The sequence below is a fragment of the Lolium rigidum genome, chromosome 4, assembly GCF_022539505.1.
Source record: "Lolium rigidum isolate FL_2022 chromosome 4, APGP_CSIRO_Lrig_0.1, whole genome shotgun sequence".
NCBI classification, from domain to species: domain Eukaryota; kingdom Viridiplantae; phylum Streptophyta; class Magnoliopsida; order Poales; family Poaceae; genus Lolium; species Lolium rigidum.
The window spans coordinates 275,887,038-275,959,126 of record NC_061511.1 but is presented as its reverse complement, the minus strand read 5'-3'; the positions used below and the strand labels follow the sequence as shown (position 1 = coordinate 275,959,126).

At 43.6% G+C, this 72,089-nt stretch overlaps 2 protein-coding genes across 2 annotated transcripts; one reads left to right on the top strand and one right to left on the bottom strand.

Moving 5' to 3' along the window:
* Positions 1-13,968: 13,968 nt before the first annotated feature.
* On the top strand, positions 13,969-27,831 carry LOC124707800 (E3 ubiquitin-protein ligase KEG-like). Its single transcript, XM_047239491.1, has 15 exons — positions 13,969-14,705; positions 19,029-19,376; positions 19,453-19,683; positions 20,205-20,321; positions 20,407-20,740; positions 20,817-20,974; positions 21,167-21,324; positions 21,466-21,587; positions 21,688-21,822; positions 22,888-23,012; positions 23,376-23,480; positions 23,691-23,924; positions 24,929-25,262; positions 25,621-25,809; positions 25,937-27,831. Exons 1-15 carry the CDS (start codon positions 13,969-13,971, stop codon positions 27,491-27,493), a joined length of 4,884 nt encoding a protein of 1,627 aa, XP_047095447.1. The 3' UTR covers positions 27,494-27,831.
* Positions 27,832-28,910: 1,079 nt separating this feature from the next.
* Positions 28,911-33,039, bottom strand: LOC124705317 (protein FAR1-RELATED SEQUENCE 5-like). Its single transcript, XM_047237058.1, has 7 exons — positions 32,962-33,039; positions 32,676-32,894; positions 31,419-31,682; positions 30,626-31,317; positions 30,069-30,526; positions 29,700-29,954; positions 28,911-29,584 (listed from the first exon to the last, which is right to left on the bottom strand). The coding sequence occupies exons 4-7, from the start codon at positions 30,897-30,899 to the stop codon at positions 29,078-29,080; spliced, it is 1,494 nt and encodes a 497-aa protein (XP_047093014.1). The 5' UTR covers positions 30,900-31,317; positions 31,419-31,682; positions 32,676-32,894; positions 32,962-33,039; the 3' UTR covers positions 28,911-29,077.
* Between the last annotated feature and the right edge of the window lie 39,050 nt (positions 33,040-72,089).

The window sequence follows — 72,089 nt, the reverse complement described above, 5'->3', positions numbered from 1 at the left end:
CAACCATTATTAAACAATTAAATTTTTATTAAAAATAAAAATTTCATATTATATTTTTATTGGATAGAGTTTACTTTTCTATGAATTTTGATGTATCATTTATTTTTTTCTGAGCTGTATTGAATTTTATATGAATTTGCAAAGTTGCAGTAATTAATGAATTTGAAATTAAAACGGAAATGGCTTAAACTACTATCTGTACCCGGCTATGCCTACCCACCCAGTCACTGACTGGTGGGCCAATGCCACGTTGGCTGCCACGTGGTGCCATCGTGGCAACCAAGTGCACCACCGGCGGCCAGTCAAGGACGGCGCCGACGTTGGAGGGCTTCCGCGAGTGCGTGTGTGTGCTCATTCGAACGAGGACGACGAGGTGAACCGATTGGTGGTGGCGCCGCCCCGCTATGGTCGTCGGAGCTTGGCCGGCGGCGGAACCGAGCGGCAGAGCTCGCGGTATGCGTGCTGCGGCGAAGCTAGGGGACGCAATCAAGCGAGCTATGCATGCTAGGAGGGTCAGTGGCTCACCAGGAGCACGCAGAGCTTGACGGTAAGGTCTATGGAGGTCGGCATCGCCGGAATTTATCGGTGCCGGTGCCGGGGAAGACGAGCTCGTCGACGGCGATTCCGAGCACGGCGGCTCAATTCCTCCCGTGGGCGTAGCAAGTCGAGGACGGTGATCACGCCGGTGTGCTCGCCTTGGCTCGGAGAGGCTTCTATCGCCGGCGGTAATGGCGACTGGCGGAGCCGTGGTTCCGGTATGGGGAGAATTGAGACGAGAAGGAAGCAAACCGAAACTAGGGTTCGTCGTCGAGCTTTTATAGGGCTTTGGAGCGCGCCTCGTCACGCCGTCGAGGAAGGAGAGGCCGCCAGCGAGAGAGGAGAAGAGGATCACGGCGTGCTGCTGGCGTCCATGCGCGTTGAAGAGATGAGGACGAGCCCTCCCCAGATCTTTTGACGAAGAGGTATGTGGGCTGTCTGGTTGGTGGTTTGGGTCGTGTTGGTGGGCTGGGGTGCTGGGCTGCTTGGTGGGCTACACGGCTAGGTAAGGCTCTTTTCCCTCTTTTTCTTTTCTCTATTTTCTTTTTCTGTTTAGAATTCAAATTTGAATTCTTTTCTATTTTGCAGGTCTTACTTATTTGAAACATATAAGGATTAGTTCAAGATACTGCAAGGTCTTGAGTGGTGTATTTGCAAATTTAATGTGGCACCATAACATTGGTTTAATTATTATTATTGGTATTTGAATTTCAATACCCCTATGGACATGAATTTGAATATTATCTTTGGGAATATTCAAATTGTTTTCCAATTGGTAGTTTTCTTACTTAGTAATATTTCTTGTTTTATTTGGTATTGCTTTGCAAGAAATAAGTTGCCAAGTAATGTTTGTTTATGGAGTTCTATTAAGTAAGTGACTAAATGGCATGATTTCATGTGCTAAAAAATATCTCTAAGGACTTGATCTCTCATTTGAGATTGTTGGTCACTTACACATGAATTTATGTGAGCACTTGCTTGTTAAGGTCTTGTGAGGTTTATCTTAATTTCTATTTCAAGTTAAATACTTGTACTATTATTTTAATAACACCTTAAAATACTTAGAGTAGGTATTACTCTCATCAGGGTTTGGTCTTGGTCATAATGATAAGTGGTTGATCACCACTTATGAGTTTTAATTATTAAATATAGCACAAGGTTAATCTTTGGTTCATAATTGAAACCAAAGACATAGTTTGTGAGCAATTTCTAAGGTTCTAATGAGATTCACCTAATGGCAATTGGTTTGAATCTCATCTATGGCCTGGTTTGTATTATGATCACCATAGTGATACATAAACTAGGGTTGAGGTTTAATTCTTGGTTGTGAGATGGGATGACACCATATTGCATGTGCTAGGGTTAATCTCCCCTGACCAAGGTAATATGGTTACTTTCTTAATTGCTTCTGTGCTCATTTAATTACTAAGGATTTGAGAATTGGTTTTATCTTCTACCAATTAACTACAATTATTATCCTTAATTTATCATTAAATTAACTATATTGGTTATAGTTCTTTTTATAGTTAACTTTGGTCTTATGGATGAATGGTTTCTCACTATATTAAGTATGGAGTTTGAATCAAAGATTTTCGTAGGTCCTTTACTTGAGGATGAATGAAATATAGATGTGCTAGGATTCTACTTATGATCACCAAGTGGTTCACAAGTTAAGGTTGGGATATAAGCCTGGATTTGATTACTAGTGATCTTCCTATAATTTTATGTGAGGATGAGACCTTCTTATTCTAATAGGGTTTAACTTATCCTTACATACTTCAAGACATGATCATGGTTAGACATGATCCACTTGTTCTTAATATCTTTACCTCAAGTTCTTAGGGTTTATGATCATCACTCAATTTATAATGATCAAGATTTGGCTTCCTAAATTATTTCTAATGGAATGGGTTCTCACTTCCATGATCAAGCATTGTCTTGATCAACTAGGATATATCACTTCTATTTTACTTTCTAGGATGGTCATGGTCATGGTTGTCTCAATAGTTTTATATTCCAGGAAAATGCCTGAGATATTTACTTAAAGTTCTCTCAAGAACTGATGGTTTAACCATTTGGATATTTGAATAGATAGAACTAGGATTTGTATGGATGGTCTCTCTCATTTGGGAAGGACTTCAATGCTAACCTAATATTAGGCTCCATAGGGGTTGGTGTGATCATCAAGATCTATGTTTAACATTAATGGTTATCTCTCTCTAGGGTTGTCTTGAAGGTGATGGTTTGAATACTTGGATGTATATCCAAGGTTTAACTCAAGGTTTGTTATTGCTTCTCTAATAATATAAAACTCTCACCTCTTTAGGTTTGATGTAAAACTATTTGGAATAGAGAAGATATATATTTATAGGGTTGATCTTCTTGTTATGTTTCCAATAATTAAGTAAAATGAACACCATGAGGTTCATGTTAGGATTAAGGATTAGTTTAAGACATGGAAAAAATAAGTCTAGAATAGTTCTCCATTTTATAGTTACTTGATTTATAGTTAAATAGATGTTCATATGTTATGGCAAAGATTACCATGTTATGATCTTTAATAAGATCAAGCAATTGATCATTGAGTAAAGTGTTGTTGTGTTGATTTTTAGTTCCATTTGATCTAACCCCTTACATCAAATCATCTCTACCCAGAACAAGGTTTTAACAAAGTCACATTGAGGTTTATAGCACTTGACTTGATGAGTTACTTCAATTCCACCAAGGTCAAGTGAAACTTCAGTTACTGTGACAGTTTTACTTTAAAGCGCGAAAATTCCCCAGATTTTCTATGCATGAATGCAATGCACACATCTGTTTCCTCTATTTTGTAACCCCAATACCTGGGATATTACAAACTGGCTCTTCGGCATCTCGTCAATAGGTTAGTGCCGGAAAATGCATAATAATGACATAAAGTGTGTATAAAACATGTGAGTATTATCATAAAAGTAGCATGGAACATAAGAAATTATAGATACGTTTGAGACGTATCAAGCATCCCCAAGCTTAGTTCCTACTCGCCCTCAAGTAGGTAAACGATAACAAAGATAATTTCTGAAGTGACATGCTATCATAATCTTGATCAATACTATTGTAAAGCATATGAGATGAATGCAGCGATTCGAAGCAATGGTGAAGACAATGAGTAAACAAATGAATCATATAACAAAGACTTTTCATGAATAATACTTTCAAGACAAGCATCAATAAGACTTGCATAAGAGTTACTCATAAAGCAATAAATTCTTAGTAGAAAGCTTTGAAGCAACACAAAGGAAGATATAAGTTTCTGCGGTTGCTTTCAACTTCAACATATATATCTCATGGATAATTGTCAACACAAAGTAATATAACAAGTGCAATAGGTAAACATGTAGGAATCAATGCACACAGTTTACACAAGTGTTTGCTTCTAAGATAGAAAGAAGTAGGTAAACTGACTCAACAATAAAGTAGAAGAATGGCCCTTCGCAGAGGGAAGCATGGATTACTATATTTGTGCTAGAGCTTTTCATTTTAAAAACATAGAAACAATTTTGTCAACGGTAGTAATAAATCATATGTGTTATGTATAAGACATCTTATAAGTTGCAAGCCTCATGCATAGATTACCAATAGTGCCCGCACCTTGTCCTAATTAGCTTGGATTAACACGGATTATCATTGCATAACATATGTTTCAACCAAGTGTCACAAAGGGGTACCTCTATGCCGCCTGTACAAAGGGCTAAGGAGAAAGCTCGCATTGGATTTCTCGCTTTTGATTATTCTCAACTTAGACATCCATACCGGGACAACATAGACAACAGATAATGGACTCCTCTTTAATGCATAAGCATTTAACAACAGATAATATTCTCATAAGAGATTGAGGATTAATTGTCCAAACTGAAACTTCCACCATGATTCATGGCTTTAGTTAGCGGCCCAATGTTCTTCTCTAACAATATGCATACTCTAACCATTTGATCATGAAATTCGCCCTTACTTCAGACAAGACGAACATGCATAGCAACTCACATGATATTCAACAAAGGTAATAGTTGATGGCGTCCCCAGAAACATGGTTACCGCTCAACAAGCAACTTATTAAGAAATAAGATACATAAGTACATATTCTTCACCGCAATAGTTTTTAAGGCTATTTTCCCATGAGCTATATATTGCAAAGACAACGAATAGAATTTTAAAGGTAGCACTCAAGTAATGTACTTTGGAATGGCAGAGAAATACCATGTAGTAGGTAGGTATGGTGGACACAAATGGCATAGTAGCTCAAGGATTTGGATGCACGAGAAGAATTCCTCTCAATACAAGGCTAGGCTAGCAAGGTTGTTTGAAGCAAACTCAAGTATAAAATGGTGCAGCAAAGCTTACATATGAACATGTTGTAAGCATTATAAGACTTTAAATCGTCTCCTTGTTGTTCAAACACCTTAACCAGAAAATATCTAGACTCTAGAGAAACTAATCATGCAAATCAGATTTTAACAAGCTCTATGTAGTTCTCCATTAATGGGTGCAAAGTACATGATGCAAGAGCTTAAACATGATCTATATGAGCACAACAATTGCCAAGTATCAAATTATTCAAGACATTATACCAATTACCACATGCAGCATTTTCTGTTTCCAACCAAATAACAATGAACGAAGCAGTTTCAACCTTCGCCATGAACATTAAAAGTAAAGCTAAGAACACCAGTGTTCATATGAAACTGCGGAGCGTGTCTCTCTCCCAAACAAAGAATGCTAGGATCTGATTTTATTCAAACAAAACAAAAATAAAAACAAACAGACGCTCCAAGTAAAGCACATAAGATGTGACGGAATAAAAATATAGTTTCACTAGAGGTGACTCGATAAGTTGTCGATGAAGAAGGGATGCCTTGGGCATCCCCAAGCTTAGATGCTTGAGTCTTCTTAAAATATGCAGGGATGAACCACGGGGGCATCCCAAGCTTAGACTTTTCACTCTTCTTGATCATATTGTATCATCCTCCTCTCTTGACCCTTCAAAACTTCCTCCACACCAAACTCAAAACAAACTCATTAGAGGGTTAGTGCATAATTGAAAATTCATATATTCAAAGGTGACATAATCATTCTTAACACTTCTGGACATTGCACAAAGCTACTGAAAGTTAATGGAACAAAGAAATCCATCAAACATAGCAAAACAGGCAATGCGAAATAAAAGGCAGAATCTGTCAAAACAGAACAGTCCGTAAAGACGAATTTTTCAGGGGCACTTAACTTGCTCAGATGAAAATGCTCAAATTGAATGAAAGTTGCGTACATATCTGAGGATCACGCACGTAAATTGGCAGATTTTTCTAAATTTTCTACAGCAGGGGCGGCTCAATTTCGTGACAGCAAGAAATCTGTTCCTGCGCAGTAATCCAAATCTAGTATTGACTTTACTATCAAAGACTTTACTTGACACAACAATGCAATAAAATAAAAATAAGGAGAGGTTGATACAGTAGTAACAACTTCCAAGACTCAAATATAAAACAAAAGTGCAGAAGTAAAATAATGGGTTGTCTCCCATAAGCGCTTTCTTTAACGCCTTTCAGCCTAGGCGCGTAAAGTGTGAATCAAGTATTATCAAGAGATGAAGCATCAACATCATAATTTGTTCTAATAATAGAATCATAAGGTAACTTCATTCTCTTTCTAGGGAAGTGTTCCATACCTTTCTTGAGAGGAAATTGATATTTAATATTACCTTCCTTCATATCAATGGTAGCACCAACGATTCGAAGAAAAGGTCTTCCCAATATAATGGGACAAGATGCATTGCATTCAATATCCAAGACAACAAAATCAACGGGGACAAGGTTATTGTTAACCATAATGCAAACATTATCAATCCTCCCCAAATGTTTCTTTATAGAATGATCAGCAAGATTAACATCCAAATAACAATTTTTCAATATTGGCAAGTCAATCATATCATAGATTTTCTTAGGCATAACAGAAATACTTGCACCAAGATCACATAAAGCATTACAATCAAAATCATTGACCCTCATCTTAATGATGGGCTCCCAACCATCTTCTAACTTCCTAGGAATAGAAGTTTCAAGTTTTAGTTTCTCCTCTCTAGCTTTTATGAGAGCATTTGTAATATGTTTTGTAAAGGCCAAATTTATAGCACTAGCATTGGGACTTTTAGCAAGTTTTTGTAAGAACTTTATAACTTCAGAGATATGACAATCATCAAAATCTAAACCATTATGATCTACAACAATGGAATCATTGTTCTCAATATTTTGAAAAATTTCAGCAGTTTTATCACAAGCAGTTTCAGCAGTTTTAGCAGTTTCAGGCAATTTTGCACGCTTTGCACTAGGAGTAGAAACATTGCCAACACCAATTATTTTACCATTGATAGTAGGGGGTGTAGCAAGATGTGAAGCATTATCATTACTAGTGGTGGTAATAGTCCAAACTTTAGCTACATTATTCTCTTTAGCAAGTTTTTCGTTTTCTTCTCTTTCCCACCTAGCATGCAATTCAGCCATCAATCTAATATTTTCATTAATTCGAACTTGGATGGCGTTTGCTGTAGTAACAATTTTATTATCATTATCCTCAGGTTTAGCAGCCATTTTATTAATTAAAGAAGATTGTGACGCACACATGTATGAGATTCGGTTTTCAGCATTTCAAAGCTTAGTTTGCAAACCAGAAATCTCCATATTTAAATTTTCAAGTTGATTTCCTATATTCTTCAACAGGGCAGATTGTTCATTCATAGTTTTAGTAAACAATTGATTTTGCTCATATCGTGATTGCATAAAACTCTTAGTAGCTCTTTCAATTTCTAACATCTTTTCCTCATTAGGCGAAACAAATCTATCATAAGAATTACCATAACCATTACCATTAGTAGAAGGATATGGCCTATAGTTGTTACCCGAATTATTCCTATAAGCATTGTTGTTGAAATTATTACTTTTAATGAAGTTCACATCAACATGTTCTTCTTGGGCAACCAATGAAGCTTGCGGAGCTCTTTCCGTGTGCCATTCAGAGTAATTTATCATCATATCATCAAGAAGCTTTATTGCCGCCCCCAAAGTGATGGACATAAAGGTACCTCCAGCAGCTGAATCCAACAGGTTCCGCGAAGAAAAATTCAATCTCGCATAGAAGGTTTGGATGATCATCCAAGTAGTCGAGTCCATGGGTAGGGCAATTCTTCACCAAATATTTCATTCTCTCCCATGCTTGAGCAACATGTTCATTATCCAATTGCTTAAAATTCATTATGCTACTTCTCAAAGATATAATTTTAGCGGGAGGATAATATCTACCAATAAAAGCATCCTTACATTTAGTCCATGAATCAATACTATTTCTAGGCAGAGATAGCAACCAATCTTTAGCTCTTCCTCTCAAGGAGAAAGGAAATAATTTCAATTTTATAATATCACCATCTACATCCTTATACTTTTGCATTTCACAAAGTTCAACAAAATTATTAAGATGGGCAGCAGCATCATCAGAACTAACACCAGAAAATTGCTCTGTCATAACAAGATTTAGTAAAGCAGGTTTAATTTCAAAGAATTCTGCTGTAGTAGCAGGTGGAGCAATAGGTGTGCATAAGAAATCATTATTATTTGTGCTAGTAAAGTCACACAACTTAGTATTCTCAGCAGCACCCATTTTAGCAGTAGTAAATAAAGCAAACTAAATAAAGTAAATGCAAGTAACTAATTTTTTGTGTTTTCAATATAGAGAGCAAGACAGTAAATAAAGTAAAACTAGCAACTATTTTTTTGTGTGTTTTTGATATAGAGAGCAAACAAAGCAGTAAATAAAATAAAGCAAGACAAAAACAAAGTAAAGAGATTGGATGTGGGAGACTCCCCTTGCAGCGTGTCTTGATCTCCCCGGCAACGGCGCCAGAAAAAGAGCTTGATAGCGTGCAAGACACACGTCCGTTGGGAACCCCAAGAGGAAGGTGTGATGCGTACAGCAGCAAGTTTTCCCTTAGTAAAAACCAAGGTTATCGAACCAGTAGGAGTCAAGGAACACGTGAAGGTTGTTGGTGGCGGAGTGTAGTGCGGCGCAACACCAGGGATTCCGGCGCCAACGTGGAACCTGCACAACACAATCAAAGTACTTTGCCCCAACGTAATAGTGAGGTTGTCAATCTCACCGGCTTGCTCGTAAACAAAGGATTAGATGTATAGTGTGGATGATGATGTTTGTTTGCGAAGAACAAGTAAAGAACAAGTATTGCAGTAGATTGTATTTCAGATGTAAAGAATGGACCGGGGTCCACAGTTCACTAGTGGTGTCTCTCCCATAAGATAAATAGCATGTTGGGTGAACAAATTACGGTTGGGCAATTGACAAATAGAGAGGGCATAACAATGCACATACATATCATGATGACTACTATGAGATTTAATCGGGGCATTACGACAAAGTAGATAGACCGCTATCCAAACATGCATCTATGCCTAAAAAGTCCACCTTCAGGTTATCATCCGAACCCCTTGCAGTATTAAGTTGCAAACAACAGACAATTGCATTAAGTATGGTGCGTAATGTAATCAACATAAATATCCTTAGACAAAGTATCGATGTTTTATCCCTAATGGCAACAGCACATCCACAACCTTAGAACTTTTCGTCACATCGTCCCGCATTCAATGGAGGCATGAACCCACTATCGAGCATAAATACTCCCTCTTGGAGTTACAAGTATCAACTTGGCCAGAGCCTCTACTAGCAACAGAGAGCATGCAAGAACATAAACAACATATATGATAGATTGATAACCAACTTGACATAGTATTCAATATTCATCGGATCCCAACAAACACAACATGTAGCATTACAAATAGATGATCTTGATCATGATAGGCAGCTCACAAGATCTAACGTGATAGCACAATGAGGAGAAGACAACCATCTAGCTACCGCTATGGACCCATAGTCCAGGGGTGAACTACTCACACATCGATCCGGAGGCGATCATGGCGATGAAGAGACCTCCGGGAGATGATTCCCCTCTCCGGCAGGGTGCCGGAGGCGATCTCCTGAATCCCCCGAGATGGGATTGGCGGCGGCGGCGTCTCTGGAAGGTTTTCCGTATCGTGGCTCTCGGTACTGGGGTTTTCGCGACAAAGGCTTTAAGTAGGCGGAAGGGCGGAGTCGGAGGGCTGACAGGGGCCCCACACCATAGGGCGGCGCGCCCCCCCCTTGGCCGCGCGGCCCTATGGGGTCGGCGCCCCGTCGCCCCACTTCGTTTCCCTTTCGGTCTTCCGGAAGCTTCGTGGAAAAATAAGACCCTGGGCGTTGATTTCGTCCAATTCCGAGAATATTTCCTTTGTAGGATTTCTGAAACCAAAAACAGCAGAAAACAACAACTGGCTCTTCGGCATCTCGTCAATAGCTTAGTGCCGGAAAATACATAATAATGACATAAAGTGTGTATAAAACATGTGAGTATCATCATAAAAGTAGCATGTAATATAAGAAATTATAGATACGTGTGAGACGTATCAACTTACTAGTAAGTTTGACACATACAAGTGGTAGGTGTCTGACTGCGATGTAGGACTTCGGCATGGGGGCTTCCGCGGCAACATCATCACTGACAAGTGATGGTTTTGTGGCACACGAAAAATATTTTGGTAGTCAGATTTTGTTCTAGCATGTTTGAGGGGTCTTCATATTGTCTTCACCTGCAACAAAGTCAGAGTTGATATCACCTTCGAGTGGAGATGAGGACCTATGTGGGGGTCGATCATGATGATCTTCATCCACACGGGTCTTGCATATTGATGAGTGCATTTTTGAAGCATATTTACGTAATGATTTTGCACCAGTAACGATAGGATTTTGGTATTTTATCGCGCATAAACGCACCTTTCGTGTTAGTTTCAACATGATCCCCGAGTGAAAGGACATAATGGACACAAGCAACAGAGATACAAATATGCTGATTGAGGACTATTTAAAGCAATTAATTAAGATATTTACCTTACCATGTGAGAAAACTTCACTAAGAAAACAGTCAAAATGAAGAAATCAAAGAGTTTGACGACCACCAGTACGACCAAAGCCCAATAGTTTCAGCCAGTGCAAACATAGGAGAGATCTGGCATTTGTAGACACTAGAAAGCGCATAAACCTCACCTCTGGAAGAGATCTGGAGGGGAAACTAGCATAAGGGCACCGATCCTCGATGCTAATAGAATCCAAGGAGGCTTGGGAATCATCTCTATCATCGCCAGCTGCATCAACACCATCATGCACTCCCATCTTGTTGCATTTCTTATACTTTGGTGTAGATTTGAATAATAATTCATTCCCCTTTGTACGTTCGATCCATTTCATTATCATGACGATGTCTCCTACCTCTATGTGTGAGTAGATTCCTTTGTTCTTGGGTATATGGTGAAACCCTAGCTAGGGATTTGAGATGAAATAAAGATGGTTTATTCATTCCTTTATCAATGTGTATTAATTTTCTCTCTTGGTGATGTCAACCATCCAACATTTGCCTGCAAGGACAAGAGATGGGATTACCCTTGGACACATGGTAGAGAAGAGGCGTCAAATGATACACTCACGGTAATGCTCTATCACATGGTCAAGGGGGAATAATAGAAGACTCATAGAGCATTCATCCATAACCATGAGATCATAGCAGAACCCTTAATAGCAATGTATTGAGGCGGCTTGTCCTTTACATTGTCGTGGTTATGAGAGGACGGTTGAACATATGGCTGGTATGCAACCGCCCTATGTGGAGCTTCTCCCATACACATGTATAAAGAATGGCTAGATATCCTAATATTTGATACTCCAAACACTAGAGGTGAATCCAAAACTCCCCGAGAACACTTTAGCCCACTACAATGTCAACATCCTTTACAACACGATTGTTTTCCTTTTTTCCTTAATCATTTCCATCACTTAATCAACCTTATATACTCTTGCTTGGAATTAAGTCAATCTATGAGCATTTTGTGGTAAGTTGTAACGAGGAACAAATATCTAACCAAGCCGGTAGGCTCTATATGGGATCAATACTGGGAAATTCGTTTATGATCTCGAGCTTAGATGCTCCCGATCTGTAGACCAATCAGGTTCAGCACACGTCAATATATGTCAGTGTATTCAGCTCCGTATTGATGTCGTAGCTTTGTTACAAACAGTGACTGGGCCAGCCATAATGAATGTCCGTTGCTAATGTGATCACGTGAACAATCGCGCGTGCCACCATGCTAGCAAAATGCAGCCCACATGAAGGTGACGAAAAGCAGTTGGCCGGAATTAGCCGCTCGTACACTACGCGTACATAACTGTTCCACCTACTTCTGTACGTTGTATCTTGGTAAGTGTCAGGCTTCGTGTCACAATCTATATGGTCCACGAAAAAGAGCTCATATGAGCTCGGGACTAGAAACACCTCTCCCATCAATACTCTTATTTAGAAACTAGCTACACCTACCTGTGCACTTGCAATTATCACATATATCCTCTTTGGAGCTCATCATATGTGCTCCTTGACATGAGCCAACATGGGCTTCATGAGGCTGCTACGACGAGGTCTTCTTGGGTGGTTGTTCTTCAGTGAAAACGGAGTCGCTACCTCGTGGAGTGATGACGAAGGCACAAATGAACAATCTTGATGATAGCCCTCATTCTCGAGGTGTGTGCGATTTGTGTTGGTGGCTAGATTGGTTACGTGTATTCTCGAGGGGATCGTGTTCCATGGGGATTAGCAAGGGTGTCGGTATCATTTATAGGTCAACTTTACTCTTTTTTTTCAAAATAAAATAAAATGAGGCAATATTGCTTATTTTGGTCGAAAAAATAACTTATCACGTGACAGTGTGGTGATGATTTGGAAGTGTCATGTACAAAATGTATCATGCATCTTATATATGCTAGTATTCGGGTATATGTGATGTATGTTTGTAAGGAGTACATTGTATATGTGATTTATGCAAAAAACACAAAAAATACTATTGGAGTTGCATGGCTTATATCTCAAAAAATTGCCGCCAACATAATGTGCCCATTCAGGCCATGCTTTCTAGATGTCTAAAATCATCTCCTTTCTCAACAAAAAACAAAACAAAGTCCAATTAATCCTTTAAAAATAATTGTTACATTTTTTATTACCCCTTATTTTATATGTTTGCTTGTTCATAAGCTTCTTATCTTGTTGATTTTGTGAGCTAGCCGTATCTTGCCATAATGGTTGTTCTCATCTATTTGCATTTCTAGAGACACTATATTTTGTTATGCGCTATCTTTCGGAAAAGTATAGCATGGGCAATTGCTTGTTTACCTCTCTATAGTCGACCTCTTCGATCCTTTCGGTGAGACATGTTACTTACAACAAGATAAATATACAAGAGGGCGCATGTGCGTCAACCATGAATTACGATGTTGTTCTAGCTCGGGGCTCAAGCATTATGATATGAACATGCAACAAGCTCTACTCTAATGAAGTTGATTCGTTGCGTGACACATCTTGGATTTTTTTCCCGAAAATAGGCTATACCTAGGCAGCGTTGGAAAGTGTAGCTAAGAATGATGTTAAACTTTAAAATAATCAATCAAGGAAGATAAAAAAAACAACGACAATTAGCAGATTAAGGATGTTCCACGATTTTTCTCCAGCTTTATTATAACTTTCGTTAGTAGGGATGCCACTAAGGTGTTCGATGTGCAAAGAGAGCTAGTGTTGACGTGCGTGGATGTATATGGCTGCATTATCCTAGAATTTCGTAACGACGTATCGAAGGGTGACTACAACCCTAACCGTGGACTAATAAGCTACTGAACTGGAAAAAAAAGACCAACCGACATCTACCACACTATGCTTGGAGGGGAACTTTGAGAAAATAAAACATAAAATCACCTGAAATACAACTATCGCGTTAAAAAGATCCGAATAATCATGAAGACAAGTTTTACCAAAGTTTCATTTCTAGTACTGAGTATAACAAAAAAAAAGTTAATTTGTCAACTTTATAGTGGCAACAAACAAGGAAGAGCACTCCGTATACGTTTTCTGGAAAATAAAATAAAAACCACTCCACATTTCATCATCAACCTTAAAACGTGTTCATCTATCTAAAGAAAAAAGAAAACAATTTCATTCTTCGGCGGAGTGACGTCTCGGTCAAAAAACACTCGAACAGAACTCCACCGCCGAGCGAAGGAACACACGCGCCGCACCCCATTTCCAGAGAGGAGAGAGGGAGCACGAAAAGCAAGCAGGAGGAGCGCCACCGCATCATCATCACCAACCCCCAACTCCCCTCTACTCCACCCCAAAAAATCCTATTCTCTGCCCGCAAACCCCCATCCCCGCCCCAGATCTGCCCCGCCCGCCCGCGGGCACCGGCGCGGCCCAAAACCCTCCGCCTCGCCGCGATGCGCCGCCCGTGCTGCTCCCTCTGCACCACCTGCTACGACGAGGACGAGCACGCCCCGCTGCTGCTCCACTGCGGCCACGGCTTCTGCCGCGCCTGCCTCGCGCGCGTGCTCGCCACCTCCCCCGGCGCCGCCGCCATCGCCTGCCCGCGCTGCCGCCACCACACCGCCGTCGGCAACTCCGTCTCCGCGCTGCGCAAGAACTACCCCATCCTCTCCCTCCTCTCCGACGCCCCCTCCTCACCCTCCTTCCGCCACTCCGACTCCGCTTCCTCCTCCTCCGAAGACGACGACGACGACTTCTTCGCACGCCCCAAGCGCCGCCCCGCCGCCGCGCCCACCGCCCCCGCACCGCCGCCCGGCTGCACCTCCGTCGACCTCGCCTCGCACCCGGACCTCAAGCTTGCCCGCCGCATCGGGAGCGGGCCTCCCGGGCCCGCGGGCCAGGAGGTGTTCGCCGCCACGCTCTCCCGCGGCGGCCGCGGCGGTGCCAGGAGATGCAAGCACCAGGTGGCCGTGAAGAGGGTGCCCCTGTCTGCCGCGGACGACCTCGAGGGCGTCAAGGAGGATGTGGAGCGGCTGAGACGGGCCTCCACCTGGTGCCGGAACGTCTGCACCTTCCATGGCGCAATGAGGGTCGGCGGCCATCTCTGCTTCGTCATGGACCGATACCCTGGCTCTGTGCAGGAGGAGATGCGCCAGAACGGTGGACGACTCACGCTAGAGCAGATCCTCAGGTATCACATTGCATCTAATCCATCATCCATACCACCTAGCATCCATTACTTATCCTTGCTGCTGTTGATCGCTTCGCTGAAAACAATAAATCAACTCCAAACATAGATCGTTTAATCGTTTTGCAATGCCAATTTACATGTGCATGGGCTTTTGATGCTGGCTCACCAAGTAGTCTTGCTAGAGTGGATTAGTATTAAAGATGAAATGTAGTTGCATGCTAGTTTGAGCTGCAACAGGGGAAGCGCTTAGGTGATCAGTGGCGCCATTCAATTTGTAACTGGCAAGTTTTTGCTATGGATACGTGTCTGGCTACGTCTGGTTAAGTGCTGCCACCTTCTTTGCCCCCTTTCGGCTGTGTTTCTTGTCGTGTTCTAGGCGTAGGAAGCTCGGAGCTCATACGAAGTTAACGTTTGCATGAGTTTTTGAGTGATCATTAAAGATGCCATGCAGGTGTATGCTAGTTTGAGCTGCGACGTGGAGAGCGCCTACTTGATTAGTGGTGCTATTCAATTCGTTATCCGTGAGTTTTTGGTACGGGTACGTGTCCAGCTATGTATGGTTAAGTGCTGCCAGCTTCTTTGTCCCCTTTGGACTGTATTTGTTGTCGTATTGTAAGCGTAGGACGCTCAGGGCTCTCATGAAGGTACATTTGATTTTAGTTTAAGATTTAGTTGTAAGATTGAGGCGCTCTCTGCTTCCTGTAAAATCTTGTTGTTATAATCATAGATCAAGTTGCAGCATCACGGGTAGGTTTATGGTAGTTTGAGCTGTGACGTGGAAAGTGGTTACTTGATTAGTGGTGCTATTTAATTCGTTATCCGCGTGTTTTCGGTACGGGTAGTCGGGTACTTGCCCAGTATGTCTGGTTAAGTGCTGCCAGCTTATTTGTCCCCTTTGAACTGTATTTGTTGTCGTGTTGTAAGCGTAGGATGCTCAGGGCTCTACAGAAGGTAAATTTGAGTTTTAGTTAATACCCGTAAGATTTAGTTGTAAGATTGAGGTGCTCTCTGCTTCCAGTAAAATCCAGCTGGTATAATCAATAGATCAAGTTGCCGCATCACCTGTCGGTTTATCTGCTAACTGCACACGTCATTGGCATGATTTTTTGAGTGATCATTAATGATGACATATAGGTCTACGGTACTTTGAGCTGCGACGTGGAAAGCGGTCAGTTGATCAGTGGCGCTATGGTAGTTTGAGCTGCGACGTGGAAAGCGGTCAGTTCATCAGTGGCGCTATTCAGTTCGTTATCTGCGAGTTTTTTGTACGGGTACGGGTACGTGTCTACCTATGTCTGGTTAAGTGCTGCCAGCTTCTTTGTCCCCTTTGGACTGTATTTGTTGTCGTGTTGTAAGCATATGACTCTCACGGCTCTCATGAAGATAAATTTGATTTTAGTTAATAACCGTAAGATTGAGGTGCTTCCAGTAAAATCCAGTTGGTATAATCATGGATCAACTTGCAGCATCACATGTCAGCTTATCTGCTAACTGCACGTGTCATTTGCATGAGTTTTTGAGTGATCATTAAAGATGACATATAGGTCTATGGTAGTTTGAGCTGCGACGTGGAAAGTGGTTTTACTTGATTAGTGGTGCTATTCAATTCGTTATCCGTGAGTTTTTGGTACGGGTACGCATCCAGCTATGTCTGGTTAAGTGCTGCCAGATTCTTTGTCCCCTTTGGACTGTTTTTGTTGTCGTGTTGTAAGCGTAGGACGCTCAGGGCTCTCATGAAGATAAATTTGATTTTAGTTAATACCTTTAAGATTGAGCTGTAAGATTGAGGTGATCTCTGCTTCCTGTAAAACCCAGTTAGTATAAACATGGATCAAGCTGCAGCATCACGTGTTTGTTTATCTGCTAATTGCACGTGCCATTTGCATGAGTTTATGAGCGATCATTTAAGATGACATATAGGTCAATGGAAGTTTGAGTTGCGATGTGGAAAGCGGTTACTTGATTAGTGGTGCTATTCATTTTGTTATCCGCGAGTTTTTAGTACGGTGTCTAGCTATGTCTGGTTAAGTGCTGCCAGCTTCTTTGTCCTCTTTGGACTGTATTTGTTGTGGTGTTGTAGGCGTAGGAAGCTCAGAGCTCTTATGAGGTTAAAGTTGATTTTGGTTAATTAACCGTAAGATTGAGTTTTAAGATTCAGGAGCTCTCTGCTTCTAGTAAAAATCCAGTTGGTGCAAACATTGATCAAGTTGCAACATCCGTGTCGGTTTATCTGCTAACTGCACGTGTCATTTGCATGAGTTTGTGAGTGATCATTAAGGATAACATATAGGCATTTGGTAGTTTGAGCTGCGACGTGGAAAGCGCTTACTTGATTAGTGGCGCTATTCAATTCGTTATCCGCGAGTTTTTGGTATGGGTATGTGTCCAGGTATGTCTGGTTAAGTGCTGCCAGCTTTTTTGTCCCATTTGGACTGTATTCATTGTCGTGTTGTAGGCGTAGGAAGCTCAGAGTTCTTACGAAGTTAAAGTTAAATTTGGTTAATACCCACAAGTTTGATTTGTAAGATTGAGGTGTTCTCTGCTTCAAAGTATCAAGTTGCAACATCGCATCTCGGTTTATCTGCTAACTGCACATGTCATTTGCATGAGTTTTTGAGTGATCATTAATGATGGCATATAGGTCTCTAGTAGTTTGAGCTGCGGCGTGGAAAGCACTTACTTGATGAGTGGCGCTATTCAATTCGCTATCCGTGAGTTGTTTGTACGGATATTTGTTCTGCTATGTCTAATTAAGTGCTGCCAGCTTCTTTGTCCCCTTTGGACTGTATTTGTTGTCGTGTTGCAGGCCTAGAAAGCTCAGAGCTCGTATGAAGTTGAAGTTAATTTTGGTTAATACCCATAAGATTGAGGTGCTCTATGCTTCCTGTAAAACCCACTTGGTATAAACATAGATCAAGCTGCAGCATCACGTGTTTGTTTATCTGATAACTGCACGTGTCATTTGCATGAGTTTCTGACCGATCATTTACGATGACATATAGGTCTATGGAAGTTTGAGCTACGATGTGGAAAGCGGTTACTTGATTAGTGGCGCTATTCAATTTGTTATCTTTGAGTTTTTTGGTACGGATTCGTGTCCAGCTTTGTCTGGTTATGTGCTGGCAGCTTCTTTGTCCCCTTTGGATTGTATTTGTTGTGTGTTGTAAGTGTAGGAGGCTCAGAGCTCTCATGAAGGTAAAATTTATTGAGGTGCTCTTTGCTTCCACTAAAAATCCAATTGGCGGATATCTTTTACTCAGGATCTCACTGTACTGCATGGCTCTGTCTTCCAATGTGTTTGTTAGTCAATTCTCATCGCTGTTGAGCCGTGAAAGTGCAGTTCTCCGTGTTACCCATGAACCGAGTGATCAGCATGCTCGGGCATGCTAAGAGCATATACTCAGTTGAGAGTGCTGCTCATAAGAGGTGCTGAGTTTTTTTTTTAATCATATCTGGCACTTGCACATCAGGCGTTCCCCCAGAAAACTTACGTGGCCTTGACAATGGAAGACATGGATCCAAATTTGACACGGTAGTCCATGTCCATGGTTGTTCTCTGCTGCAATAATATCTGTCATATCAGCGCTATAGGTTTCCAAGGATCTGTTTTATTTTCTGTGCAATGGACTAATGGAGGATTGGAGGCCATCTATATATTTTGTCTGATATTTGTACGTTAGTACATGTTCAGTTCTATTTTGCATTATTGTTTAACGCATTCCAGTTCACCAGCTGTCCATGCTCAAATATTTGCTCTACAGTTGTCTGTTTAATTATCCCAATATATTCTATTGTACAGCCAAACAGTGTATATAGCTTTATTCACAGTGTGTCTCAGAACTCTGTCCTTGGTCAAAGTTATTAGCTACATTTTCAAGTTAACAGTGACAATGTAAAATACTGCCATTTATGCTGTATTGGTATGATACGTTGATGGGAGATTTGCAGTAGAAAGTGCTATGCAACTACAACAGAACTAGATAAGTGCCAAAGACTCGTAAATGTTTCCTTCTTGGAATTACTGTTTTGTTCCTACAAAATATGCCAGAAGTTCTCCAACAGTATGCTAATGCCAGCTGCATTGTTAATAGCTGTAGTGCTAAGTGCATGAACCACCCATGGCATAATAGGAAAGGCTACTCAATTTGTCATTTCAGTTCATTTATTTCTTCTGCCACAAGGAAGAGTCATTTCCCTGTTTACCAACCTGTCTAAGGTTTTCATTATCTAAAGTACAATAAAAAATCGAATCTTTTTATTGTGCTCGTTTTATTAACTAAATCTATTGGATCCTGAAGAGCTCTTTTGGGCCTGGCTTTGCAGGTACGGAGCAGATATTGCTCGTGGAGTAGCAGAACTACATGCAGCGGGTATTGTTTGTATGAGCATAAAACCTTCCAATATTCTTTTAGATGCGAATGGCCAGGCAGTCGTTTCCGACTTTGGTCTTTCGGCTATTCTGAAGAACCTCACTAGTCGGAAAGTACCTGATGACTCTAACATGGCTGGCATGGATGGTACTGTGCTTAGCCCCAATTATACAGCCCCAGAGGCATGGGGAACATTGAAGAAATCTCTGATTTCGTTTGGGGATAGTGCAGATGACATCTATAAGTCAGATGCATGGAGTTTTGGATGTGCACTTGTGGAAATGTGTACTGGTGCTGTTCCGTAAGTAGTCTGATTCTTACTTTCGTGTTTCTTAATACTTTGAGAATGGTGTCGTTAGATTCTAAATGAAATGCAGATGGGCTGGGCTAAGTGCAGAGGACGTCTATAAGTCTGTCGTAAAAGAAAAGAAGCCACCTCCACAATATTCAAGAGTAGTAGGTGTAGGACTTCCTGGGGAGTTGTGGAAGATGATTGGTGATTGTTTCCAGAGCCGTCCCTCCAAAAGACCATCTTTCCAGGATATGCTAAAAACTTTTCTTCGCCATCTACTAGATATACCAAGGAGCCCACCTGCAAGTCCTGAGAAGTAAGTTCTTCATCTATGTTTGTACTACTTTGTAAAGCATGAGAAATGGGAACTACTACGCTTGTTCGCTTTTCTTGTTGTTTTGGACAGTGGTTTCCAATACAAACATTTTCATCTGCTAGCACAAGAGGTGAACAAGTATAATGATATGCATTACCTTTGATAATAATAATAATCTACGAATAGCATACCCATGAAATAAATACAACTGCTTTTATGTATATTAATGATAATTTTCAAATATTGACTGCATACATTCTAGGGCGCATCTATTGGAACTTACTAAGAGAATGTAGACATATTAGACAAGGATAAAGGAGATCTCCTTATCCTAGTTCTAGGCTAATGTTGGTTCCCATATATGAATGAAAGAAGAAGTTCATGAAATCTTCACAGAAAGTGTAGCAGCAAATGATTAATGTTACCTTCAATAGAATATATTATATTTTTCCAAGTAATTCATTTGTGAGTATGCGAGTTTTCAGATATAAAGGATTCTAACATATTACTTGCTCAAGCAGTGATGTAAGATTGCCCAATGGCGTGGAACCACCACACACCTCAATTCTGGACCTTGCTCATGATAATCCGAATGCTTTACATCATCTTGTATGTGAAGGTGATGCTGCAGGTGTTAGGTTAGCTCTTGGCAACTTCTTATGTCTAAATATGCAGCTGTAGCCTATAACTGTCTTAACATTTGAAACCTTTTGCACCTGCCAGGGATCTACTTGCAGAGGCCGCTTCAAAGGGAAATGCTAGTTTAATTCGTTCCCTCTTGGAAACTCAAAATACAGATGGGCACACTGCATTGCATTTAGCATGCCGCAGAGGCTCAGCAGAGCTTGTGGAAGCTATTGTAGCTTATCAAGAGAATGTAGACATATTAGACAAGGATGAAGGTCCTCCCATAGTATTTGCTTTGGCCGCTGGCTCTCCACAATGTGTCCGTGCACTTATAAGGAGATCTTCTAATGTCAATTCTACGCTAAGAGAAGGCCTTGGTCCTTCTCTTGCCCATATCTGTGCTCATCATGGTCAGCCTGAATGCATGGAAGTACGTCATCATGTTCACCTCCTACGTTTTCAGATCGCTTGTTCCTACTTCTACAACTTTTCTGTGTGTTACGCAGGAATTGCTCATGGCTGGAGCTGATCCTAATGCCGTAGATGGAGACAGTGAATCCATTCTGCATATTGCTGTAGCCAAGAGATATACCGATTGTGCTATTGTCATATTGGAAAATGGAGGTTGCAGTTCTATGAGCATACCAAATTCTCAGAATAAAACGTAAGAATATTTGCCTAGTGGAAATATAGCTGGGAAATTAGTTCTTGTTCATGTGTTCTTTTATGCAGCTTCCGGTCACTACACTTCTGTTAATTCATTTGAGCCGCGGGAGCTTGAGATCTTCCTCTTTTGGGTGTTTTATCTGTCCAGTTCCTTTCTATACCATGACACAATTCTTCTCATGGTGAATAGGCCATTGCATTTATGTATAGAGACATGGAATGCCACTTTGGTGAAAAGATGGGTCGAAGTTGCATCAGAAGAGGAGATACTTGAAGCAATTGATGTACCTAGCCCTGTCGGAACAGCTTTGTGCATGGCAGCTGCTCTTAAAAAGGAGCATGAGAAAGGTAATTGCGGAATTTTCTTATACCACGGTCAACAGATATGAATGGGCATGTCAGCTCCTTAATGATACAGTGGACAGAAATCTGCCTTTCTCCATGTCAAACCATGTCTGTTCTAATAGTATATTTGGCTTGTATTGCTAGAGGGCCGAGAGTTGGTAAGAATATTGCTTGCTGCTGGTGCTGATCCTACAGCACAAGATGCCCCACACTGTCGAACTGCACTGCATACCGCAGCAATGATCAACGATGCAGAATTGGTAAAGGTAAAGGTTATCTGGCGACTACATTTTTTTATGCTTTTTTACTGTTCCGCTGTCCATATCAAAATATGACTTGCTTTTTCTTTGTTGTTTCTTATGACAGATTATTTTGGAAGCTGGAGTTGATGTAAACATAAGAAATGCTCAAAACACAACACCACTTCATGTTGCACTGAACAGAGGTGCAAACTCATGTGTTGGCTTGCTTTTAGCTGCCGGGGCAAACTGTAATCTACAGGTACCGTGGCTGAGTATCTTTCAATCATTTTTTAGAAGATAATTATATAAGTCTAGAAGCTGACCTGTATAGCATCTCTTATGCAAGTGGCAAAGTACATATTAGGAATCATATGGTTGATTTACTTTTGTTCTTGCTCAAATTTATGTGATTTGCATCAAGTTTGCACCTTATAAAATTTCAAATCCTATACAGAAACAAACTGGTCAGCCAAAAATATTTCTTAATCTCTGAATTAAGAGCAGTTTGGAAGGACCTTACAAACATGATGTTTTATAAACGATTTACTGTAGAAAGGACATGCACTGCTATATATTTGAAACCAAGTGTGCAGTGTCCCAATGTTACTTCCCATGCGTTTGCACACTGAAGCATATGAACTCCCACTGAGTTACACATCCTAAATATCAAGCTCCAGGAAGCTTGGTAGATGAGCATGAAGAATAGACACATCCAATTCCCATATGACCCTCAGAGCATAAAAGAAGGATTACCCAATTCATGGAAAGTAGTTTGTTGCTTACCTAGTAATTGCAAGACAAACACATCTTTTTAAATAAATTTGTGTGCATCTAGGCACTTCTGTTTGCATGCCAGCTTAATTAAACCACAAGATTCAGTTACACTTGAGATACTTATATTGAGTGCTATTGATTATCGATCTCCTTACGCTCTTTTGTGCTATGGTTTTTGATTTCTTATAGGAATAGGCTGTATCAAAAATTCAAAATTGAATTTTGAGTTCTCCGCTAGAGGAACAGTTCAGGCCTTATTATAGTTAAGAAGTGCATGCTGGCAATCCTGATCTAATTTTGATGAATAATTAATCCACTGAATTTACTATCTCACTGATGGTATAAATTGGTCCTTATGATGTTGGAATATACTTTTTTTTATCCTGTATCGACATTGTAAGCAAAATTGGAGCTCAGACAATTTTTGTTTGTCGTTGCAGTTCTATATTTTCTTCAAAACCTGATTTTATTACCAGTGCACCACCTACCACCATATGCCAACACCAGTTGTTCATGTGTGTTTAATGCTGTGCTATATATGGTTAATCAGGATGATGACGGTGATAACTCGTTTCACATAGCTGCTGATGCATCCAAAATGATACGTGAAAACCTGACTTGGGTTGTTCAAATGCTACAACATCCATCACCTGCTGTTGATGTGAGAAACCACAGGCAAGTTACTAGTGAACACGCTTATCCCTCTTTCTCCCCTTTAGTGGTGGGGGAGAGTGTAAGTGTTTTACTCATTATTGTTTTGAGGAATCCTTCTATCAGGATACACCAAACTTTGGAAGTATGAGTACAATACACCAAACGACTTGACATAAAATTCATATATTTGGTTGCTCAAGTAATTATCTCCATTTATTTAAGGCCTTTCGGCAAGACTGTTTGAAGCTATCTTCTTTTACTTGCCTTTGTTTTCTGTAATGGAATTGTGTGAAGAAAACGGTACATGGGTTAGTTTATGTTGTGCAAAATTTACTTTGCACATCATATGTTTACAAGTACGAAAATTAATCCTGTCAACTACAGAGGCTGGACATTGCGAGATTTTCTGGAGAGGCTCCCACGAGAATGGATTTCTGAAGAGTTGATGGAAACACTTGAAGATAAAGGAGTTCATCTCTCCCCAACCATGTAAGTAAATTATGATGTAGTGCTTTTATATATCTTTTTGCAGATTGAAATATGTTTTAGCTGTTTCATTGATTCTTATTAGGTCTGATGTTGATTTTTGTTGCTTTTGACTTCAAATACATTGGACAAAATTGCTGTGTTCTTCTAGCTGGTCGTTGTGAATGCTGCCCCATGATTGTATTTAATGTATCGTTTTAATGCTATTGCCAGATATGAGGTTGCGGATTGGGTAAAATTTAGAAGAACGGTTACTTCTCCAGATTTTGGCTGGCAAGGTGCTGGACCCAGAAGCATTGGCTTTGTCCAGTCTATTGTAGACAATGACCACCTTATTGTATCATTTTGTACCGGAGAAGCCCGTGTTTTGACAAGTGAAGTCATAAAAGTTATTCCATTAAATAGGGGCCAGCATGTCCAGCTCAAACCTGATATTTTGGAGCCAAGGTAAATGTAACTTTGTTGCTGCGTGCTTTCAGTACTACACCCTTTTTGTGGGTGGTCTCTACCAGTAAAGTGAAGAAAGTAATGCTTATTATGTTGTGTGTGAATATCTATTCTGTTTCAGTGAATCAATGCGTTTCACTAGCTTGTTTGAAAGCATGGTGAATATTTTTGTGATTTATCTGGACAATAAGATACTTAGAACGAAAATGACACCATATGCTGTTTACTTCAGTTTGAAGCATGGTGAATATTTTTGTGATTTATCTGGACAATAAGATACTTAGAACGAACATGACACCATATGCTGTTTAGTTCAGTTTGAAGCATGGTGAATATTTTTGTGATTTGACAATAAGATACTTAGAACGAACATGACACCATATGCTGTTCAGTTCAGTTTGAACTGACGCAGAATTGGAGTGAGTTTCTGCAATGTCTACTCGTGGGCACCTGATAGTAAAATGCCCGCATGATACTAACATCAGATAAATTCTGTGGTACTCCATACGCCCCATCTGCTGTGCTAGGTTACATACACTGATCATGCTGTCTATTTGTAGGTCAAGGATCCATTGAACCAAAAATTTGGTAGACCTTCGAGTATGCTACATGTTCTGAATACGATTAGCTGTTTAAAGTTTAGTTTTCAAACTGAGGTTCTAGGATCATGTCTAATCCCATGTGGTCAAAATGATGATAGCCTGCAAATGGTATATTGCTCTTGCCCTTTCTTTTCAAAATAGAAGTTTGGCTTCTGCCTATTGCGAAAAGAAAGGCTCGCAATCTGATGGTGAAATATATGATTGTCATTTGAGGTTCTCAGAAAAGTAGATATCTTTTCATTTGCTTGTTAGTGTTATTAATCTTTTAAGATATATTAGTTTCAACTGCATGCATCCAGTCAGTATACAACCTAATGATTTGTGAAGAAAAAGAAAACTCTTTACTTCCGTTCTGTGCATGAAAATGAACTGTCATCTGATAACCTTTTGTTTCTCCTTCAGATTTGCATTGCGTGGTCAGTCGCGAGATACCATAGGCACAGTTCTCTGTGTTGATGATGATGGAATCTTGAGAGTTGGTTTTCCAGGAGCTTCTAGGGGATGGAGGGCTGATCCTGCTGAAATCGAAAGGGTTGAGGAATATAAGGTTGGGAACTGGGTTCGGATTCGTCCCTCACTAACTGTTGCTGTACATGGCATGGAATCTATTACTCCTGGAAGCGTTGGTGTTGTGTACTCCATCAGACCAGACAGCAGCCTTCTATTAGGCCTCTGCTATCTGCCCAATCCATGGCTTTGTGAGCCAGAAGAGGTCGAACATGTAGACGCCTTCAAGGTATTTGTCCTGCAATTATACAATTTCTTTTTATCTGGTCCATGACTCCAAACTTAGGTGTCTAATCATGAAATTCAAGGTTTTATCAATGTTATAGGGGCATTTGTCAGTAACTAGCTTTTTATTTTGCGGGGAATATTTTGGATATATTAACTAATCAACGACCTCTCATTGGGAGCCATAACAAAAATGATTTACTGTAATTGCTTGGTCAATTTTGTATATATTTCTTAATTAAATAGTTTCGACACCGACACACCGCCGCATTGCAAATAAGCTATCCCTTGCGTTCTGTGATCTTTCCTGTCCTATTTTGGTTTTGCTTTGTGTGATATTATTTTATCGGCTTATTTTCCAGATTGGCCATCAAGTTTGTGTAAAGAGGTCTGTCGCAGAGCCCAGATATGGCTGGGGTGGTGAAACTCATCACAGCGTGGGAAAAATAATCGACATCGAGAGTGATGGTCTGCTTATAATTGATATCCCTAATCGATCTGGACCTTGGCAGGCGGATCCATCAGACATGGAAAAGATTGATGATTTTAAGGTACAGAACCACCTACGTCCCCCTCTTTAGTTACCTATAGCTCTTCTGCTGTTTTATGTTGGAGCTATTCTTTCTCCTGATGTTTGTAGAGCAAATGAGTTAAACCCTCTTCTGTTTCTACTTGCAGGTTGGTGATTGGGTTAGAGTCAAACAAACAGTTCCATCCCCAAAATATGGATGGGAGGATGTGACTCGTAACAGTATCGGGATAGTTCATAGTCTAGAAGAAGATGGCGATATGGGTGTTGCTTTCTGCTTCAGAAGCAAGCTTTTTCTTTGTTCGGTTGCAGACGTAGAGAAGGCGCAGCAATTTGAAGTTGGTGAAAAGGTTCATGTGTTACCTTCCATATCTCAGCCACGCCTTGGATGGTCAGATGAAACTGCAGCAACCATTGGTGCCATATCAAGGATAGACATGGATGGAACTCTAAATGTCAAGGTTTCCGGCAGAAAAAGCTTGTGGAAGGTCGCTCCAGGTGATGCTGAGAGGCTCTCAGCTTTTGAGGTTGGAGACTGGGTGCGTGTGAAGCCAAGTGTTGGCAGTAGACCTACTTATGATTGGAACAGTGCTGGGAAAATAAGCATAGCAGTCGTCCATAGCATTCAGGACTCTGGTTACTTGGAGTTGGCAGGCTGTATGAGGAAAGGGAAATGGTTAACTCATAACACAGAAATTGAGAAAGTACAGCCCTTTAAGATTGGTCTTCATGTTCGGTTCCGTGCTGGAATTTCAGAGCCCAGATGGGGATGGAGAGATGCAAAGCCTGATTCTAGAGGCATAATTGCAGGTGTCCATGCCGATGGAGAACTAAGGGTGGCCTTGTTTGGTGTGCCTGGGTTGTGGAGAGGTGATCCTGCAGATCTTGTGATTGAGCAAGTCTTTGAGGTTGGAGAGTGGGTTAGGCTGAAGAGTGACGCGGATGACTGGAACTCACTCAAACCAGGTAGCATTGGGGTGGTGCATGGGATTGGATATAAAGATGATGTTTGGGATGGCACCATTCATGTGGCATTTTGCGGTGAGCAGGAAAGGTGGATAGGGTTTTCTAGGCAACTTGAAGGAGTCAGCAGGTTTGTCGTTGGGCAACGTGTGCGGATCAAATGTTGCATCCGTCAGCCAAGATTTGGTTGGTCTAATCATAATCATTCGAGTATAGGGACCATCTCATCTATTGATGCTGATGGGAAGCTAAGGATTCACACACCAGCTGGTGCCAGGGCTTGGTTAATAGACCCAGCAGAGGTGGAGAAAGTGGAAGAAGAGGAGGAAGTCTGCATCGGAGACTGGGTAAAGGTTAAGGATTCGGTTGCAACCCCCACATACCAATGGGGCGATGTGAACCATAGCAGCATCGGGGTGGTCCACAGGGCTGGGGATGGGGAGCTCTGGGTTTCCTTCTGTTTCTGTGAGAGACTATGGTTATGCAAAATTTGGGAGGTGGAGAAGGTTAGGCCCTTCCGGCAAGGCGACAGAGTACGGATTCGACCTGGTCTTGTAACCCCGAGGTGGGGATGGGGAATGGAGACATACGCGAGTAAAGGCGAGGTTACAGGTGTGGATGCAAATGGGAAGCTGAGGATCAAGTTTCGGTGGAGGGATAGACCTTGGGTCGGGGACCCTGCTGATATCGTTCTTGATGATACCCCATCACCGACGGAAACTTCTAATGGTTTTTGTTCATAGTCTTGGGTATTCTTTTGACCCCATATACCTGATTCTTGCCCCCTTCCATTGTGCAGTATTTCATACTTAGTTAATCAGCAGTGGAGGTTGCAAGTTGCACATAGGTATCACCAGATAGGCATGGCGGGCTGTGTTTTGCGTGTTGATAGGCAGGAGGGAAAGAAGAAAAGAGGCTGTAAACCTTGAGAAATAGACATGACAATCACCACCTAGGTTCTTACATGTATAATTATGCGGCTGACTGTTTTTTTTTTCTCCTCTTTCGGTGTATCATATAGCAGTGTACAGGTTCGGAGCTGAACATTAATTTAATTGATAGTGCCCCTGTATCTCTTGTTTGTTGGTAGGTTCTCCAAATTTCTGGCACAATGTGAATTTGTGGAGTGCCAAGCCGTGCCCCATGTCCCGCAAGTGTCATCCTGCACCTGCAGGTCAAATGTTGTTTGTGCGTTCTCCCAATGCTGTCGCATCTGCTGCTGTGCTGTTAAGAATTTCAGCAGCTATATTGCAACTGCAGTTTTATATATGGCGAACTTAGCGGAAATGCAACTTGGCTCCCGGGACCAGATGCTCTCGGATCATGTACCAACCAGAACGGGACACCTAGGTTGGCAAGTATGTATTTGTGACCGTATAAGCGACTATTGGCGGAATATGGTACAGTGTGCCGTTCGACCGTTGAGGCCTCATTCAATTGGACGGCCCGGAAGGAGATGGACCGGAACAAACGGATCCACGACGTTCTAGACTGACGCCAACATTTCTGGACCAAGAGCATAGAGGCCCAACGACTCTCTGGATGAGGTGGCAAAAACTGTTCGATCCACTCTTCACAACCTGCAGAGTAAACAGCCACCTCTAATCTGGGAATCATGGAGATCAATGAGAAGTCGACGCATTCGCTTTGCTACGGGAGGCTATGTTTACCTCTGCACCTGCCATGCTAATGGCGGACATGCCGCCATCGGAGGTGACGACTGCCGACCCAGACCACTTGACGGGCGGTGCCATTGCTGATTTCCGTCGTGTCCTCCTCCTGTTCCCAGAACTTTTTTCTATCCACCCCTTGCTGTTTCTGTTGGTCGAGGAGAGGCACACTCGTAATGGCAGCTACCTACAGGCTACAGCTCCATGGCTCTCTATACACGATGGCATGTCTAGGTGGTTTTCAAAATTTGGGGACAGCTGGGTTTCACATGCCATCCAGGTCAGGTGTTGAGCTGACAGTCCACATGGCCACACGTATGCATTAATTTCATGTTTCGATTTTTTTTTGAATCAACTGGTGCTCGACCAACTGATCTTCCCACATCACGAACCTATTCCACTTGTCTGCTGAACCAAAACAACAAGTCACCCAGTTGACACCAACAACAAATCCAAAATATTCATACTACAAGTTTTAGATTCCAATTCATATTTCATCCAAACAAACACAAGTTATTTCACGCAACTGCAATATCGCTGAATCCCATAGGTTTTATACATGTGCTCTTTCGATGCCCAGTTAAACCACACCGACTGCATCTAGCTTCCTTTCTTTGCTGCTTGGGCATGTCTCCTTTGTCAGGACAGGTCATCCTCTTATGACCAGCCTTCTTGTATATGCTGCAAAAACCTTGTTCTTCTACCAGTTTCTTCATAAGGAGCTTTCTCCCTGCTCGTACTTGGACGTCCTGATTTGACCTTCCTACTTGGAGCTGTAAGCCCAACCATTGCATTGGTGCTAACCAGCTGCAATGGGGTGTTTTCTTCGCTTATGCTGCCATCAGTTTCCTTCCGCTTCTTGCCGGTCATCCTGTCCTCAAGGCCAAGGCCATCTCTAGCGTCATCATACCGTGCCATCACTGCAAAGTTTCCCTTGAAAAGGGTCACAAGCTTCTCGTATGCTTCGGCACTTGCATCCCCTAGCCTGACAAGCTCCATCGCAAGTATGTACAGGCTTGAGTGCCTGTATGTCACTGCTTTTCCATGCGCCTCATCTTTCTGGTAGTGCCTTAGATATTCTGGTAGAATATCTCGTGCTTCTCGGGTCCATCGCTTCAGAATGTGCTTACTTGGTATACGCGTTACTCCGACATAATCCATTACCTGCAAACATAAACCAAATTGTTCATCCCCACACATCTTTTTTCCTGTTTTTTCACAGGCGCTATTTATTTATCATGCACGTATAAAAAATAGGCTATCTGTGGTTTTCGTTCACCTTCAATGCATGACCGCACAGGATACCCATGTGAGCGAATAGCCCGCACTCGCAATTAAATTCTTCTTTATCTCCCAACACCTTCACCACAAACTCGACTCTGCTCCATTTTTGACGCCTCTCTGCATTTGTGTGCCTCGCTATGTATATCATGTCCTTCTCGATCTCTTTCAACCCGGAATGCGAAACCCTTGTAGATGCTCTGTCCAAACTGCTCGAACATGGCTTGGGTATATACTTTACTTGCATGTCTTTCTATGTCGAGATTGTGACCCACAACCATACCACACCCTGAAATTTTGCATATTTTTACGGTTCATCAAATTAAATTCAGTATACAAGCCTTACGGAAAAAATTTATTCACTTACTAGCTTTGTCCGCTTTTCTTCATAGTTTTCATCAGCGTCACGCGAAAGTTGTAGCCTCATGTATTGCTTCACAAACAGGTGCATTGGGCAGCTCCTTGGTATATATGTCTTCAATAAACTGTTTGCACTTTCACTTCCTTGTGTACTTGTCATCTTTGCACAGAAAATGCCTTTGAAGTATGGTTTTGCCCATTTATTCCTAATCTCGAACAGCTGGGTCATGTATGGATGCTTCTGCAAGCTGTACTTCTCTAGCAATTCTTCCCAGGCTGACTCAAATTCATCAGTGGTTAACATGCTATTCACCAGTTTGTGGAACTCTGCCCGGAACTCATTTGTCTTTGTGTATATTGGACCTAGACTCTCTTTTGCTTTCTTCAGAACATGCCACTTGCACCACCGATGTGTTGTTCCTGGCATCACATTTCCAATGGCGACCTCCATAGCCCTGCATTGATCTGGAAAAAATGCAAACACGTTTCAGTGCTGCTCAGCCGCCGAGGCGGTCACTCCTGCAATTCAGCAATTTTTAACTCTCTATGTAGAAATCAACACACCTGTTAGTATTGTTCGAGGTGCTACCCCGCCCATCATCCTGATGAAAGTTGAGAACACCCACTCAAAGCTATCCACTTGATCATCTCTGACCATGACCCCTGCCAGAATTATGCTCTCGAAGTGGTTATTCACCCCCACGAACAAACCAAATGGCATGTCATACAAGTTGGTCTTGTATGTTGTGTCAAATGTAATAGCATCCCCGAAAACATTTGTATTGCATCCAGCTGGCCCCTGTTGTCCACATGAGGTTCTTGATCCTTCCTTCGTCATCTGTTTGCACCCTGAACATGAACTCTGGGTCTTTGGCTCCTAGCTCATCGGATGCCTCAGTAGTCTTCCTCACATCGTCGTCTGCCTGCTCCTTACTTAATTTCCCACACAGGTTCCTCAGTGATCTTTTTGTGAATGGAACATTCCCTTCGTTCCCAAAAAAAGCTGCAATTATGTTGTACACCTTCCCAATGTTTATGTTTTTCTCCCTAAGCTGACGGACTAGGTCTCTTGTGTACACATCTATATGTTTATGTGATGGCTAGAATACCTTCTCTCCACAGTTCTCTGTCATTGTGTGGTTATGCTTCACCCTATGCTCTGTTATGTACCAACCATTGTCTGATGTCCGAAGCAGTCGTATCATTGCTGGGCACTCACATCTGCATGACTTTGTGTTTTCCGATGTTGGCTTCCCCTGCAAAAACCATTTCAGACACCACATTTGCTCGCAGATTAGCACTCAAGTTCAACATAATTACAGCATGAACTTTAATGTCCAGTTTTATCCAGCCTTACCGAGCATCCACATACTATCTCTTGCATGCACTTAGTTTTCTCCGCATTAAGACGGCTCTTCCTGTACCTAATTCCGAATCCGTTTTCCCACGAGTACAGGTGGAGAAATCATATGCTTCTCCGAGGGAATCAAATGTTGTTCCAAGGCAAGGATCTATGACCTCATCAACAAGCTCGTCGGCGTACCCACGGATTGACTTCTCCAGGGTACTCTTCCTGGACGCACATGGTGTCCTGTCAGGTGGAGCTCGTCCTACTCGCAACCTGCAGTTGCCACATATTATCACGGATTCTCGGACAAGGTTTATATATCACACGCACACGGGAGTGATACTCCTGTTATGTATAATTTCACTTTTTTTACAACTCCGTTCTGAACGAACATATCTTCTAAAAATCATTTCAGTCATCTACATCTACTCACGCACATTTGAACACTCTGGGGCAGTTAGCCTTGTTGATTAATCATGTTGCTAGTAGAGGAGTAGTAGCAATTTACTTAGACCCAAATAAAGCACCGTCCATGTGTGCTAGTAGTAGCAGTATTTGAAAGCTTGACTACATGGAGGCACAAGGTGGCCATGAGGCAAACGTGCATGGCTGTAGCCTGCATGTGTGGCTTGACATTGTGGCTTACACTAGTCAAATGTTCACACTTAGGAGAGCTGATCTATTCAGCTTGCTAGTAGTATAAATAGGGGTCCTTTGTATCAGTTTCTACACACCAAGTAGTAGAGAAGAAGCAAGAAAAGCAGACGTCTTGAGCTGCACCAAAATACTACTCGTGTCACTCAATTCACTTTGAGTTTGAGTGTGTGTTCCAAGTGATCAGCGTGTGAGTAGCACAGCTCTTAGTAGTAGGAGCTGACAAGCCTATGGTACCTCATACTATATGTCAGTCCTCAAAATACCTCTTGCTTACTGAATCAACACCATCAACCAAAAGTACACACACCTCTCATTTTTAATATGCAATCCTTATTCTATCATTTTAATATCTGCCATCCAATTTTCCAGCTAGTTTTTACAAGCATCTACAATCCATGGTTTCATATATTTTTTCTGTCTGTTGCGTTTAATCCTAACCCATTGTAGTATATTTTCCTTTGTAATCCAAATAAAATTCACCACCACAGTTGGGCTGGTACGGTCTACCAATTTATTCCTAATAATTTCTTCATCTTTTTTTCCTATGCCAATTATCCCTGTATTCCACACATACATACAACAGGTAAGGCTTAATTCGCACGCCCATACCTTCTTGTCCACCCAGGAGATTGTGGATCCATTTTCCCAGCTGAGATTGCAGAATCCGCTTGTCCGTCTGCTTTGTCCTCACCACAACCTGCAATAGCCTGCACGATGCCCAGCACCGACTGCTCCTGCTCCACCGAGCCGACATGGCTGCACTCCCCGTCCTCTCTCACGACTGCACCACCCAGAGCATTGTTCGTGGTACCCTCGTAGATAGGTATGCTGTAAAAGTTGGGTGAGTTTTCCATCCCATGTGTACCTTACTGCGGCGTGGAGGAAGGGGACGAACCTGCTCACTCGATCCAGCGGGAACTCCAGCTCCTCGTTTCTGCTCGCCGGCGTCTCCATCCGCGCTGATCCTTCGCACTCCCGACGTCGCCCACGCGCGCGACCGCCCCGCCCCCGCCCTCGCCGGAATCTTGCAGCCGCTCGCCTCGCCCTTCTCTCTGCCCCGCGCGTCACTGCTTATTTTGCTCATTTTAGATGTGCTGACTTACGGTTCGATGGCAACTCATCCCCGTCAAACCTGGACTTGTCGTCTAGGTCGCCGACACCAATATGTTCCACCCGTTTTCTCTCTGTCAAACCCGCCGTCCCACATGCGGGCCCACCAACGTAACGTATGCGCACCGGCCTGTATTCGCGATTTACTGGCGACCGTACACCCACTCCCCTGTCCCAGCACATCAATCTCCGAACAACATTGTCTGGTCCAGATTTCCAGATCATATAGACCCGGGAGCCAAAACTCCCCTCCCGCGAACTTAGCAAGAACTGTAAGTTTCAGTTGCCAAAATGACAGATCTGCTATCTCTGTTGTGAGGGGTGTACTACCAGTCTAGCGGGGCAGTTTCTCTCTACTGCTAGTGATGATGTACTGGTTGACCCACATTTTTCTAGGCCATCTCGATCGTATCAGCGGCCGCGCGAAGGGCTAGTTCGGGTACCGATGTATCCTCATTTCCTCAGTTGCAGGAAAGATGGCATATAACATACGCTCCAGTAGCACGACAACAAAACGGCACGAGCAGTAGCTGGATGTGCAACAGCACTGTTCAATGTCCGGACTAAAGAGGCAACTGAACCTGGCCAACTGCATCTACGTTTCAGTGAACTGAACTACCAGTGATATCGTCATGTGTGTGAAAGTGTTTTAGATGCAGAATGGCTAGATGTTTGCCCGGCCTTTCTTAGTCACAGCCTTGAGGTTGATTGTACCACTGGTTTGATTTAATAAAACAGTGTGTTTCCTAAAAAAAATAAACAACTACCAGTGATATCGCGTTTCGGCCTGAAAAGAAGAGCTGGCGCGGTGTAAGTTGTCTAGTTGAACCAGAGGGCGAAACGTGCAAGTTTACAGAATTAACCACAATGTGCAACATGTTCTGATTCCGGTTATGTACTACAAAAATGCCATTAAACCCTTAGAGGAAAAAGGACAGGGGTTCTTATTACTAAAATATGGAGATATTTTTTTTAAAACGGAGGCAGAACTTTGTCTCATCTTATTAATTGAGGAAAATAGAATTGCCTAGCAGATATTGGACAATGAGCTTCATATGAGCAAGATGCACATCTTGCACCGACTGAATTCCCGCGGTAGCTAGAGATTGATGCACCAGTACTGTCAATCAAGTGGCATCGTTAGCAACATGCCGCCCCACAACACGCATCTTCGACTTCACCGCTTCACAGCATTGACACAACACATAAATCCAGACAAAAACACAATACTGTGAGCCACATCAGTCACTATTGTCTTGAATTTACGCCAGAATGATTCGCGGACAAATTCATCAACTTATTGACGAATGACAAGTGCACATCATATCACCACAAAAATGCACATCAACATGTCCACCCTATAAGTGACATGCATTCGATCTAATCATATAATCCTATTTGTTTATTTAGCATAAAAGGGACAATCGCATCCCTCCAATCAGATCATCTATACACAACCGCTGGATTTCCATCATAGCTACTACCAAATCCCTACCTGTGCTTATCGCAACCAAAAAATAGTAGCTCAGTAAGGATACATGAGTGGTTAATATCGATTGCTAGATAAGCTATATTGTGTTGGGAGTTGGAAGCTTTGGCTGATTGAAGCTTTTGTTGGTAAGCGTTTTCCGAACGAGTTTGGATGTAACTGCTGTCAGCGTCAGGGCAGATTTCTTGACTGGCAAAATATGCTTAGAACACAGCCCGTTCTTGGCCACTAATCCATGAATACATGTACTAATTGTGCCTGACTCGGCCTACTCAAACCTGCCATTGCCATAGATAGGCACCTTGTAGGGCGTCTATGATCAGCGAGAAATTTTGCTGTCAAAGCTCATGTAATTGGTGCGTGCACAAAATATTCTTCAGTTTACTAGTAGAAAACATATCTTTTGTTCAGAGTTACCCGGAGCACTAGTCCCGGTTGTGTTTGAATCCGGTACTAATGTGTCCATTAGTCCCGGTTCAAATGGCTAGGACGTCGAAAAGTTTTAGTCCTGATTCGTAACGGTACCTTTAGTTCTGGTTGGAGAAACCAACCGAAACTACAGGGTTGCGGCAGGCCCCGCCGGTGCGAAAACTTTTAGTTCCGGTTGGCGTCCCAAACTAAAGGTCTAAACCCTTTAGTTTCGGCTGGAGACACCAACCCGGACTAAAAGTTTTCTGGAGGTTTTTTTGGCTCCACAACCACCCCGTGGATCACCTTTTTTAGCTTTATAAAATACAAAAGAATGATAGAAGATTCAAAATTTAAAATCATTTTAGATGTAGGTAGCAGGTGCTCTAGTTGTTATGAAAAATAACAAGCACAAATTTTAACTTATTTAACAATGTTTTTTTTTTGGTAAAATGGGATTATCTTTTGCATACGAACTTGAAAAAACGTTTAATATATGAAAATGTATCTAAGAGAAAAGTTACATCCAAATTCACCGAGGATTACCTAGTTAGCCAATTTTTATATTCTCAAACCGCCAAGGGGAAGTATGGATTTTTTTCCAGGTTTTAGGTTTCGCAAAAAAAAAAAAAATTAAAAATTATTTTTATTTATTTATTCAAGATTATTGTTATATCATTACGTTTGTTTATTAAAATAATTATTTGAAATTCAAACAATAAAAAAGTGTGACATCGTGATCAACAGGTTATTGGGATTGATATGATAGTAATATTAATAACATGCGCGCAAAGCACTTGGAAGCGGGATGAGAGAAACTCGGAAGTTAAGCGTGCTATTGCTGGAGCAGTGTGAGGATGGGTGACCGAGCGGAAAGTTTGATCACAAGTAAGTAATTAGACTAGACATTAAATGTAGCTAGAGACTAAACTTGTCAAATAACTCAAATACTAGAATATCTAAAAAAATAGAATTAAAAGAGGGAGTGGAAAAAATTTATAAACGTTAATGGTCTTTAGTCCTGGTTGGTGTTACAAAACAGGACTAAATGTCCTCCGCCCCGACGCACGCCCGCAACCCACATGAAGGATCTTTAGTTACAGTTTATAACACAACAAAACTAAAAAGTGAGGTTTTAGTCCCGATTTCGTAGTTCTGATTGGGAAACCAAACTAAAGGCCTTCCCACCAGGACAATAGTCCCAATTTCGTGCACAACATCTTCTTCAATTTATGAACGAAGTTCTACAAATGCACATCTTGACATCATATCAGTACGAATTGCACATCAACATGTCGACCGTATTGACATGTATGCGGTCTTATCCATTTGTTTGGCATAAAAGGCACAAATTATCCATGACCCATCCAATTAGAGCATCCCCACTCGTTGGCGCTCCCCACGCCCAAATCCGGCGAAATTTTCGCCCGGATTGGAGGAAGATTTGGCGTGGGGAGGAGTAGTTTCCCAGTCGTGTGCTCCCCAAGCGGCGTTTCTCGGGAAAAAGAGGATGTCTCAGGGAATCCGGACGAAAGAGGAGACACGTGGGCGTGGACGGTTGGTTTAGCTTCATCCGGAGTCCCCGGGAGACCCCCGGAAACCGAGGATGGCATGGGGAGTCCGGACGAAAATATGCTCAAATCCGGACCAAAACGAGGAACCGGGGGCCTGACTGGGCCGTTTTTCGCCGTCCGGATGAAAAAAAGTGGCCGTGGGGGGCTCTGTGGGGAGACGAGTGGAGATGCTCTTAGATCATCTATAGACAACCACCGCCGGATTTGTATCATACGCTTACTACCAAATCCCAACTAGTGCTTATGGCAACAACAAAAAATAGTAGAGCCCACTTATGGATACAAGAGTGGATAATAAGCGATCGCTAGCTGAGCTAGATTGGGTTGGGAGTTGGAGGTTTGGCGCCAACATGATTGAAGCTTTTGTTGGTGAGCGTTTTCTAACGGCTTTGGCTATAGTTGTTGTCACCGTCAGTGCACGTATCTTGACTTTTTTTTTTTTGACCCTGCACGTATCTTGACTGACCAAGTGCGCATCAGAATAGAGCCTATGGTTAGCCTACTAAGAGCATGTCCACCGATGTACCGTAAATAGGCGTTCATAGGTGCGTCGTCAGCACGCTATAAAGACGTCGTGCATGTCCAGCACGAAACGGTTTCTCGCTCCGGGAAAAGGGGATTGCACGAGGCGACCCAGGAGGCGAACGGAGGCTCCCTTGCGTGCCGCCAGCGGCGCCGCCGGTTCCCTCTCTCTCCGTCGGCCGCTCCGGCGGCGGGAGGGAGGGGGAACCTCGGGTCTGTTCGTTTGGCGGATGCGTGGTAGGGTCAGTGTTGTGGGAGACGCTGCCGAGGCCGTTGTGGTGGTGTCGCGCCCGAATAAATTCCTCCGGGCTCCGTTCGCGGTCAGGCGAGACCTCTGCCTTCGTCTAGGAGCCGGCGGGGTGGGGGATCCCCGGATCTCGTCGAGGTCGCGGGCTATGGGGGCTGGAGGTCCATCGGCACCGGACGGTTGGGTCCTCAGATGGGCGATGGTTCCATGGAGACGAAGACTCTTCTTCCTCCTTGTCGGTATGATTTGCTGCTGCTGTTCTTCTTCTTTCTCTGCGCTGATGCTGGAGGGAGATCCTGGTATGCCCGGACGGATGGTCCGGCCGCGGTGCTGGACCGGTCGGTTGACTCGAGTTTCCTTCCTTCCGGAAGGGACACTTTTCGCGGTACTCAAAGCCAAATATGGCGACGGCTGCTGCAGGTGTGTTGGATTGGTGTCCATGCCTTCTCGGCGCTGGTGTCAAGGAAGGAGGAAGCAGCGTGGTGGCAATTGTACCGTGGTCGAAGATGATGACCTGCTTGCGCTTAGTTGCAGTTTTTTCTGCTGCAGGGGTCTTCTCTCAAGTTTCTGGGATGATGAGGGCTCCGGAGATCCTTATGGGTTATGGTTATCTTAGGGTGTTTTAGGTGTTCTACAACTTTGTATTTTTTCGTGATATGAATGCAGACAATCTCAAAAAAAAAAGACTCGTGCATGTGCTTCTCAATTTGGGGAGATGTCACACACCCGGCGATCCCAAGAATGTGAAACTTAAAAATCCGATGGATTTCATTAGAATTTGTATAAAGTTTGACAAATTTAAAGTAAATCCTAATCTAATGACGGAGGTCAAACGCGCTAAAGTCCAGGCTATTGGTGCTGTCACCGCCGTCGCCTTCGGAAGAAGAGCCGAAGTCGAAGTCGCTGCTCTCTTCGGCATCCTCCGTTTTCACCGCCATCGCCGATGCGGGTGCCGGTGATGGGGCATCGAGGTCAACGATGTTGTGGCTGTCGAACGCCGACCACCACACCGTATGTTATTGCGTCGCCGCCGGCACATCCTCGTCGATCAACCAGTGCACTAGCAGATGCTGCCCCGACGCGTACTCTGGGTCGTCAGCGCCACGGTTCGCCGCCTGCATCTCCAACTCTACCTCTCACAATTTCTTCTCTAGCGGCGACGACGACGACGGTAGAGCCAACGGGAGAAGCGATTGCGGCGCCGAGGTGAAGGCGCCTGCCTGGTGGTGAGTGCGTATCCCTACCGGCGCGAAGGAAGAACCGCGTGGGCGCAGGCGAATCAAAGATAACGATGCCACCACCGTTCCTCGGCAGAGGATAGGGAGCCGAGCGCTGCCGCCTTGTGGATCCGGACGAGCCAGAGCGGGAGGAGGCGGGATACACCGGCGCAACAACGGACAACGCCGTTGGGAAGCAGACGGGTCGTCGTGCCACGGGTGATACCCGTATGATGCAAGTGTGGCGTCGATGCCTCGCCCATACCACCAAGAGCGTCGGCCAATTCTGTTGAAACGTTCGGGGGCGGCGAAGCGCGCGATTTCCTCCTCCTGCTCGCGCTGGAAGATGGCCAGCCACTCTGGGCTATTCGGAGCCCATCGCGGATGGTTCCGCTACGCCACTGGAAGCTGTGCTCGCCTGTCCTCAACGAGGGTGCGGAGCTCCTCTCCCTCCGGCGCTGGCGGGATGGCGTAACCGGTGTTGGACAGGTGTCAGCCGTCTGGCAGCATGTATTCCGGCGGCACCCGTATCTGCGCACGAAAGAGGACTTCCGCCTCGTCGAGAGTGAAGTTGTGTGGACGGTCCTCCCCGACGCTGTGCCACGGCCGCCGGCTTCGTGGGTGTGTGCCTGGGGTTGGAGGATGAGGTGGTCGGCGGCTAGGATTTTCCGAGGAGTGGGCGTGCTGGGGAATGGGCGGAGAAGGCAGTGTCGATGCGGTTTATTGAGGACGGCGGCAATGCGCTTTGATAACGCGGGGAGCACATTCGTCGGCGCGTGGAACTGGCAGCCGCCTTGGGAACAGGCGCGCCCGTTGAAGACAACGTTCCAACTCTTGTGCATGGTCATGTAAAACGTGACCGCCACTTTCTCTCACCGTCAAGCAGGGCCGAGGGCTTCCATCTGATGTGGCGCAAGGCGCCGGTACCTTCTAGGTACTTATTGGGCTAAAAAATAACCGGCTATTTATTGGGTACGCCGGTGTGGCCTAAAAAAGACGTTGGGCCTCCAAATCACTATTTGAGCTTGCTATGGAGCACACCGGTAGAGATGCTAATTGTGCATTGTTCGGCCTACTCAATCCTGTCATTGCCATAGATATGCAATCTGTAGGATGGCTTGGATCACCGTGAAACTTCCCTGTCAAAGTTCAAATAAGTGGGTTGGCCCATTTCATTGTGCTCTACAGTTCGTTGCCTGCACAATCACCGGCATTAAGGAGCTGTGCCTACATACATTTCGAATAGCATTTCTATGTTTCACTCATGCAAAAATCAGTTATTCTTGACACTCCCATTTCCTGCTCTCTTTTTATATTCCTGCACTTCTCATTTCTTGCTTTCGGACAATACCTACACAGGAAGCAAACATGCCGACAGAACATAACATACCGACGATTTGAGAGACAAACAAAGTTTGTTGGAAAATAAAGCTTAATTACATTCGGGAGAAAGGGTTTGTTAATGCAACCACAAGCATGATTAGAAATTCCTAACAACCTGGGCCATCCCCAGACCGACCTTTCATTAAAAAGCCGATTGTTAGTGATAATCATGTGAGCTTTTTGTTGATTTTTATCTTTTGCTTACCCATTTTGGGGCTTCTTTCATCTTTTCTTCACACTTTTCTTTCCTTTCATTTTCTTTGCCACCGGGACGATCAGGGCACACGCATAAGTGAGTGAATGATGGAGAGTACCTTATACAACAACCGAAAACAAACAGTGGAGCAACATGTGAGTGTGCCTCCATGTTTCTCTTGTCTGTCATTGGAACGGCGAGGACAAAGACCGACAGGCGCCCCCTGTTTGCTTCTTAATTACTAATTGTACGATCATGCACCGTGCCCTCATTGCAACAGTAGAAAATTGTAAGTGTCGATCCGCTCAACTCACACTGCTATATTTGTCGTCCTTGGTTGAAGTTCTTGCATATAAATTCTTTATTTTTGCGAATCTTGCATATAAATTCATCACGCCTATTCTCAGCTCTCTCTTAACTAAAGTAGTGTCTAGTTTCTCGTAGACACTCATTCATTCATTAGCTGTTCACCATTCTTGTACCCACCGAAACTGTGGGGGCGTCGAGAAGAAAAGGTTAATAATTTTGTTTACACCGACTCCACCGGAACATGCTCACTAGAATAAAAAACGATAACATGATGAGCAGGTCACGAAGTAGAAATCATATAGGGTTCTACCAAATGTGAACGATTTATAGATTCTAAGTATTTGTCAAAAAGTAGTACTCCAGGATGGAAGCAATTGCATGAAGTCTTCATTTCTTCAGTATACTACTCTTCAATCGCAATCAGTTTCGATCAGAGAAGTTTGGTGAGCTAACAGATGTCAAGCCAAACATGTACTCCAGATTATAGTCGGTGGATCGAAGAAATGAATGGCAAAAAGGGAACAAATTCGAGTCACATCGAAGCAATAATTGGACACACGGGAAGTTTCTACAGTTATATACTACTACCAACTATGAGAAAGAACAGATTCACAACAGTTTATGCAAGTAGGCGACGTAGTTGGAATATCATCCTTTTTGACTAGCAGATGAAGATTTTATTGTAAAATGGATGAACTTCATACACATGCAATTTGTCGTGGTGAAATAAATAAGCAACAATAGATAGTTACAGTGGTGAAATAAATAAGTTTAGGGCCGCTTGCTTAAACAGGTGACAATGCAACAGTGATCGGCTTTCGTTCAGACGCAAGGGCCGGGCAAGTTTCGTCGAAACCTAATTCTCTATGGATTTCAGCCTATGGTGCCTATGGTGCCGGTATTGGATAATAAGAAGATTTATAAGATAAAGACACCACTGAAGATGAAGATTTTTGCGTGGTATCTTCATGGAGGGGTTATTCTCACCAGGAGAAGCTTGCAAAACATAAGAGAAGCAAAAAAAGTGTGTGTTTTATCTTTAGGATGAGACAACCAAACACTTATTCTTCCAAAATCAGTTTGTGAGATCTATATGGTTAATCATCTAAATATGATCTACCTTATATCCGCCACGCAGCGTTGCAAACAATTTTTTTGGCAATTGGTTTAATGCAGTGGATCATAGGTTAAACTACATATTAGGATGAAAGCGCTTGCCGTTATTTGGTCGCTTTCGCTATGAGAAATTACAAGGCTTTTAATGATTTTTTAAATCTTATGTAGGTTATTTACCGGTGCATCACTTTGCTCTATTTATGGTTGTCTCTTCAACGTACAGAGGATCGCGATCTATTTACGAAGGTGTCTACACGTTTGTACGATACGATGAGGGACTTTATTGTTTAACATGAGTGGCATCATAATCTCAGGAGTGATCCTCCACCGCTTTAAGAGTCGATATAGTTTCATTTGGATTTCATGTATCGAGCCTTTTATTTTCAGTTTCGGAATATAAAAGTTGTGTGGCCACGTATATCTTTATTATGTAGATGCTAGATGTAATGCTTAAATTTTTTGACAGAGCGTCTTTTATCGAGAAAAATGTAAGACAATAGATTGATAGCTTCCTTCTTGGCATGTTCATCGATGATTTTCTGTTGCTATACTATTTAAATTTCGCCGGATCGTCCGCGCCCGATTTTTCCCTGATAGTTTTTGGCACCTACTTGTGCCGATGTACAATACGTACGTGGCGAACTCCGAGAGATCGAGACCGGCCGTCCCAGCACTGCGCGACGAACTCTATTATATCGCCCTGTTGGGAGCTAGCACATGTCCACGAACCGCACTACCATTCCATTTCCATTAGGATCAAGGTTTATATCAATCTAAAGTCGTATGTTTGACTAATCTCTCCAATTTATTGTTTCTCGCGTCGCAGTTGCAAAAATCCATGACTGACCAAAGAACGTTTCTAATCCCGGTTACAGCTGCTCGTGGTGTGTTGTTCACTTTGAGCTGCGATTTCCCTACGTTGAACTGCAAACTCGTACTTCTCAAGTACATACCTGAAACTGTTCTTCCACTCGAGCGTGAATGCAAGACCGAGGAAAAACCATATCCACCGCCTCAAGCTTAATGGAGGGTGGATCACCGACTATGAGAAAAACGAGGACATCATTAATGTTCACTTCTGGTCGGTCATGGGAAAAGGGCCAATTGGAAACCTTGACTTGAAGTGGGAAAATCTTAACCTTGGAAATATGGTCACGGAAGAAATTGATGACCCCTTCACGAAGGAGGCGGTGCAAAATGCAATCAATCGAAGTCCCTTTGATAAGGCACTCGGCTTCAATGGCTTTACTAGCGCTTTCTTCAAAAAGTGTCGGCGCATCATAAAGGGCGACGTCATGGGAGCATCCTCCAATACAACAATCTCCATGTGGCTCACCTCCAATGGCTCAATTGGTCCAATATTGTGCTTCTACAAAAAAAAAAGAGGGGGTTGAGGATATCACCAACGATAGACCAATTAGTTTTGATCCACGCCATTGCAAAAGTCATCGCCAAAATGATAGCCATCCGGCTTGCGCCGTTGATGAATGAGCTTGTCTCCAATGCCCAAAGTGATTTCATAAAGAAGAGAAGTATCCACGACAACTTTATGTATGTCCGCAGCCTTGCTAGAAAGCCACACAAGAGCAAAACCCCGACTCTACTCTTTAAGCTTGACATTCGTAAATCATTTGACTCCGTTAGTTGGCAGTACATTGTGGAGATACTCAAGAGACACGGGTTTCTGCCCAAATTTCGTGATTGGATAGCCGCTTTGCTATGCACCTCTTGTTCGAGAGTCCTCCTCAATGGAAGTCACTGGTCTTGACACAAATTTCCAAAAGAGTGTGGTGGTGCCAATTCGATGCCACGACATAGACTTCAAAGACGTGCTCCATGACTTGCTGGCAGCTCGTACTCATTTCTTATAAATTATTTGGGCCTACCACTCTCGGTTTGGCAACTAAAGAGGGTTGATTTCTAACCACTTGAGTACAAGATGGCCGGAAAGTTAGTAACTTGGGATGGGAAGAATCCTTCAATGCGACGGGTCGAGGGGGGGGGGGGGGCTCAGCAAATCCATACTCACCACAAAATCCATTTTTCACCTCACTCCGCTCAACATCCCGCCGGGTTGCTTTGTTACCATGAACAAAGTTGAGAGATTTTTTTTATGGGCCAGCACTATACTAGCGAGGTCTACCGTGGTATTCAAGCTCAAATGGGAGGCAGTTTGTAGACCTGCTCACCTTGGTGGCTTAGGGATTCTCCATCTGGAGAAGTTTGCGAGGGACTTTTTTGTGGTGGCCTTGGTTTGAGTGGCGTGACACCAACAAGCTTTGGGTTGGTATGAGTAATCCTTGCAACTCGGTGGATATGGATCACTTTTATGCCACCTCCACGATCAACATTGGCAACAACAAAATCACACCTTGTTGGGACTCCCCTTGGCTACATGGAATGAAGCCCAAAGACATTGCCCCACTAATTTTTGAAGCCTCCACAAGGAAGAAATGGAGTGTCAAACAAGCCATGCATAACAATGCTTGATTCTCAAAATCAAGACGGACGTCAATATGACCTTGCAACACATACATGAGTACATTCGGCTTTGGAGGCACCTCAATGACATTCATCTCAATGAGGAAATTGAGGACTCTATCTCTTGGAACCTCACGTCGATGGGGAGTATACATCATCCTTGGCTTATAATGCTCAATTTATTTGGGGCCACCCTCACGAGTATGAACAAGTTAGTGTGAAAGGCTTGGGTGTCTCCAAAGGTAATTTTCTTTGCATGGTTGGCTATTCGGAATAGACTTTGGATGGTGGATCGCCTAGAGAAGAGAGGTTGGAACAATTGTGGGCTCTGCCCGCTTTGCAAGCAAAACCAAGAGCCGGCCGCGCACCTCTTCTCCCCTTGCCGCTATACCAAGCGGCTTTGAGGGATGGTCAAGGAGTGGCTTGGGCTACCATCAATCCGGACCCATGAGCGGACGGTTGGCCTCCCTATCAAAGCTTGGTGGACGAACAAACATGTCACGCAAGAGCACCCCCAACCGTGAAGCTATGACTTAGAGCATCTCCACCGGTCCTCCCAAAAAAAGCGCCGCATGCACGCCAACAACTTGCTATGGGGAGCGCCGGCTACATGCACTTAACATTTGGGGACCGCGTCTCACACCAGTCAACCCAATAGAGACGCCGACACCATGCATGCACATGCAAGTGGGGATAGAAAAAAGTAGGAGAGAGGAGAATCTTTAATGAGTTGTGTCACATGCAAGTGGAGCACATGCAACTTTTTAGCAGAAATTGGACGCCGGCGCTCCCAATCGGCTTCCTTTGCGAAGAGATCCTTTCGGGAGTGCTAGCGTTTTTCTGGGAGCGCCGGTGGAGTCGTGGAGATGCTCTTATCTCACCTTGCTAATTAGTACGATTTGAAAAGAGCGAACCGCGAGGGTCTTCAACAATAAATATGCGTGTCCAACTTTTCTTCTTGAGCTCATCAAGAGTGAGAACAAACTTTGGATCTCCGTGGGTGTGAAATTTTTAGGGGTTGTAATTTTGCGAGAGTATGTTAAACTCATCTACTTATTTAATGAACGGTGGCAAATCTTTTGCTTCCCATTCAAAATAAAATAAAATGGATGGAGTAATCCTCGCGTAGCTGATTGATCGTCAGCATGTCTGAAGATGAGATTACCGGTGGCGGGTCACAGTTTAACAGATCCTACGCGTACCCCGCGTGCATGCACCAAACCGACCAGGTGCTCGCTGTGCGCCCACAAATGTGCTGGCTGGAACGGAGATGAGATGGATGGTGTGCACTCGAAGCTAAAATCATGCACACATAACAGCCGGATTAGTGTCCAGTGCCCAGAGCATACCGCCAAGCCCGTGGCCATGGGCCATGGCCCCTCGAAAGTGGCAGGCAATCATGCCATTGCCAGGACCTACAGCTACAAGTACCCACAGGAAACTCGTCCAGTAGCACTTTCAGAGCTGGAGCTGCAACTGGTTTACGCTACACGACTCAACCCCGGCTCGCCGCAGTCAGCAGTACGTTGCCGCCACCGACGGCAGGTTGGGCTACGAGGGCTGCCGCCAACCGTTGGTTGCGCAGCGTACCGCGGACGCCACTTACCACTGCAACCTGCTGTTAATCGCGCAGTAGAACGCTGGGACTTCCCGGCCGCCGACAATAACTTCACGTCCCAGCCGGTCGCCGGTGGACGCGCGGGGCCGGTATATATCGCCGAGCCTCCTCGCCGGGACCGACCGACCGGCCGTGACGCCGCTCCTGCTGATGGTTAATGCAAGAAAAATTAAGTCATGTCAGACGGCATGGAGTGCAGCTCGCTCGGTGCTGAGGATGGAGTGTACATCATCGTCTGATCATCGTGGCCGTAGCCCGTTCCGTTAGGTTGTCGCCATTTATTTTCTCCGCGCAAAAAAATATAAAAACCATGACGGACTTCCCTGCAACGCACAGGCTACCTTACGACGTCTCTCCAGGAACAATCAGCAGACACACACCAGTGCAAGCTCCTCGCCGCGTCAGACAAAGCAGCCCTGGAAGAAACAGCTCCCCTGCCACCTTGCAAGCCGAGAAGACCCACAAATGAGCTTTTTAAAAATAAAAAAATGTCACACTTCGCCAAACCTAATGCCTTGTTTCACACGTTGGTAAAACTGATGCAAAATCCGAGCACTAGGTTTAATTTGGCGCCGACTAGTATTGAGCCGAATTAGTGAAGGGTTGGCACAAAATATTTGTGGCCCCAAAGAGCATACTCCCTACATTTCATAGAATAAGGCGCCCTCGTTTTTCGTATTTTTATTTGATCAAGGTTTACTGCAAATATATAAAGGTTGTTTGTATAAAATTAGCATTATTAGAAAGTAATTTTCAATACGAATCCAACGATACTTATTACATATAATACAATCAAGATTTTTCTTGCTCAATTTTTATGGTCAAAATTCATCTTGAAATACGTGTTCATCTTATTCTTTGAAACGAGGGTAGTAAACCATTTTAATGAAACAAGCTCTCCTATCATATTTCCTTGGCGCCGTGTTAAATTTCTTCGAGAGTACCACAACCAAAATGAGATGGCGCATGGGTGGAGTGCCATTCAGTTGTGGGTGTACAAATACCACGCTATCTTCGAACTATTCACGGAAGACACGAGAGTGGCAAATCCCCTCAAGATAACATAAGTGTTGTTGTTGTTCCATTTGGCATTCTACGCCTCAGCTATAGATTGATATGTGTCTTTTTTAGTTTAGTTTATCATGCCCGACAACGTGTTCAAACGGATCAACAAGGAAAAACCCTTCACCTTAATGCATTGCTTCTAAAAACTCCAAGATTGCGGGAAATGATGGATTGTCTGGAGGGAGGACGCTAAAATGGCGATGACAAAGATGACCCCTTGAAGGCGATGATAGGATCGGCGGGATCCCCCTTCCGGAACAGGAAGGCAACGGCGGTCATTGTTGTGGCGTCACAATCAAAGAGGGTGCAACCGGGTAAAGTTGCTAGAGATATGAAGAGTGATGCAAGGTGGGTGGTGATGATTGATACGTCCCAAACGTATCTATAATTTCTTATGTTCCATGCTACTTTTATGATGATACTCACATGTTTTATACACATTATATGTCATATTTATGCATTTTCCGGCACTAACCTATTGACGAGATGCCGAAGAGCCGCTGTCGTTGTTCTCGCTGTTTTTGGTTTCGGAAATCCTAGTAAGGAAATATTCTCGGAATTGGACGAAATCAACGCCCGGGGCCTATTTTTCCACGAAGCTTCCGGAAGACCGGAGGGGAGACGAAGTGGGGCCACGGGGCGCCGCCACACTGAGGCGGCGCGGCCTAGAGGGCCCGCGCGGCCCTAGCGTGTGGGGCCCCCGTGACTCTCCCGACTCCGCCCTTCCGCCTACTTAAAGCCTTCGTCGCGAAACCCCCAGTACCGAGAGCCACGATACGGAAAACCTTCCAGAGACGCCGCCGCCAATCCCATCTCGGGGGATTCAGAGATCGCCTCCGGCACCCTGCCGGAGAGGGGAATCATCTCCCGGAGGTCTCTTCATCGCCATGATCGCCTCCGGATCGATGTGTGAGTAGTCCACCCCTGGACTATGAGTCCATAGCAGTAGCTAGATGGTTGTCTTCTCCTCATTGTGCTATCATGTTAGATCTTGTGAGCTACCTATCATGATCAAGATCATCTATTTGTAATCCTTCATGTTGTGATTGTTGGGATCCGATGAATATTGAATACTATGTCAAGTTGATTATCAATCTATCATATATGTTATTTATGTTCTTGCATGCTCTCCGTTGCTAGTAGAGGCTCTGGCCAAGTTGATACTTGTGACTCCAAGAGGGAGTATTTATGCTTGATAGTGGGTTCATGCCTCCATTAAATCTGGGACAGTGACAGAAAGTTCTAAGGTTGTGGATGTGTTGTTGCCACTAGGGATAAAACATCGATGCTTTGTCTAAGGATATTTGTGTTGATTACATTACGCACCATACTTAATGCAATTGCCTGTTGTTTACAACTTAATACCGGAGGTTGTTCGGATGATAACCTCGAAGGTGGACTTTTTAGGCATAGATGCATGCTGGATAGCGGTCTATGTACTTTGTCGTAATGCCCCGATTAAATCTCATAGTACTCATCATGATATATGTATGTGCATTGTTATGCCTTCTTTATTTGTCAATTGCCCAACCGTAATGTGTTCACCCAACATCTGCTATCTTATGGGAGAGACACCGCTAGTGAACTGTGGACCCCGGTCCTATTCTTTACATCTGAAATACAAACCGCTGCAATTGTTCTTTACTGTTCTTCGCAAACAACCATCATCATCCACACTATACATCTAATCCTTTGTTTACAGCAAGCCGGTGAGATTGACAACCTCACTGTTACGTTGGGGCAAAGTTCCGTGATTGTGTTGTGCAGGTTCCACGTTGGCGCCGGAATCCCCGGTGTTGCGCCGCACTACATTCCGCCACCATCAACCTTCAACGTGCTTCTTGGCTCCTCCTGGTTCGATAAACCTTGGTTTCTTTCTGAGGGAAAACTTGCTACTGTGCGCATCACACCTTCCTCTTGGGGTTCCCAACGGACGTGTCAACTACACGCATCAAGCACTTTTTCTGGCGCCGTTGCCGGGGAGATCAAGACACGCTGCAAGGGGAGTCTCCCACATCCAATCTCTTTACTTTGTTTTTGTCTTGCTTTGTTTTATTTTATTTACTGCTTTGTTTGCTGCATTATATCAAAACACAAAAAAATTAGTTGCTAGTTTTACTTTATTTACTGTCTTGTTCTCTATATCAAAAACACAAAAAAATTAGTTACTTGCATTTTTACTTCTGTTATCATGTCTAGTTCTGCACTTGTTACTTCTTCACCTGAGGAATTAGTCTTCACTTTTAAACAAGGGGATGAGCAGAGTTTTAAAGATGCTTGGTCCAGAATTTTTGATTCTTATCGTAAAGCTGAACCTCAAATGACTCTAAGTTTGCTCCTTAGTAACTTTTATTTTGGGCTTATGATTCGCTATAGATATGCCTTGGATGCTGTAGTGGGAGGAGATTTCCTTCATTGCAACGGTGATCAAGCTTTTAATGCCATAAAAAAATTGGTTGCATCACATAGTTCAGCTAATAACTTTGATTCAGCTCTTATTAGCATTTATAATAGATTAAACACTCTTGAGACAAGTGCATCTTGCTTGGAAAAAAATTATAGTTATGTTCGTAACCGTCTTGATCAAGTTTTGGTGAACTCTGAACCTTCAATATGGGACCCTACTATTAAATTTTTATAGGTGGTGAAACTTTTCATGCCAATTGTGATATTATGTCTGAATTTTTCCTTATGCCTAAGAGTATTTATGAATCTTTGACACTTTGGGGACTCGTTGAAGGGGGAGAAGGAATAACTCTTATTGATAACTCTGTTATAACTCCTAAGGGAATAGCCGAGGGTGTGCATACAACCATTCTTGGAAGAACAATATCGACTGATTATCTTGTTATTGATTGTGTAGGAACAGGACAAATCACACCCGGAAGATCCCTGCTGAAACTATTGGGAGCAGTCATAGATGTGGGAGAAGGCACCTTAAAATTCACCTCTACACCGGGAGGTAGACATGTATTCCCTAAATCAAATGGTAAGAAAAAGAATAAGAAAGGTAGGTGTAATGCCCGACGTAAAGCTCCATCTCTTGACAATACTTGATACACATTTTCTGCGCCTAGCTGAAAGGCGTTAAAGAAAAGCGCTTATGGGAGACAACCCATTATTTTACTTCTGCACTTTATTTTATATTTGAGTCTTGGAAGTTGTTTACTACTGTAGCAACCTCTCCTTATCTTTATTTTATTGCATTGGTGTGCCAAGTAAAGTCTTTGATAGTAAAGCCAATACTAGATTTGGATTGCTGCACAGGAACAGCTTTCTTGCTGTCACGAATTTGAGCAGTAGTCTCTGTAGAAAAATCAAAAAAATCTGCCAATTTACGTGTGTGATCCTCAGATATGTACGCAACTTTCATTCAATTTGGGCATTTTCATCTGAGCAAGTCTGGTGCCACTTTAAAATTCGTCTTTACGAACTAATATGTTTTGACAGATTCTGCCTTTTATTTCGCATTGCATGTTTTGCTATGTTTGATGGATTTCTTTGTTCCATTAACTTTCAGTATCTTTGTGCAATATCCAGAAGTGTTAAGAATGATTATGTCACCTCTGAATATATGAATTATGCACTGACCCTCTAATGAGTTTGTTTCGAGTTTGGTGTGGAGGAAGTTTTCAAGGGTCAAGAGAGGAGGATGATACAATATGATCAAGAAGAGTGAAAAGTCAAAGCTTGGGGATGCCCCGTGGTTCATCCCTGCATATTTTAAGAAGACTCAAGCGTCTAAGCTTGGGGATGCCCAAGGCATCCCTTCTTCATCGACAACTTATCAGGTTCCTCTAGTGAAACTATATTTTTATTCCGTCACATCTTATGTGCTTTACTTGGAGCGTCTGTTTGTTTTTATTTTTGTTTTGTTTGAATAAAATCGGATCCTAGAATTCTTTGTTTGGGAGAGAGACACGCTCCGCTGTTTCGTATGAACACATATGTTCTTAGCTTCATCTTTAATGTTCATTGCGAAAGTTGGACTATTTCATTCATTGTTATATGGTTGGAAACGGAAAATGCTGCATGTGGTAAATGGTTTAATGTCTTGAATAATGTGATACTTGGCAATTGTTGTGCTCATATAGATCTTGTTTAAGCTCTTGCATCATGTACCTTGTACTCATTAATGAATAACTACATAGAGCTTGTTAAAATTTGGTTTGCATAATTGATCTCTAGAGTCTAGATATTTTCTCGGTTGAGGTGTTTGAACAACAAGGAGACAATGTAAAGTCTTATAATAGTTACAATATGTTCATATGTGAGCTTTGCTGCACCTTTTATACTTGAGTTTGCTTCAAACAACCTTGCTAGCCTAGCCTTGTATTGAGAGGAATTCTTCTCGTGCATCCAAATCCTTGAGCCAATAACCATGCCATTTGTGTCCACCATACCTACCTACCACATGGTATTTCTCCGCCATTCCAAAGTAAATTACTTGAGTGCTACCTTTAAAATTTCTATTCTTTGCCTTTGCAATATATAGCTCATGGGACAAATAGCCTTAAAAACTATTGTGGTGAAGAATATGTACTTATGTGTCTTATTTCTTAATAAGTTGCTTGTTGAGCGGTAACCATGTTTTCTGGGGACGCCATCAACTCTTTTACCTTTGTTGAATATCATGTGAGTTGCTATGCATGTTCGTCTTGTCTGAAGTAAGGGCGGTTTTCACAATCAAATGGTTTGAGTATGCATACTGTTAGAGAAGAACATTGGGCCGCTAACTAAAGCCATGATTCATGGTGGAAGTTTCAGTATGGACAACTAATCCTCAATCTCTTATGAGAATATTAACTGTGTTGAATGCTTATGCATTAAAGAGGAGTCCATTATATGTTGTCTATGTTGTCCCGGTATGGATGTCTAAGTTGAGAATAATCAAAAGCGAGAAATCCAATGCGAGCTTTCTCCTTAGACCTTTGTACAGGCGGCATAGAGGTACCCCTTTGTGACACTTGGTTGAAACATATGCTATGCAATGATAATCAGTGTTAATCCAAGCTAATTAGGACAAGGTGCGAGCACTATTAGTATACTATGCATGAGGCTTGCAACTTATAAGATGTCTTATACATAACACATATGCTTTATTACTACCGTTGACAAAATTGTTTCTTGTTTTCAAAATGAAAAGCTCTAGCACAAATATAGTAATCAATGCTTCCCTCTGCGAAGGGCCTATCTTTTACTTTATTGTTGAGTCAGTTTGCCTATTCCTTCTATCCCAGAAGCAAACACTTGTGTCAACTGTGTGCATTGATTCTTACATGTTTACCTATTGCACTTGTTATATTACTTTGTGTTGACAATTATCCATGAGATATACATGTTAAAGTTGAAAGCAACCGCTGAAACTTTATCTTCCTTTATGTTGCTTCAATGCCTTTACTTTGAATCTATTGCTTTATGAGTATCTCTTATGCAAGTCTTATTGATGCTTGTCTTGAAAGTATTATTCATGAAAAGTCTTTGCTATATGATTCATTTGTTTACTCATTATCTTCATCATTGCTTCGAATCGCTGCATTCATCTCATATGCTTTACAATAGTATGATCAAGATTATGATAGCATGTCACTTCAGAAATTATCTTTGTTATCGTTTACCTACTCGAGGGCGAGTAGGAACTAAGCTTGGGGATGCTTGATACGTCCCAAACATATCTATAATTTCTTATGTTCCATGCTTCTTTTATGATGATACTCACATGTTTTATACACATTATATGTCATATTTATGCATTTTCCGGCACTAACCTATTGACGAGATGCCGAAGAGCCGATTCTTCGTTTTCTGCTGTTTTTGGTTTCAGAAATCCTAGTAAGGAAATATTCTCGGAATTGGACGAAATCAACGCCCAGGGGCCTATTTTTCCACGAAGCTTCCAGAAGACCGGAGGGGAGACGAAGTGGGGCCACGGGACGTCGCCACACTAGGGCGGCGCGGCCTAGAGGGGGCCCGCGCGGCCCTAGCGTGTGGGGCCCCCGTGACTCTCCCGACTCCGCCCTTCCTCCTACTTAAAGCCTTCGTCGCGAAACCCCCAGTACCGAGAGCCACGATACGGAAAACCTTCCAGAGACGCCGCCGCCGCCAATCCCATCTCGGGGGATTCAGGAGATCGCCTCCGGCACCCTGCCGGAGAGGGGAATCATCTCCCGGAGGTCTCTTCATCGCCATGATCGCCTCCGGATCGATGTGTGAGTAGTCCACCCCTGGACTATGGGTCCATATCAGTAGCTAGATGGTTGTCTTCTCCTCATTGTGCTATCATGTTAGATCTTGTGAGCTGCCTATCATGATCAAGATCATCTATTTGTAATCCTTCATGTTGTGTTTGTTGGGATCCGATGAATATTGAATACTATGTGAAAGTATAGAGATGGTAAACCTAGAGGGGGGGGTGAATAGGTTTCTACAGATTTTAATTCTTTCTTTGCAATATTAGGCTTTGCGGAATATAAAGGTGATCCTAATGCAAACTAGGTGAAGCAACCTATATGAGGATACAACTAACTCGAGCACGAAGGCTCTCACAGAGCGATTAAATCACAAGTAAGGAGTTCGGTTAGAGATAACCGATAGCACGCGAAGACGAGGATGTATTCCCGTGTTCCCTTGCTTTGCAACAAGGTACGTCACGTTTGGAGGAGTGGAGGTCCCACGAAGGATTCCCCGCGCCACGAAGGCTCACCCTATTCTCCGGAGCCTATCCCACGAAGGAATAGCTCACTCACTTGTGGTAGACTTTGAGGTAGCCTCCAAACCTTCACAATCTTGCCCGGAGCAAATCCACAGCCCGGATGCTTCCGGACTCCTCTTGCCCACCTAGGGTTTCCAAGGAACCCTAGGAAGCAAGCTTCTCAATGAATACAAGGGGGAATGAGATTTGGCTTGGTAGAACGGTAGATCGGGTCCTCTAATGATTCCCCGGAGGGATTTGAGTTTGGGTGGAGGAGGAGGGAGATCTGAGGCTTTTGGTGTTTCTAGCAATGGAGTAAGAGAGAGAGCTCAAGAACAGCTTGTAGTGTAGTGCCTAACCTGTTCGTAGGTAGGAGAAGGCCTATTTATAGTGTTCTTCGAAATATGGCCGTTGGTCACTTGCCACCTCAGCTTTTTCCTCGAGAAACCCGGTTGACCGGGCCACGGACCGGACAGCCCGGTGGTGAGGCCGGTCAGACCGGACCAAGTGACCTGGACGCTCTTTGCTGGTCCCGGAGCTCCTCCGGTTGGCGGCCGGTTGGCGCCGGTTGGCGACCGGTCGACCGGGCCGTGCGCCGGACCCGCCGGTCGATAGGCCGGTTGACCGGTCGGCAACCGGATTTCTTGTGTTCTGCCGAAGACCCCGGTTGGCGACCGGTCGACCGGGTCGTGCGCCGGACTTCTCCGGTTGGCGACCGGTTGACCGAGCCGTGCGCCGGACAGTCCGGTTGCTCGGCCCGGTTGGACCGGGCTGCAGACCGGATTTCTGCTGTAGACCCCTTTTTGATTGTTGTTGAAGTGGGGGGTCTCCTTTAGCCTTCTTGTTCCTTTCATACACCATTTATGCCTCATTGCCTAATACCTGAGATTATCCTTATAAACATATTAGGTCAAATACTCTAGCACGGTGTCATTGTTACCAAAATAATGGATAAGGGTAAAATACCCTTACAATCCCCCCTTTTTGGTATACGATGACAAACCGAGCTAGAGTCACAAATAGATATTATGATAAGCTCTAAACCTTGATTCCATATAAGATATTACGACAGCTCCCCCATAATGTGTGCACTTGGAGAATTTGCGTTTGAATGCAAAGTGCACCATTTGTGGAACATGAGAAGCTCCCCCAATATCTTTAGGAAACAAGCATGGTATGGAGATGTGCATATCAAGATATATAAGCATAGCACACATAATCATCCTAACATAGAGTAGCACACATAATAGTCGTCCATACATATCCATACACAAATTATTGGAAGTAGCAAATGGTTCTTGAAAACTCAAAGCAAATAAGCACAAGCCATATAAAATCCAAATAAAGCAACTCCCATGGCTTGTGGCAATCAAAGAACCCCGTGGTCCTAGACTCTACTCTCTTCTCCCCCTTTGGCATCGGAACACCAAAAAGGCGAAGAAAAGAGGAGAGATGCTATCGCAGTCAGCAGTAGATCTCATCCCCGGTGGACCATGAGCACTCGCCATCGCCGCGTGCAGCCGCATGACTCTCATCCTCATCACCATCATCATCAGCAGGGGTAGAGGCACGAGCAGGCCTAGGAGGGATGGCACCATGAGCATATACAGAGAAGTCGAAGTTCTGGAGCATCTCATCGGTAAGGGGAGGCATCTCCCACTGAGGCGCTACCACAGGCTCCATCTCAGGTCCAGGAGGAGGAACATGGTGGTTCCGTGAGGCCATGAACTCATTCTGGCGCCTCCGTGTCTCCTGGGTCATAGTAAAGGTCTGATGTGCAACATCATTGGTGTTCTTGCACATTTGCCACATGCTTGAGAAGAAGCGGGCAGCACCATGCTTGGAGCGCTGAGAGTAGCTGGAGCTAGCATCATGATCATGGCGTTCCTTGGAACGGCGCTCAGTGGAGGGCGTCATGGAGGGAACGTCCGGACGAGTGGCCTCCTGAATAGGTATCCTGAATGGGTCCATGATGACTTGCTCACCAAAAACGGTGAGAGGAGCGGGGACAATGTAGTTGATGAGCCTCTGAACATACTGAGCATAGTTGGGAGTCATGCGCTCCATAACCGCACGCTTCAGCTCACAGTGGATAAGATCACACCCATCAATCTTCCTTCTCCTGTCAGGATGGCAATAGTACATCAGGTTGAGGTGATAGTTCCTGACTTCACTTGTGTCGCCAGACTTGCTGATGAGGCTTTCACGGAACATCTTGGCAAGAACAAGGTATGAATAATACATCCCAGAGATAGTGGGAGGTCCAGGTGTAGGGTTCGCAGGATAACAGAAAGAGATGTCACCCTTAGTAAGCTTGGACCGTGAATGAATCTTGTACCCGGGATTACGATCACCACCACAACCCATGGCTGCACGGAACTGAGAGTAGGTGCATGAGTACTTTTCCTTGCCAGTCATCCAGGTGATGGTGCGGTCCTCATCATCATGGAAGAACACGGTGCAGTGGAACTGACGGACTAGGAGAGGACAGAAGGTAGGATCCTCTTGGTGATCTTCAGGCTTCAGGCACACAAGGTCATACAGGCCCATACCCTTCAAGGTTTCAACCACAAAGCGATACTTTGTGGCTTCATGCAAGGCAAGCTCTTCAGGGTTGATGGCCTTGGGCAAGACAATATCACCATGCTTCATAAACTCATGAGAATCATAGTAACCATCCCAGAGGGCTGCTTGTGTCTTGGTCCAGAAAAACTGGTCCCCACGAAGGTAAGTCCGTTGCTCAAAGCGATACGGATTCACCGTCCTCATCTCCTGCCACTCAATACGGTTTGCATTCCCAGCATTGATATTTGCACTATTTCCTCATCCTGTTGGGCTGCATGCTTGTCCTTTCTCTTGCCACCAATAGACTTGTTTCTACCCCCAACTGAGCTGCCAATGTCAGTACCCTGCTGAGCTTGAGGGGGTACGCGGCTACTAGAACGGCGAGGAGGATCAGCAGTCCTCCCTCTCTTGGAAGCATTGCCACGTGCCTCACCACTCCAACTACCTGTGAATGAGAAAAATAGAGCAGGGATAGCAGTGGGGTAAGCGTACATGTCATCAATAGGAGGGAAGCCAAAAAGCATAGCATATATCCAAGTGTATCGATGAGATTGTGCGAAAACTGGGCAACCCGGCGCACAGTCCGGTCCAACCGGGCAGCCGACCGGACGAGCCGGTTGGCGACCGGTTGACCGGGCCACACGCCGGGCCGGCCGGTTGAGCGGCCGGTCGACCGGGCTGGTGACCGGATCTGTCGACTTGTGATGTTTTGCCCAGATTTTCTACCACAAATTCATGCAAAAACTCATAAACTTGAATATAGACTATAGCAATAGAGTGGAGTAAGTGCATTGTGTTGTGAGACACTCTAAAGGCATGAGGACTTACAAACCCTAACCCTAACCCTAAAATTTCCCAAAATTTGTCAAAAATTTGCAATGTGTGAGGGGGACTAGAGGATAGGGAGAAAGATTGATCACATTACCCGAAGACATGGTCCTCCTTGATCAAGAGAGCAAGAAGAACACGAGATAGGGCTTGAAACCCAAGAACTCCAAGATTTCCCAAAATAGCTTGAGAGGGACCAAATCCTTTGGTGGAGATGTTCCAAGGGGCCCGATCTATGGTTTGGTGAAGTTTGGGGGGGGGGGGGTTCTTGTGGTGGGAAGGCCCTAGAGCTTGGTGGAGGTGATGGGGGCGGCGGCAATGGAGGTGTGGCTGTTGGGGAAGAATGGGGAAGAAGACCCCAAGGGGTATCCTCTTCCCAACATAACAGGCCGCGCGGCCGGTCGGGAACCCGGTCGAACCGGACCTGGCGCCGGCCGACCCGGCGCAGAGGCCGGTCCAACCGGGCCAGAGACCGGCCACCCAGATTTATCTCATTTTCGCCTCGTTTTGCCCCTATGCTTTGTGTAAATGTGTGTGAATGCTCAGATGATGACATGTACATATAGATAGATAGATGATGATGAGATGAGCATAGACATGGGGTTGGAAACACAAGATTCTCTAGGCATACCCATTGGAGAGAAAATCCAAACAACATGTAAATAGCAACAATGGGCATGAGTCGAAATATATATCAAGAATCATAAGCCATTTTGAAATGATTTTTGCAATAAGATCATTTGGCCTTATATAGTCAAATCAAGTTGTAATGAAGGCTCAATGAGGGGCGGGGGATTACTCCCCCTATGTGAAAGCGCAAATGTCATGAGACCTCGAAGAGACATGCTTTGGTCCATATAATGACATTGGGTCTATTTATGTTGCACACATAGGTATGCATCTTACCAAGACATGGTAGGATGACTATCCCCATATGTGCTATGCCTGTAAGCTAGATAGCAAGATAAATGCAAGAATATAGTGCAAGAAGTTAATCAATCCAAGTTTTTAGGATCAAGAATACCAAGTTCTCCTCTCAAGTTAACAAAGCGGGCTTCATCCAAAGGCTTAGTGAAAATATCCGCCAATTGGTAGGTTGTTCCCACATGAGTGAGATCAATATCCTTATTGGCAACATGATCACATAGGAAGTGATGGCGAATGTCAATATGTTTGGTGCGACAATGTTGAACCGGGTTATTGGCGATCTTAATTGCACTTTCATTGTCACAAAGAAGAGGCACCGTACCAAGAGACACACCATAGTCTTTCAAGGTTTGCTTCATCCATAACAATTGAGTGCAACAAGATGCCGCGGATATGTATTCGGCTTCGGCGGTGGATAAAGCGGTGGAGTTTTGTTTCTTGGATGACCAACTCACCAATGACCGACCAATAAATTGGCAAGCCCCGGAGGTAGACTTCCGGTCAACCTTATCACCGGCCCAATCGGAATCCGAATAGCCAATGAGTTCAAAGGTTGACCCCTTTGGATACCTGATACGTCTCCGACGTATCGATAATTTCTTATGATCCATGCCATATTATTGATGATACCTACATGTTTTATGCACACTTTATGTCATATTCGTGCATTTTCTGGAACTAACCTATTAACAAGATGCCGAAGTGCCGATTCTTCGTTTTCTGCTGTTTTTGGTTTCGAAATCCTAGTAACGAAATATTCTCGGAATTGGACGAAATCAAGACCCAGGGTCCTATTTTGCCACGAACCTTCCAGAAGACCGAAAGGGATACGAAGTGGGGCGACGAGGCGCCGCCACCATAGGGCCGCGTGGCCAGAGGGGGCCCGCGCCGCCCTATGGTGTGGGCCCCTCGTCAGCCTTCCGACTCTGCCCTTCCGCCTACTTAAAGCCTCCGTCGCGAAACCCCTGATACGAAAAACCACGATACGGAAAACCTTCCAGAGACGCCGCCACCGCCAATCCCATCTCGGGGGATTACGGAGATCTCCTCCGGCACCCCGCCGGAGAGGGGATTCATCTCCCGGAGGACTCTACACCGCCATGGTCGCCTCCGGAGTGATGAGTGAGTAGTTCACCCCTGGACTATGGGTCCATAGCAGTAGCTAGATGGTTGTCTTCTCCTCATTGTGCTTCATTGTTGGATCTTGTGAGCTGCCTAACATGATCAAAATCATCTATCTGTAATACTCTATGTTGTGTTTGTCGGGATCCGATGGATAGAGAATACCATGTTATGTTAATTATCAAGTTATTGCATATGTGTTGTTTATGATCTTTCATGCTCTCCGTTATTAGTAGAGGCTCTGGCCAAGTTTTTGCTCTTAACTCCAAGAGGGAGTATTTATGCTCGATAGTGGGTTCATGCCTGCATTGACACCTGGGACAGTGACAGAAAGTTCTAAGGTTGTGTTGTGCTGTTGCCACTAGGGATAAAACATTGGCGCTATGCCCGAGGATGTAGTTGTTGATTACATTACGCACCATACTTAATGCAATTGTCTGTTGCTTAGCAACTTAATACTGGAGGGGGTTCGGACGATAACCTGAAGGTGGACTTTTTAGGCATAGATGCGGTTGGATGGCGGTCTATGTACTTTGTCGTAATGCCCAATTAAATCTCACTATACTTATCATGACATGTATGTGCATTGTTATGCCCTCTCTATTTGTCAATTGCCCGACTGTAATTTGTTCACCCAACATGCTTTTATCTTATGGGAGAGACACCTCTAGTGAACTGTGGACCCCGGTCCATTCTTTAATACTGAAATACAAATCTGTCTGCAATACTTGTTTTTACTGTTTTCTCTCGCAAACAATCATCTTCCACACAATACGGTTAATCCTTTGTTACAGACAAGCCGGTGAGATTGACAACCTCATCTGTTTCGTTGGGGCAAAGTACTTTGGTTGTGTTGTGCAGGTTCCACGTTGGCGGCGGAATCCCTGGTGTTGCGCCGCACTACATCCCGCCACCATCAATCTTCAACGTGCTTCTTGGCTCCTCCTGGTTCGATAAACCTTGGTTTCTTTCTGAGGGAAAACTTGCTGCTGTGCGCATCATACCTTCCTCTTGGGGTTCCCAACGAACGTGTGAGTTACACGCCATCAAGCTCTTTTTCACGGCGCCGTTGCCGGGAGATCAAGACACGCTGCAAGGGGAGTCTCCACTTCTCAATCTCTTTACTTTGTTTTTGTCTTGCTTTATTTTATTTACTACTTTGTTTGCTGCACTTATATCAAAACACAAAAAAATTAGTTGCTAGCTTTACTTTATTTACTGTCTTGCACTCTATATCAAAAACACAAAAAAATAGTTACTTGCATTTACTTTACTTGATTCATCATGTTTCCTTTTAATTTTACCACAAAAAACATACCGGTAGGACAAGGGTCTATAATTGGGAGGAACAATATAGAAGAATTTTTCACCCATGTTAGTACCGTTGAAGATTTTGAAGATAGACACTTGGTAGAACTTGCTCCTACTTATGAAATTGCTGCTGCTGCTTTAGTTCGCATGTTGGAAACTAAATTTGTTAATCTCAATCCTATAATCCAACACATGTTTCTTACACTTGGTGATATGGAAGAGGGGAAAAGAAAGATTTTGTTTTAGAAACCCTTCTTAGAGAATTTGGTGGTCTAGCAAGAGAGGCTAGAAAGGTCTTTGCTAAATTTAATATGCTTGGTTCTCATACTAATTTTGTTGGTCTCCTTGAAAAAATGGACATGGATAGAATAAGGTACACTAATAATATTAATGATGGTGGGGAGATCAAAGCACCAATACCATGTAAACTCCTAGCTATGAATGATGCACTAGAACATAACTATGCTTGGCTTGTTCCTGAAAATTTGTTCGATGAGAGTAGCAACCCCAAGACTAATGAAAAGGGAGACGCTGAAACTTATGTATCCAATATACTATGCATGGTTGAGAAAACTCCAAACCCCGCTGTAGGTGCACCACCCTTCGATAACACTTGATATACACTTTCTGCGCCTAGCTGAAGGCGTTAAAGAAAAGCGCTTATGGGAGACAACCCATGTTTTTACTACAGTATTTTAGTTTTATATTTGAGTCTTGGAAGTTGTTTACTACTGCAGCAACCTCTCCTTATCTTAGTTTTATGTTTTGTTGTGCCAAGTAAAGTCTTTGATAGTAAAGTAAGTACTAGATTTGGATTACTGCGCAGTTCCAGATTTCTTTGCTGTCACGAATCTGGGTCTACCTCCCTGTAGGTAGCTCAGAAAATTAAGGCAATTTACATGCATGATCCTCAGATATGTACGCAACTTTCATTCAATTTGGGCATTTTCATTTGAGCAAGTCTGGTGGCCTAATAAAATCCATCTTTACGGACTGTTCTGTTTTGACAGATTCTGCCTTTTATTTCGCATTGCCTCTTTTGCTATGTTGGATGAATTTCTTTGATCCATTAATGTCCAGTAGCTTTATGCAATGTCCAGAAGTGTTAAGAATGATTGTGTCACCTCTGAACATGTTAATTTTTATTGTGCACTAACCCTCTAATGAGTTGTTTCGAGTTTGGTGTGGAGGAAGTTTTCAAGGATCAAGAGAGGAGTATGATGCAATATGATCAAGGAGAGTGAAAGCTCTAAGCTTGGGGATGCCCCGGTGGTTCACCCATGCATATTTTAAGAAGACTCAAGCGTCTAAGCTTGGGGATGCCCAAGGCATCCCCTTCTTCATCAACAACATTATCAGGTTCCTCCCCTGAAACTATATTTTTATTCCGTCACATCTTATGCACTTTGCTTGGAGCGTCGGTTTGTTTTTGTTTTTGTTTTGTTTGAATAAAATGGATCCTAGCATTCACTTTGTGGGAGAGAGACACGCTCCGCTGTAGCATATGGACACGTATGTCCTTAGGCTCTACTCATAGTATTCATGGCGAAGTTTCTTCTTCGTTAAATTGTTATATGGTTGGAATTGGAAAATATTACATGTAGTAATTCTAAAATGTCTTGGATAATTTGATACTTGGCAATTGTTGTGCTCATGTTTAAGCTCTTGCATCATATACTTTGCACCCATTAATGAAGAAATACTTAGAGCTTGCTAATTTGGTTTGCATATTTGGTTTCTCTAGAGTCTAGATAACATCTAGTATTGAGTTTTGAACAACAAGGAAGACGGTGTAGAGTCTTATAATGTTTACAATATGTCTTTTATGTGAGTTTTGCTGCACCGTTCATCCTTGTGTTTGTTTCGAATAACCTTGCTAGCCTAAACCTTGTATCGAGAGGGAATACTTCTCATGCATCCAAAATACTTGAGCCAACCACTATGCCATTTGTGTCCACCATACCTACCTACTACATGGTATTTATCCGCCATTCCAAAGTAAATTGCTTGAGTGCTACCTTTAAAATTCCATAATTCACCTTTGCAATATATAGCTCATGGGACAAATAGCTTAAAAACTATTGTGGTATTGAATATGTACTTATGCACTTTATCTCTTATTAAGTTGCTTGTTGTGCGATAACCATGTTTACAGGGACGCCATCAACTATTCTTTGTTGAATATCATGTGAGTTGCTATGCATGTCCGTCTTGTCCGAAGTAAGAGAGATCTACCACCTTAATGGTTGGAGCATGCATATTGTTAGAGAAGAACATTGGGCCGCTAACTAAAGCCATGAATCATGGTGGAAGTTTCGAGTTTTGGACACATATCCTCAATCTCATATGAGAATAATAATTGTTGCCACATGCTTATGCATTAAAGAGGAGTCCATTATCTGTTGTCCATGTTGTCCCGGTATGGATGTCTAAGTTGAGAATAATCAAAAGCGAGAAATCCAAAATGCGAGCTTTCTCCTTAGACCTTTGTACGAGCGGCATGGAGGTACCCCATTGTGACACTTGGTTAAAACATGTGCATTGCAAAGATCCGGTAGTCCAAGCTAATTAGGACAAGGTGCGGGCACTATTAGTATACTATGCATGAGACTTGCAACTTGTAAGATATAATTTACATAACTCATATGCTTTATTAGTACCGTTGACAAAATTGTTTCATGTTTTCAAAATAAAAGCTCTAGCACAAATATAGCAATCGATGCTTTCCTCTTTGAAGGACCATTCTCTTTACTTTTATGTTGAGTCAGTTCACCTATCTCTCTCCACCTCAAGAAGAAAACACTTGTGTGAACTATGCATTGATTCCTACATACTTGCATATTGCACTTGTTATATTACTCTATATTGACAATTATCCATGAGATATACATGTTACAAGTTGAAAGCAACCGCTAAAACTTAATCTTCCTTTGTGTTGCTTCAATACCTTTACTTTGATTTATTGCTTTATGAGTTAACTCTTATGCAAGACTTATTGATGCTTGTCTTGAACTACTATTCATGAAAAGTCTTTGCTTTATGATTCACTTGTTTACTCATGTCATTACCATTGTTTTGATCGCTGCATTCATTACATATGTTTACAAATAGTATGATCAATGTTATGATGGCATGTCACTTCAGAAATTATCTTTGTTATCGTTTTACCTGCTCGGGACGAGCAGAACTAAGCTTAGGGATGCTTGATACGTCTCCGACGTATCGATAATTTCTTATGATCCATGCCATATTATTGATGATACCTACATGTTTTATGCACACTTTATGTCATATTCGTGCATTTTCGGAACTAACCTATTAACAAGATGCCGAAGAGCCGGTTCTTGTTTTCTCGCTGTTTTTGGTTTCGGAAATCCTAGTAACGAAATATTCTCGGAATTGGACGAAATCAAGACCCAGGGTCCTATTTTGCCACGAACCTTCCAGAAGACCGAAAGGGATACGAAGTGGGGCGACGAGGCGCCGCCACCATAGGTCCGCGCGGCCAGAGGGGGGCCCGCACCGCCCTATGGTGTGGGCCCCTCGTCAGCCTTCCGACTCTGCCCTTCCGCCTACTTAAAGCCTCCGTCGCGAAACCCCTGATACGAAAAACCACGATACGGAAAACCTTCCAGAGACGCCGCCGCTGCCAATCCCATCTCGGGGGATTCTGGAGATCTCCTCCGGCACCCTGCCGGAGAGGGGATTCATCTCCCGGAGGACTCTACACCGCCATGGTCGCCTCCGGAGTGATGAGTGAGTAGTTCACCCCTGGACTATGGGTCCATAGCGATAGCTAGATGGTTGTCTTCTCCTCATTGTGCTTCATTGTTGGATCTTGTGAGCTGCCTAACATGATCAAGATCATCTATCTGTAATACTCTATGTTGTGTTTGTCGGGATCCGATGGATAGAGAATACCATGTTATGTTAATTATCAAGTTATTGCATATGTGTTGTTTATGATCTTGCATGCTCTCCGTTATTAGTAGAGGCTCTAGCCAAGTTTTTGCTCTTAACTCCAAGAGGGAGTATTTATGCTCGATAGTGGGTTCATGCTCGCATTGACACCGGGACGAGTGATGAGAAAGTTCTAAGGTTGTGTTGTCGTTGTTGCCACTAGGGATAAAACATTGGCGCTATGCCCGAGGATGTAGTTGTTGATTACATTACGCACCATACTTAATGCAATTGTCTCGTTGCTTAGCAACTTAATACCGGAGGGGGTTCGGACGATAACTCTGAAGGTGGACTTTTTAGGCATAGATGCGGTTGGATGGCGGTCTATGTACTTTGTTGTAATGCCCAATTAAATCTCACTATACTTATCATGACATGTATGTGCATTGTTATGCCCTCTCTATTTGTCAATTGCCCGATCGTAATTTGTTCACCCAACATGCTTTTATCTTATGGGAGAGACACCTCTAGTGAACTGTGGACCCCGGTCCATTCTTTAATACTGAAATACAAATCTCGCTGCAATACTTGTTTTTACTGTTTTCTCTCGCAAACAATCATCTTCCACACAATACGGTTAATCCTTTGTTACGACAAGCCGGTGAGATTGACAACCTCACTGTTTCGTTGGGGCAAAGTACTTTGGTTGTGTTGTGCAGGTTCCACGTTGGCGCCGGAATCTCCGGTGTTGCGCCGCACTACATCCCGCCGCCATCAACCTTCAACGTGCTTCTTGGCTCCTCCTGGTTCGATAAACCTTGGTTTCTTTCTGAGGGAAAACTTGCTGCTGTGCGCATCATACCTTCCTCTTGGGGTTACCAACGAACGTGTGAGTTACACGCCATCAATACCATAGCCCGAGAGTAGGAGTGAGAACAAGGTATCTTAGAATCCGTTTGACCGCCATTAAATGGCTCTCCTTGGGAGCGGATTGAAAACGAGCACACATCCCTACACTTAGCATGATATCCGGCCTAGAGGCACAAAGGTAGAGCAAGGATCCTATCATGGAGCGGTATACCTTTATGTCCACATCCTTCTCACCGTCACATGAACCAAGTTGCCCCTTTACGGGCATGGGTGTCTTCATTGGACTTGCATTGGTCATGATGAATTTCTTGAGCATGTCCTTCACATACTTTTCTTGAGAGATGAAGGTGCCTTTTGCAAGTTGCCTCACTTGGAAGCCTAGGAAGAACTTCAACTCTCCCATCATGGACATCTCAAATTTCCTAGTCATCAATAGCTCAAAAGCTTTGTTATGATTGGGGTTAGTTCCACCAAAGATAATATCATCAACATATATTTGACATATAAATAGGCCACCCCCTTTAACCCGTTTGGTGAAAAGGGTGGAATCGACCGTACCCATGCAAAATCCATCATGTAGTAAGAAATCCCTAAGGAACTCATACCAAGCACGTGGAGCTTGCTTCAGACCGTAGAGTGCCTTATGGAGTAAATACACGTGGTTGGGTCGGCATGGGTCTTCGAAACCCGGGGGTTCAGCCACATATGCGGTTTCTTTTAGAGGACCATTCAAAAATGCACTTTTCACATCCATTTGAAATAGTTTGAAATTGTGGAAAGATGCAAATGCAAGCAAAAGACGAATAGCTTCAAGACGGGCTACCGGCGCAAAGGTATCCTCAAAGTCCATACCTTCTATTTGGGCAAACCCTTGCGCCACTAACCTTGCTTTGTTTCGTATGACAATGCCATTCTCATCTTGCTTGTTCTTGAATACCCATTTGGTCCCAATAACATTGATGCGATGATCCTTGGGTCTCTCAACTAGAGACCATACTTCATTACGAGTGAAACACTCCAATTCTTCTTGCATAGCTATTACCCAATCCGGATCAACCAAGGCTTCATGTACCTTGAGTGGTTCAAAACTAGACACAAAAGCATGGTGTTGACAATAAGTGATAAGTAATGCATGGTGTCTACGAGTTACCACTCCTCTTGAGATGCTACCAAGGACTTGATCTACTTTCATGTCACTTGCCCTTGTAGCGGCCTTGATCTTCCGAATGGTTCCTTCATGATCAATGAATTCATCTCTTGCTAGTGCTTGAACATGAGGGATCACTTGAGCTTGATCATGAGTTGAAGATGTTTCTTGATCATCATCATGGTCTTGCTCCGTGGAATGAGGACTTTCTTCTTGTTCTTCGGAATGTGACTCATCTTGAGTGGAGGATGGTTCTTGAGTTGCACTTGATGGTTCGGCTTGAGTTGAGCTAGGCTCCACTTGAGCCGTGCTTGATACTTCTATTCCATCATCTTGATCATCATTATGAACTTCCATGGGCCGAATGTGTCCAATGCCCATATGCTTGATGGCACTAGATGGATCATCATCATTACCTGCAACACATGGAACAACTTGCTCCACTTGGGAGCCATTATCCTCCAAGAACACCACGTCACAAGATACTTCAATACTCCCAGTGGACCGGTTGTAATACCTATAGGCGTGAGAGTTCTCCGCATAACCAACAAATATGCCCTCTATAGTTCTAGTTTCAAATTTACCGAGCTTTCCTTTGTTGTTCTTAACAAGACATTTGCATCCAAAGACACGAATATACGTGACATTAGGCTTGTTACCGGTAAGAAGCTCGTATGGAGTTTTGTTGTGGAGGGGACGGAGGAAGAGCCGGTTGGAGTAGTGGACGGCCGTAGAGATGGCTTCTCCCCAAAAGTTGTGGGGTGAGTTGAATTCATTCAACATGGTTCTTGCCATCTCAATGATAGTCCGGTTCTTACTTTCAACAACACCATTTTGTTGAGGGGTGTATGGCGCCGAAAACTCATGCTTGATGCCCTCATCATCAACAAACTCTTGCATAGTATAGTTCTTGAACTCGGTGCCATTGTCGGTCCTAATCGCCTTGATCTCGGATTCATATGTACGTTGAGATTTCTTGGCGAAGGTGATGAACTCTCTATGTGTCTCATCCTTAGACTTAAGGAGAAAGACCCAAGAGTATCTTGAGTAATCATCAACAATGACAAGTCCATACTTGCTTCCACCAAGAGTATCATAATGTGATGGCCCAAAGAGATCCAAATGAAGGAGCCCAAAGGCCTAGATGTGGTGACAATACTCTTGATAGGATGTTTCTTCTTGAGTTGTTTTCCGGCTACACATGCACTGCATACACGATCTTTCTCAAAAGAAATGCCGATTAGTCCAACAATGTGCTCACCCTTTAGGAGTTGTTTAAGATTTCTCATGTTAACATGACCAAGGCGGCGATGCCACAACCATCCTTCATCATGCTTGGCCGCCATTAGACATGTGGAGGGAGAGGGGCTCTCTTTCGAGAGGTCAACCACGTAAAGGTTGTTCTCCACATATCCAACAAGGACCAATTTGAGATTGTCACTCCTAAAGACTTGCACATAATACTTAGTAAAATATGAATTGTAACCGGCATCGGCAAGATGATATATAGAAAGTAAGTTATAACCAAGGTATTCAACAAGCATGACCGTCTCAAGGCACAAGTCCTTAGAGATTGCCACCTTGCCATACCCAAGTACCTTTCCCTTTGAGTTGTCACCAAAGGTGATGCTTGACTTCTTGTTGATATCCTCAATGAATTGATCAAGCACACCTCTTCCTCCGGTCATATGATTGGTGCATCCACTATCAAACACCCATTTTGGACCACCGGAGGCATACCCCTACAAAATCAAGTAGAGGATTTAGGAACCCATCGATTAATGGGTTCCTTTGCAATGGCAACAATATCTTTTGGTACCCAAATTGAGTACTCTCTATAAGCATAGCCATTAGGAGGGCCAACATAGTTAGCATAAACATCACCATAATAATCATCAAATAATGCATAGTGATCGTTTGGCCCCGTGTGGTCACCACTAGTGGCTTTGCGCCTTGAGGCTTTGCCATTATTAGTGACCTTCTTGTTCCTATCTTGAGCGGGTTTCTCCTTGTTGTAGTTCTTCTTCTTGTGAGACTTGGGAACATATCCAAGTCCAAACTTTTGATTGTTTGACCTTCGCTTACTCAAGAGGTCATCCAATCCCATCTTGTTCTTGGCGGTGGTGAACTTTGCAAGTTCCTTTGTTAACCTAACATTTTCCTCAAGAATAGATGCATGCTCACAAGAGGATTCATTAGGATGATAGTCGAGACCATATTTAGTCACCAAAGATTCAAGATATGCATTGGTCTCAACATGCAAAGAGAGTTCCTCTTGTAAACGAACATGTTCCTCAACAAGCTTAGCATGCTCACTAGTAAAAGATGTAGGGGAACTAGCATGCTTTTCAACAACAATGGGATCCTTCATTGATTCAAGTGCTTTCATGTAGGTTTCTTGGAGTAGGTCATGATTCTCTCCAAGTTTCTTGAGCTCATCCTTTACAAGCTTGTTAGCTCTTTCAAGGTGGTCAAGATCCCTAGTGAGAGAAGCATGAGTAACTTCAAGTTCCTCCTTTGAGGTATGGAGCACTTGAGTCAAAGATTGATCAGCCCTATCAATAGTTTCTAGGTCCTTAACTTTATCAAGTTCATAAGTTTCAATTTGTTGCTTAAGGCCTTGAGATATGCACCTTTCGGTTTTTAGCTCTTGTCTTAGGAGATTGAATCTCCGTTCCTTTTCATCCAATTGATATTCTAATTCCTCAATGGACTCATCCTTTTCCTTGAGTGAGTCCATCAAGAAATCAAACTTGACAAGAGCTTCACCACGAAGGGTGCATGTAACATCATAGAGTTCCTTAAGCACAATTAATTCTTCTTGATTTTCGTTTTCATCATCAAGGACACTAGATAGGGAAGGTGGAGGTTCCATTACCTTGGTTTCCATTGCCATAAGACAAGAGCCAACGATTGTAGAGGAGGGAGATTCATCGGAGTCATCATCTTGAGTTGTTCTTGCCATGAAGGAAGAACCAACATCATTCTCCGTGGAATAGTCCTTGGAGTAGTCATATGTGAAGAGTGATCCGGGCTTAGAGAAATCCAAGCCGGCCATCCCGGCCTCTTTCTCCTCATCTTCCTCTTCATCATCGGACAAGTACTCGGCCCCAACAAAGGCTCTTCCCTTGTTCTTCTTGTATCGATCATTGATTGGGTTTGGCTTCAATCTTGGCTTGACCCCTTTGATGAATCTTGGCTTGTCTACCCTTTTCTCATAAGGGCACTCATTTGCAAAGTGGCTATCTTCATCACAATTGTAACAAGTTCTCTTCTTCTTCTTGTCATTGAGGAGCATTGGAAACTTTGCCTTGTATTTCTTGGCAAAGAAAGCAAAGTCGGTAGCCATGTCACTAGTTGAAGTCATCTCTTCTTCTTCTTCTTCAATTTCATAGTCTTCTTTGCTCCCATGATCGGCCCTAGCTTTGAGAGCAAGGTTGTGTGACCCTTCATGGTTGTGCGAGGCTTCATCCACACGGTTCATTGCCATGAGCCTCTTTCCCGCTTTGGCCATGTTTTCATTGGCGGCCACATAGGAGACGAGATCATCGGAGTTGAGATTGGCACTCTTGGTCATGATTTGCAAGTTGAGTGCAAGGTTGGTGTCTTCTTGCTTGACGGCAATCATAGCAATGACCTTGGACTTTATGAATGCTTCATTCATCTCGAAGCCATCATTGTACTTCTCAACACCAAGTCCCTTGACCCTTACTCTAAGAGCACCAAGCCTAGCATAGGCATCGGATACGGATTCTCCATCTCGAATCATGAACTGGTGGGCATCTTGCTTTGCGGTCTCATAAAGAGCTGATTGGATCAAATCGGTTCCCTCTTGGAGTACTATGATCCGATCCCACAACTCTTTAGCGGAGACAATGTCATCGACTTGATCAAGGAGCTTGCGGTTGATGCCACTTCTAATCTTGTCACGTGCGGAGGCATTGAGTTGACGGTTGTAGAACTCGGTGGAGGTCAACCGAGTAGGATCTTGTGGCTCCCGATATCCATGAACAATGAGCTCTCATAGCTCCACACTGCAGCTGCGAATATGAGATTCCATAGAAGATTTCCAAAAATGAAAGTGAGTTCCATCAAAATGGGGAACATTCCCACTATGGTTGATATGAGGCATGGGTGAAGTGTTTTTGGGATAGTCATGATTAACTTCATGGAAATTCCCTAGAGAGGCCGAGGCCGTACTAGGAGGAGGTCCACTAGTTAATTTCTTAAGCATGGAAGACATTTCTGTCATTTGGTTTTGTAGCTCATCCTCCTTTTTCTTCTTCTCGGCATCATATGCCAAGAATCTAGATTTCATCTCTTTAACCGAAAGGTTAGAGTCGTCATCTAGACCCTCGAAGAGTTTATCCATCTCACCCTTAAGGCGGTGAAGCCCTTAATAAGAGTCCAGGCTCTAATACCAATTGAAAGTATAGAGATGGTAAACCTAGAGGGGGGGTGAATAGGTTTCTACAGATTTTAATTCTTTCTTTGCAATATTAGGCTTTGCGGAATATAAAGGTGAGCCTAATGCAAACTAGGTGAAGCAACCTATATGAGGATACAACTAACTCGAGCATGAAGGCTCTCACAGGCAGTTAAATCACAAGTAAGGAGTTCGGTTAGAGATAACCGATAGCACGCGGAGACGAGGATGTATTCCCGTGTTCCCTTGCTTTGCAACAAGGTACGTCACGTTTGGAGGAGTGGAGGTCCCACGAAGGATTCCCGCGCCACGAAGGCTCACCCTATTCTCCGGAGCCTATCCCACGAAGGAATAGCTCACTCACTTGTGGTAGACTTTGAGGTAGCCTCCAAACCTTCACAATCTTGCCCGGAGCAAATCCACAGCCCGAATGCTTCCGGACTCCTCTTGCCCACCTAGGGTTTCCAAGGAACCCTAGGAAGCAAGCTTCTCAATGAATACAAGGGGGAATGAGATTTGGCTTGGTAGAACGGTAGATCGGGTCCTCCTCTAACGATTCCCCGGAGGGATTTGAGTTTGGGTGGAGGAGGAGGGAGATCTGAGGCTTTTGGTGTTTCTAGCAATGGAGTAAGACAGAGAGAGCTCAAGAACAGCTTGTAGTGTAGTGCCTAAATGTTCAGAGGTAGGAGAAGGCCTATTTATAGTGTTCTTCGAAATATGGCCGTTGGTCACTTGCCACCTCAGCTTTTTCCTCGAGAAACCCGGTTGACCGGGCCACAGACCGGACAGCCCGGTGGTGAGGCCGGTCGGACCGGACCGGTGACCGGACGCTCTTTGCTGGTCCCGGAGCTCCTCCGGTTGGCAGCCGGTTGGCGCCCGGTTGGCGACCGGTCGACCGGGCCGTGCGCCGGACCCGCCGGTCGAGAGGCCGGTTGACCGGCCGGCAACCGGATTTCTTGTGTTCTCGTCGAAGACCCCGGTTGGCGACCGGTCGACCGGTCGTGCGCCGGACTTCCCGGTTGGCGACCGGTTAACCGAGCTGTGCGCCGGACGGTCCGGTTGTCTGGCCCGGTTGGACCGGGCTGCGGACCGGATTTCGCCGTAGACCCCTTTTTGATTGTTGTTGAAGTGGGGGTCTCCTTTAGCCTTCTTGTTCCTTTCATACACCATTTATGCCTCATTGCCTAATACCTGAGATTATCCTTATAAACATATTAGGTCAAATACTCTAGCACGGTGTCATTGTTACCAAAATAATGGATAAGGGTAAAATACCCTTACACTATGTCAAGTTGATTATCAATCTATCATATATGTTATTTTATGTTCTTGCATGCTCTCCGTTGCTAGTAGAGGCTCTGGCCAAGTTGATACTTGTGACTTCAAGAGGGAGTATTTATGCTCGATAGTGAGTTCATGCCTCCATTAAATCTCGGGACAAGTGACGTAAAGTTCTAAGGTTGTGGATGTGCTCGTTGCCACTAGGGATAAAACATCGATG

Coding starts and splice junctions, on each gene's coding strand:
- LOC124707800 (XM_047239491.1), top strand. CDS start 13,969: ATGCGCCGCCCGTGCTGCTCCCTCTGCACCACCTGCTACGACGAGGAC. Junction 21,823..22,887: donor GGGCAAACTGTAATCTACAG/GTACCGTGGCTG, acceptor ATGGTTAATCAG/GATGATGACGGTGATAACTC. Junction 23,013..23,375: donor GTTGATGTGAGAAACCACAG/GCAAGTTACTAG, acceptor TGTCAACTACAG/AGGCTGGACATTGCGAGATT.
- LOC124705317 (XM_047237058.1), bottom strand. CDS start 30,899: ATGACGAAGGAAGGATCAAGAACCTCATGTGGACAACAGGGGCCAGCT. Junction 30,527..30,625: donor ACCTCGAACAATACTAACAG/GTGTGTTGATTT, acceptor CATTTTTTCCAG/ATCAATGCAGGGCTATGGAG. Junction 29,955..30,068: donor AAGAAAAGCGGACAAAGCTA/GTAAGTGAATAA, acceptor ATCTCGACATAG/AAAGACATGCAAGTAAAGTA.